This window comes from Paroedura picta, chromosome 1 (assembly GCF_049243985.1).
Source record: "Paroedura picta isolate Pp20150507F chromosome 1, Ppicta_v3.0, whole genome shotgun sequence".
Classification (NCBI taxonomy): domain Eukaryota; kingdom Metazoa; phylum Chordata; class Lepidosauria; order Squamata; family Gekkonidae; genus Paroedura; species Paroedura picta.
Window position 1 is genome coordinate 194957250 of NC_135369.1, and position 71475 is coordinate 195028724.

The 71475-nt window shown below is 48.5% G+C and overlaps 1 protein-coding gene across 1 annotated transcript; it reads right to left on the minus strand.

The window, feature by feature from the left end:
- Nucleotides 1-25811: 25811 nt before the first annotated feature.
- Nucleotides 25812-56244, minus strand: LOC143826696 (uncharacterized). The gene is made up of 8 exons (XM_077315596.1): nt 55965-56244; nt 39258-39371; nt 36196-36340; nt 34995-35108; nt 33176-33320; nt 29431-29579; nt 28584-28723; nt 25812-27247 (listed from the first exon to the last, which is right to left on the minus strand). The coding sequence occupies exons 2-8, from the start codon at nt 39361-39363 to the stop codon at nt 27129-27131; spliced, it is 918 nt and encodes a 305-aa protein (XP_077171711.1). The 5' UTR covers nt 39364-39371; nt 55965-56244; the 3' UTR covers nt 25812-27128.
- Nucleotides 56245-71475: the final 15231 nt, after the last annotated feature.

The following is a 71475-nucleotide window of genomic DNA, read 5'->3' on the forward strand; positions in this document are numbered from 1 at the left end:
GTGAACACACGGCAGGCCCCACGGAAGCCTTCCTCGGACCGACCCTGCCCACTCTCTGCCCCCCAGGCCCTTAGTGAAATATGATACTGCTCACCAAGACAGTAGGCTTTTCTCCCTGAGACTCAAGGTCAATTATACTGTGCAAGTCAAATACAGCCAAGAGGATGGAACATCCAGTGAATGATGCAGTAGAGTTTCCACCACAGAGATCTTGCTGAGGACATAGCAGGCTGAAGTAGAGCTGGAACAAAGCATAAGCCTTAAACAAAGGGTGATCAATATGTGGCATTCACTGCCAAAGAAGTGGCAGCAGCTGCAAGCAGAGCTTCAAAAGTGGATGGGATGAACATCTGGAGGAGAGGCCCATCAGCGGCCATTAGCCACCACTCTCAGCCTGGGGCATGGTGCTCGGTGTTCCTGGTGCTTTGGGGGGGGGGCACAGTGGGAGGGCTCCTGGCCCTGCTGGTGGGTCTCCTGTTGGCCCTTGGGTTTGGGCCATTGTGTGACACAGAAGGGATGCATCGTTGGCCTGACCCAACATGGCTTTGGGCAGAAATTACATAGTAGGATCACGATTTGGGCTTGTCCTCGTTCTCATTTTCTTCACTTGTGTGTTCCTTTTGGAGTTATTTCCTGTTCTGCTTGTGTTTTCCTCCCTACAGTGGTTGGTTTGATATTACGTTGGTTTATGTGTGGCATAAAAAATCTGCAGATTTGGGCCCAACATAAAACAAAGTGATACTGAATAGACCACTAGAGATAGAAAAACATACACGTTTAACAAATACCCTCATTCTGGGTTACCTCATACACATTATTTCATACACACATATAAGGCTTGCTTGTTGTGGTGCAGAGTGGTAAGGCAGCAGACATGCAGTCTGAAGCTCTGCCCATGAGGCTGGGAGTTCAATCCCAGCAGCCGGCTCAAGGTTGACTCAGCCTTCCATCCTTCCGAGGTCGGTAAAATGAGGACCCAGCTTGCTTGCTGGGGGGTAAACGGTCATGACTGGGGAAGGCACTGGCAAACCACCCCGTATTGAGTCTGCCATGAAAACGCTGGAGGGCATCACCACAAGGGTCAGACATGACCCGGTGCTTGAACAGGGGATACCTTTACCTTTTACCTTTTACCTTAACAAATCCCCTCATTCTGGGTTACCTCATGCACAGTTTGTTTCATACACACATATAAGGCTTGCCTGTGCGCAGCTGATACACCACTAAAGATAGAGCTGATTCATATATCATGAAACCGCTTTGATTCACACGAGGTCCAGGTTTTCTTGGCCAACCTGAATCTAATTAACACATACTTTCTTCTTGCCCATTATTTTCTAAACAACATTCCTTTTTGTGAGGCCCCCTTTTGTGGACTAATAAATTATCTGCTCACAGCACCAAAAAGTTATTAGCAAAAATTTCTCCTGAAGTAATGGAACACGTCGCAGAAGTTTTAGCCATCGTGCTCCAGCGGACTCGTTTCTTAACGGCAATGAGAGAATATTGGGAACTATTGGGGTACGAAGGCAGATGCGGATACTGTGGAATTGTTTCAAACCAAAAATCCAAATTTTTGTTCACCTTTGTGTTATATAATTTACAACTTAACCTTATGCAGAGACTAATAAAACTGCCTGATGCATCTGCCAATGCAGTGGGCGCTGGTGGGGGAATAGGGTGGGAGGTGGGAGGTGGGAGGCACATGGGGAGGCCGGCTCTGTGGGGCTCTGTGGGGCACGGAGCATCCTCCCTTTGCCGGCCCTTACCACGACCAGCGAAGGTGGTGGGCCGAGAGCACGGCGGCCTTGGTGCTGTTGGTGGTTGGCCTGGGCCTGCCACATTGCCGCTGCCATCTGCGTTACGGACTGGCGGGCAAGGCGGGGCAGCACAGCGAGTGCGGGGTGGCCTACAGCTGGCGGTCCTCTGCTTGGCTGCTGCTTGGGCACCACTCCCAGAGGCGGGCAGCTGGCACCTGGCGGCACTTGGGCGTCCCCTCCACAGCTTGGGCACCAGTGACGCAGCCTAGTGGGCCGGTGGGTTGCACAAGGCGGTGCGGTCCACATTGCTCTGCCCCTAGGCAGCCATCGTGCTCCACTGCCAGCTCCTAGAGGCGCTCCTAGAGACTCCACAGACTGGCTCTTGCTGCTGGAAGCGGTGCCCAGACACCAGACATGTCCCAGACACCGACCCGGGCAGCGTTCCACCCTTAGTGCCTTTTCAGAAATATGGTTTTATATGCCAATAAAGTTTGACTGACTATGAGATTTTTGCCCAGATATCAGAGCATTTCCACAATGTCACAACATTGGCCCCAACCTGGTGGAATGAGCTCCCGGAAGAGCTGAGGGCCCTGCCAAAATTGAACAAGGTGGGGTTGGAAGCGTTAGAATCTGTCGTTGTTGTTACTGTACTGGGAATTCTTGGGTCTTTATTGTGATTTTAATGTTTTACTGTGAACCGCCGTGAGACCTTCCAAGTCCAAAAATAAATAAAAAAAATAAAAAATAAAATATCACTTCTGGTTCATGCTGGAAATGACACGGCCATATTGCCAGCGACATGGTCTCCCCCCCCCCCCCATGCCAGTTGCCCAGAGAGATCTAGAAGCCCTTGCTGAAATTCTGAGATCTCCAAGTCCCAGTTGGAGTTTGGTAAGCCTATCCCCAAGGCTCAATATTTAACTCAAAAGCTCTGCAGGTCTTAACGAAGAGCTTTCACTGAACCATTCTGCACAACTTTAATATAGCACTAGTCTTACATTTTGTTTTCGCCACTAAAACTGCGTTAAGCATGACATCATGAGCAATCTGCAACACTCCTGCAATACTAGTGCAAAAATCACTTTTTTGTAGCGATTTTCGGGGAATCGGGAAAAGTGGATTCACCCTCCGAAAAGCGCTACACTCTTGCCAACAACCTGCAACACTAGCGAAAAAGACCTGTGTGTTCCCATTGTTGCGGTTCCAACAAAGTCCCTCCCCCTGGCTCTCTCCTCCAAACTTCCGGTGAAGCGATTGCCATTTTTTTCCCCTCGGAGCGAGCGGAAAGCAACGAACCAGCGAGGCTTCATTCACCCAGCGAGGCTTCTCCGGCTACAGTCCCTCTGCAGAAGTGCTTTAAAGCTCCCCTCAGTCCCCAAGCACACCACAGCCCCCTGTTCGCCAGTTCCCTTTAATTTCGCCAGATAACCGCGCCCGTGTGGGGGGGATTTTTTTTTCCACTCGGGGGAGCGTGGTAACGATGAATAGCCAGTTCACATGCCAGCCAGATGGGTCTCTCCAGTTGCAATGAATCAATGCATATTCGTTGCAACTTTTTTTTTTTTTTAACTGTGCTTAAAGGGAAAGGGGCTTTCCAGGAGCATGATAACAACCACCCATTGGCTGTTCTGTTTGATTGGCGGCCAGGGGCGGGAACAAGCACAGAAAAATATTGCTTCCTTTCTAGCGATTCCTGCGAGACCGGAAACCTGTGGGGAACGAATGAAACGCTACTGGATTCCACTACAAATGAAGGTATGCGGAATGCCGAGATTCCACTATTTAAAATAGCGTTTCCGCTTTGTGAAACCAATTGGCAACATTGGTCCTTGTGCGGAATGGCCCTGAACATTGTGTGCAAACCAAATATTTATATATAGATAGATAGTGTAAAAAGTACATTGTGATTAGTGAAAACACTCCCTGTATATAGTACATTATCCAGTGAAGTATGACCATTCAAATATAAAAAAATCCAATCCATAATACCATGAATTATGACAATTAGCAAAGCATATATCAATTGGTGGTCTGCCGGATACTTAAGACACTGCTTTGTTATCTCCTTCATCCGGACCAGGGGATTTGAACTCATCCAGCTCCTGCAGTGATTTTCGTCTTTCTGGGATAGTCATTGATTGAGCATGCAATAGCTCTTGTTTGAGTAGCACCCACCCTTCACATGCTCCCTTCCCTTCCAGCATTCTCGTCCATGGTATGACACTCATCATGTCTCTGAGTTTATTAAAGTTTGCCCTACGAAAATCCAACATCCGCGTCTGGCTACAAGCTTCCTTGGCTCCCCATCTCAAAAGGAATTCTATGAGGACATGATCACTTCCCCCTAGGGTCCCCACCTCCTTCACCTCATCCACCAACTCTTGCCTGTTGGTCAGTATTAAGTCCAGTATGGCTGAACCTCTTGTGGGTTCATCTACCATTTGATAAATGAAATTGTCAGCCAGGCAGGTCAGAAACTTGCATGACTGAGGACGCTTCGCAGAGTTTGTTTCCCAGCACACATCTGGGAAATTGAAGTCACCCATGATTACAAGGTCCTGCCACTTGGATATTTTCTCAAGCTGCTCACAAAGTGCAGCATCCACTTCCTCTCGTTGGTCAGGCGGTCAGTAGCAGACACCAACCACCACACTGTTTGTTTTCCCCTTGCTTATTTTCACCCAGATGCTTTCCACTGTAGATATGCTCTCCTTCACTAGAATTTCCTGACGGGTAAGCCCTTTCCTCACATACAGTGCCACTCCTCCACCTCTTCGATCTATTCTGTTTTTTCTGAACAGTTCATATCCATCCACCATTACATTCCAGCCCTGTTGCAGAATGCCCTTGAACACTGGTTATAAATTGCCTATGAAAGACAAGAGTCAAAACATCTTCAAGTAGATAGGTTAACAGCAGAAAAGCAGGTGTATTATCAGCAGAAAAATTAGTTATTATCAGCCAATCTCAGCATTTCCACTAGGTGGTGCTGCTGACACATTTTTACTAGAAAGATGATTTCCTGGGGAATATAGAGCCCTAACAGCAGGAATGCACCCCATTCTGGAGGAAGCTGTACCCCCCCCCCCCCCCGGATACAACAGGTGTTTGGGAAGAAGCAGGTTGCAGAAGCAGCCGCTTTGGGCATTGACTGCCACGGACGGCTATCAAGGAGTTCAAAGCTGAACCCTGTGGCTCCCCAGGACAAATGGGGACAAGCAGCAGACTTTTGTAAAAATATATATGTAGCTTATTAGAAGAAATTTAGAAATATTAGTTTATCAATAGGCAGTACAGATCTCGAAAACCAAGAAATGGAAGCTTAACCATCTCTAACACAGTGAACATCGCATCAGACGGCACGATAACTTCCACATCTCCGCAGGGCCTGCAAGAGGGGCTCTTCCACCAGGCTCTCACTTGAGGCTGACTGACGTAGAACAGCTGCTGAACCCCCAGACTGAAAGAACCAACCATGAAAGAACCAACCCCCCATGTTACTGTTAATTGTTATTTATAATGTGGCTTATGTTACATACTGTTTATGACAGTTTATGTTACATACTGTTGGTACTATACATCGTTCCATGTAATTTGTATTATTTAATCTTCAATGTAAACCGCCCAGCTACAATGACGCATGGGTTGTGGTCCAAAAGGACTTGTGCAATGCTCAAATCTAAACTTCTCCTGGTCAGAAAGAATGGCGGGGATAAAAATGAATTTTTATTTAAATCGCTACCTCTGGACATTAGAGAGAAGTCACTTTAAAATTGACAGAGGACCAAGCGACTTTATTTGGAATCACAAAAGACCCAGAACAGCCTTTAAGATCTTCCAAGATGACAAGCAAAGAGGGGTACCTCTTTGGGGGTACCAAATCCCAAACTATAGCATCCTGCATCATATTGACCTGGATATCAGACTAGATGGTTAATCGGATGAGGGGAGAAGGGACCGGCTTGGAGCAAGGCATACATTGTTTGCTTTGGCCCATTTTGGGAGGGGTGGTTCAACATGATCATATAAGATCATATACACAATAACTAATTTCTAAAATATTTACAAAATTAATTAACTCCTACCCATTTGGGAAGCTCTTCCAGGGCCATCAAGAAACCCCGTGGTTCATGAAACCCTGGTTGAGAAACCTGTTCTAAACTGACAGAGTCTAAACCTGTTCTAAACTGACAGAGTCCTAAATCTCTCATTTCTTTTGGTGTGGGGTCAAGAGGCCAGAATATTCTGAGAGCTTAGAACAACCTGAAACGCCTCCATTTTTCATCCAGAAATCCTGATCTCTGGTTTTAAAGGCCTGTCTTTGACCCCCGGGGTGGCCAGGTGCAGGGTCCTGAAAAGGCCACCTCCTGGTCCTTGCTTAGAAATCTGCTGGAATTTCAGGAGCTCTCCAGGCCCCACCTGGAAGTTGGCAGCCAGCAGAAACCCAGAACAAAAATACCAGAAAATGTCTTTGGAAGTCTGTTTCCTAATTCTACGATCCAGGGAGACTTCCGTGGCATACCCTGGTGGTTCTGCATCGGTGTGCATCTCGGTCATGTCGGACGACCCGTTTCCTGGCCTCTCTATGGCTTCCCAGCTTCACAGGCAGGCATAGCGTACAGGATCTGCTTTGACAAGCTGTCAGCAGGGCTAAAGAAATCCTGCCCTTTTGCTCACCCCATCAGGGAAGAGAGCCGGCGTGAAGCCCAGGATTCCTCTCTATTTCCACAAATGGTCCTCCTTTGGAAGGCTTTTCACCTAGATCAGGGATGGTGCATGGTTTTGTCTTCTCCGTGTGAGTGTAATATGAGATTTTATGTACTTTGGTTTTATGGCTTATATATTGAGCTAAAACAGAAGTTTTAAACATACATCACCTGGAGGTTAGCAACTTTAGTCTACGCTGACTCTAAAATAAATTACCAAACACAGACTGCTCTTGCAACAGGAATAATTAAACATTTTAGAGTCAGTCTAATTGCTAACCTCCAGGTGATGTCTGGAGATATCTGGAGACTACAACTGATCCGTTCTCCTGGAGAAAATGTCTGTCTCGGAAGGTGGACTCTGGCATTGTCCCCCACTGACGTCCCTCTCCTCCCCAAGGGCTTCTTATTGTACTTGGAGCTCCATGTGAATGTAGAAATTGTGGATGGATCCAACCGTCCTCCTTCAGCTCAGCATCTGCTTGGCAGGCAGAAGGTTACCGTTTCAATCCCGGCATCTCCAATTAAAGGATCCGGCAGTTGGTGATGTGAAAGACCTCTCCTGAGACCCTGGAAGAACTGCTGAAATCTGAGTCAACAATACAGACCAGGGGTGTGATTCATGCCTTTCATTGGCGGCAGAGTCTCATCCGTTGGAGAAAGTCTCCTTTGGCTGGAAGAAAGCTTCAGACTTTGTTCAGTGGAGTGTGAGGACAGCGGTAGGATCCACCCAGCAAACCCTTCCATCCCATCGTTCATAGTTTTTTTCTGCCAGATCTCCCCGATGACTGTATCTCTGTAGAGATAGGACAGAACAATGCATCCATCTCCCCTCATACCCACAAAGTAGCAGTTAATGAAATGAAAAATGCTGCATGACGTTACAAAATGTGGCTTCCCTGCGTCAGCAGTGCCTTGACCCGGATGACCCAGGCCAGGCCAATTTAATCAGCTCCCCGGAGCTAGGCAGAGTCAGCCGGCCCTGGCTGGGGCTGAGATGAGCATGGCTGCTAGGCCGAGGCAGGCAATGGCAAACCACCTCTGCCGGTTTCTTGCCTTGAAATCCGACGGGATTGCCCTGAATCCACGGTGACCTACCTAGCAGCACTTTCTGCCAGCCCCACCGTGGAGAACTAGCCCTTTTCACCTCCCGGAAGCCTCTTCCAAGCCCCTGCCTGCACCTTGGCCCGAACTGCTGCTCATTGGCTTCTAGACCTGTTCAGCCGCAGGTTTCTCGAACTGATGAGCCAACCAAAAGCCAAACGAGACAGGGTGTGGTTGCACACACGTGTGGGAAACTGAACAACAGGGAGGAGCTACTTAAAACCGGTTGTAGCAGTTTGTCAGAAAGACAGACTCGAAACCAAACACTGGGTTAAAAATAAGAGTTTAATTTTTGCAGATCATTCCAAGACGAATCAAAGCCAGAACTGGGGCTAGATTCAAAACGCAGGTCTTTTACCCTCAGAGTTTCCCGCCCAATTCCCTTCTCACGGTTATCATCAAAACAGAAAGTAACTCCAGGTGCCATCCGGGAACACATCCAAGAATGATAGCCTGTCTAGCTCCGACCTTGGTGCATCCAGTACTACGAAGATAAGCACTTGTTACAAACTAGCTTCAGGGCAGGCAGGTCGTGGGTGAAACACAGACAGGCAAAATGGCTCCAGACAGGCTAAGCATGCCAGAGTAGTTCAGCAGTCAGAGTAGTTCAGCAGTGGAATAGGCTGCCTAAGGAGGTGGTGAGCTCCCCCTCACTGGCAGTCTTCAAGCAAAGGTTGGATACACACTTTTTTTGGATGCTTTAGGATGCTTTGGGCTGATCCTGCATAGAGCAGGGGGTGGGACTAGATGGCCTGGATGGCCCCTTCCCACTCTATGATTCTATGATTCTATGATTAAATCAAAGCAAAACAAGGCAAATGGATACAACATGGCAGTTACACAATTATATTAGATCATGGCAGTAATCAGCAGATTCTGACACAGTTGTGGGTCTGACTCCCAAAAGAACTAAGTTTGGGGCTGTTGAATACCTTCCCAGACTAGCCTGATCTTGTCTGATCTCAGAAGTGGGCAGAGTCGGCCCCGGTTGGTACCTGAATGGTCAACCTCCAAGGAAGATGAGGGCTGAGATGCAGAGGCAGGCAAGGGAAGCCACCTCTGACTCCCTCTTGCCGTGAAAACACGGCGGTATTGCCATGAACCAGCTGGGACTTGATGGGAAACACCAAACCACCTTACCAGCCCAGGCTAAGTGCGATCCCGTTTCTGTACTTAGCTTGTAGGGCCCATGGACCTAACCTTCACGGAATTCAGATCATGAACATTTTGTCTTTGGCCTAGAGGTACACTAATGTATGAGGCACACAATGTGTTCAGATAACAAGGGATAATTTGGCCAGTGACAAAGGTAATGGAGAGACTTGCAAACAAACAGTACAGTTCTAAGCCTGTTTCACTCAAAGGCAGTTTCTGGTTTTGAGACATGGTTTGTTTTAGCTTTGCTTTGCATTTCCTTAAATGGCGCCTGCTGGCGCCTAATTCCCCCATTCTGTGCCTGCTGTTGCCTCCCCTGCTTCCCCCCCAACGTAAACTTGATGTGATTTTTTTTAAAGTAGGTTATTGCGTTACAATGCTGCTGCAACATAATGAACAAGACTGCTGCTTTAAAAAAAAATACTCAAGAGACAGCGTTGTAATGCAAAAGCCTCCTTAAAAAATAAAGTCAGATGCTTTGGGATGGAGGGAGGTAGGGGGAGGAAGGGAGGGGGGGGAGGAGAATGGTGATGAGGAAGGGGCGTGCACAAATTACCCAAAACGGTGAATGGGGGGAGAAACCAGAATGAAAGCATTCCTCCATTGGGCATAGATTCCACCTGAGAAAATGAAATTTCTGTAACCGGGAATTTCTTAACTGTGTGGTCAGTGAGAGGGCGATTTGGGTCTGCGCCCAGAAAGGTGAATTTTAGTGTGGAAATAGATGAAAACGTCAACAAGTCCGAATGATATCATTGGTGCGGAACCAATTTGACAAGGTTTCTCCTGCATAACTGCTCATAGGATTGCAGCTGGAACCACTTCAGGATGTTTATTGGATAAAGATCACCAAAGAAGGTAGCCCTGTGGGTCTGCAGAAGTCCTGTAGCACCTTTAAAAGTCCTTTTGGAAGTTAAGCAGGGTTGGCCCTGGTTAGGTTGGATGGAAGACCACCAAGGAAGTCCGAGGTTGCTACTCAGAGGCACCCCCCTCTGTCCTGACCTGGACTGAATCTGCACGGAGCTATTATTGCAATCCCAGGTCGATTCAGTCCCTGCCGTCTTCACAGAGTGCAATTTCCATTTGGATTTTGGCTGATTTAAATTTTCCCTCTGCAGCAAACATGATTGATCTGGAGTGACCGATCGTCGTGCCTCTGCAATAGGCTAGCTTGCCCCCTCGTCACGGCAAGGAATGTGTTGTTAGTTGTGAGTGACCCTACCTTTATCCTGCAATATCCTGGAGTGGATATAATCTTCAATATTTGAAGAATTGAATTGAGAAAGCATGAGAAAGCATGCAGAGCTCTGCGTGTTCTGAATTTGCTGCTGAGCTCCATGGTAGAGAAGCCCTGATTGGCCAGGGCATCAGTTCCTGGTTTCCAGGCTTAAAGGGGAAGCCCTAACTTCTCTCAGCAGAGACTCTAGAAGCCCTAACTTCTCTCAGTAGAGATTTGCCTCTTGGTTTTTTTCTCCCTCCTCTGCTGTCTTCAATCCTCTCCTCCCCCCTCCCTTCAAGAAAAGAAACAAAGAGGCTCCTGCTGTGCTTGGCTCCCCCCTCCTCTTCTGAGCTTCCCTAACCATGTGCAGAACACTTTTCTATTTCAATGGAGGGGGGGGGAGAGAAAGACCCGAGTTCAAATCGATCGATAAACAAAGTAAGTGCAGATTCAGCCCTGGATTGCCCAGGCAAGCCCAATTTTGTTATTTCTTGGAAGCTGAGCTAATACTTAGATGGGAGACCACCATGGAAGACTGAGGTTGCTACACAGAGACAGGCAATGGCCAACCCCCTCTGTCCTGACCTGGATTGCCCAGATTCCCCTGGTGGTGTCAAATCTGAGAAGCTAAGTAGAGTCGGCCCTGGATAGTAGTTGGATGGGACGCCAGCAAGGAAGTTCCAGGTTGCTCTGCAGGCGCAGGCAATGTTGGACCTCCTGGCCTGGCCTTGAAACCACCACACTCCCAGGGTCGCCATAAGTCCCTCGCAGCTTGATGACCCCCAGTAATTATTAGACTAACCTCCATGGTGAGGCTGTCCAGGCAGCAGCTACTCATGGCATACTCAGGCCAAGGCTATTTAAAAAGCCGTTAACGAACACGAGGTCTCAGCGGCAGACTGCTGGAAATGGGGTGACAAGATCGGCTGGGTTGCAGTGCAGCATAACCAGGCCTCTCAGGTGGCATTTAAACAAAAGAGGGAAAATCAAGGGGGGGGGGCGTGTAGCTGAGCCAAAGCAAGCGTGTGCAGCCAGAGCAGGGGGCCTCAGTGCTTCGACATTTGAAAGTTGTGTGCTCCGTGGAAAGGCAAGTGAAGGCTCAGCAATGCACTTTGCACGCCAAACAATTTCAGGATTGCTGTTCTTACGTGGATTGTTCCCCGCAGGTATTTGTTTGTTTTCTAATTCTTCAAATCCCGTTTTTGCTTTGGGGGAGGGGGGACGTCTGGCAACCTTGTCTGTGTTTCAAGGTAAGAGAGTTTCGGGGGGGGGGGTTGCCATTGCCTTCCTCTGTGGGGCTATTGAGATATTTGGCTCATGAGGCAGAGTCTTGCCCAGTTGTGGCAGCGTGATATGGAGTGCAGCAAAGACATCTCCCAAGCAGTATAAAAGGTAAACTGACATTTATTCAAGTAGATCCAGTCCACATTCAGGCTGCAGTCACAAGAGGAGAGAGAGAGAGAGAGAGAGAGAGAGAGAGAGAGAGAGGCCTAAGCAAAAGAGCTTCTCCGGCATCATGTATATGGGAGGATTCAGTATTGTATCTCCAGGAGAAGCCTGCAATGACACCTAGAATCATAGAAAGAGTTGGAAGGGACCTCCTGGGTCATCTAGTCCAACCCCCTGCACCATGCAGGACATTCACAACACTCATCCCCTGTGTCCTGCCACCCCCTTGAGCCTTCACAGAATCAGCCTCTCTGTCAGATGGCTCTCTAGCCTCTGCTTAAAAATCTCCAAAGATGGAGAACCCACCATCTCCCGAGGAAGCCTGTTCCACTGAGAAACCGCTCGAACTGTCAGGAACTTCTTCCCGATGTTTAGACGGAATTTCTTTTGAATTAATTTCATCCCATTGGTTCTGGTCTGTCCCTCCGGGGCAAGAGAGAACAACTGTGCTCCATTCTCTGTATTGGGGGGTTTCAACCTCCGGGGTGCAGGCTGCTGCCCTCTCCCCCCCCCCCCGTGCAGCGGCAACAGGAGATGTGAAAGAGCTCTGTGTGAGACCCTGAAAAACTGCTCTCAGCCTGAGTCAACAACAGTGACCTGGAGGTGTTCTGCATGGAGCCAAATAAAACAGTTTAAAAAACAACCAAGTTAGACCGCTTTATTATATTACAATCGTTTTTCTGCATTGAATATAGTCTGTTGAAAAACTACGTTCCAACGCTCACTGCGTGAAACAATTCATAGCCCTGCCCCCTGTAGTTTTGCCAACTCCGCTTTGTTCTCTAATGCACTCACTAATCTGCATAACTAAAGAGCTTCTCTGCATGGCTAATAGCTCGTCTCAGGCAGGCAGGAGAGAAATGAATTGGTGAAAAGCCTCTTTCAGAAACAACGCTTAAAAGACGCTTAAAGCAGCGAAGAGGCAGTTCACCATGCAGAGCAAAATCAGTTTTTAAAATATATATATATATATATATTATTTTTATCTTAATAAAGATAGAAATATAGAAAAGAGACAGTACAAGTTGTTTTTTTAAAATTATTTTTATTCTTATCTTTAAACCATCCCGCGGCGCGGGGCACCGCGGACTAAATAATTGAGTAAGGGCTGTTGGGGAGGAGTTAGGGCGGGACCTGTCCGGGATAAAAACTCGGAACAGGTGGACTCGATGGACAAAACATGGGGGAATCCCAGACTGAATGGCGGGACCCGGCCCTGGCCTCAGCCGTATGCCTGGCGGAAGAGCTTTGTCTTACAGGCCCTGCGGAAAGTTGGCAGCCCCGTCAGGGCTCTTAGGTGTTCTGGGAGCTTGTTCCGCCAGGCTGCGGCCAGGAACGAAAAGGCCCCAGCCCGGGTCGAGGCCAGGCAAGCTTCCAAACAATATTGCTGGGGCAGACCAGTCTCCATCTAACCTACCTCACAGGGTTGTTGTGGGGGAGATAGAATGGAGGAGAGGAGAATGATGCAAACTGCTTTGGATCCCCATGGGAGAGACAGGCAGGATATTTGTGGTGTGTAACATTCATAAAGCAAATGTCAGGTTACAAACTAGGAAATCCGGGTTGGGATCCCTCCCCTGCAAGGAAGCTGGCTGGGTGACCTGGGGCTTGTTACATACACTCAGCCTCACCTCCCTCACAGGGTTGTTATGAGCAAACAACGGAAGAGTGGAGAGCACGTTAAGCTGCTTTGGGGCCCACCAGGGAGAAAGCAGAATATTAATAAAGTAAATGCCAGGCTATAATCTGGGAGGCCTGGGCTCAGATCCCCTCACATGTCCCAGAAGCTGGCCAAGGGTCCTGCCCAGTTGCTCACACTCCGCCTCCCGTACCTCGCAGGGCTGTTGTGACAATAAAGCAGAGGAGAGAAGAAGGATATCGGCTGCACTGGGACCATACTGGGGAGAAAAATGAGGTATTAATGCTGTAAATGTTTTTCATAGATCTGTTTTCACCTTTGTCTATGGCATTTCCTAGTTTTCAAGCGCTTGAGGACATACTTTGCAGGTAGCTAAACTCGACATTCTTGTTTACGCTAAAGAGATGTTATCCTATGTAATCTTCTACATGCATTAATCACACCACTTAGGCAAAGTGGGTGTGCCGCTTTCCAGTCGTTCGTGGGGGGGGGGGCGGGTCGCCCTTTTCCCGGCTCACGTGAAACAGGAGGAGATTCTGTTCTGGGGTATGTTAATCCTCAGATTTATGTCACGGCTCTCAACCAGATACGGCCCATTTGCACACTGGGCTCTGGAGCACTTGACCTGGGTGTGAATACGTCACAGTCAGACAGACCTGCGTTTTGGCTAAAGCCCAGATCTTACCCAGAGGCTCCGGCATTTTAATCTGCCTGTTGTGTAGGGAGTTTTTGGACCCCCGCCCAAAGGGAGAGCTGCCCCAAGAGACAGAAAACTTTCTTTTTTAATTTCCACTTTTAAAGCTACTTAATCACTGATTTTCAGCTGTTTAATGACTGATGGTATTAACCAGGGGTAGTCCAACTGCAGCCCTCCAGATGTCCATGGACTACAATTCCCATGAGCCCCTGCCAGCATTTGCAAAGCTACCTACAAAGGGAATTGTAGTCCATGGACATCTCTCCCTCAGATGTGTTCAGAGGGCCAAACACTGGAGCAAGTAAATCAACACGATCTACAGCTATGACAGAAGCAGCTGGAGATCAAGTGAAGGCAGACTTCTAGATTCACCTGAGCAGAAGAGCTGAGCCACAGCTTGTAAGTAAGAACATAAGAAAAGCCCTTCTGGATTAGATTGGTGGTTCATTTGCTCCAGCATCCTGTCTTACACAGCGGCCTGCCACGTCCCAGCCAGGCTGAGGCCTTCCCCTGATTTTGCCTCCTGGCTCTTGATTCAAAGGTTTAGTGCCTTTGAATGTGGAGGTTCCCCTCAGTGACTTGCATGAATCTAATTTCCCTTTAAAGCTATTTATTCCTGGCAGGGAATTCCACATTTTAATCACCCTCTGTGGAACACAGCTTTTCTATTTGTCCTTCCTGAACCCGGTGATCAGTATTATTGAATGACTAGAAAGTAAGCCCACTGTAGAAACAATACAGCGGGCGCTAGCGGGCAGTGGGTGGGTGTGGCAGGCTTCCCCCCCCCTCCGGCACACCGCGGGTAGATAAAAGGATGGGTGGATGGGTGGATAGTAGGAAGGAAGGAAGGAAGGAAGGAAGGAAGGAAGGAAGGAAGGAAGGAAGGAAGGAAGGAAGAGGGAAAGAGAATGTGAGCAGGTGAGAGGGCCAAAAGAGGGAGAGAGAGAGAGGCAGAAAGGAGAGAGATAAAAGAAGGAAGGAAGGAAGGAAGGAAGGAAGGAAGGAAGGAAGGAAGGAAGGAAGGAAGGAAGGAAGGAAGGAAGGAAGGAGAAACAGGTACAGGGAAAAGGAAGGTGTAGTGAAAGGGATCAGGGCACGGGGGAAGGAGAGGGGTGAAGGGTCCTCTGGGCGGGTGAGGGGGGCGAGTGGTGAGGGGGGGCAGAGAGGAAGAGGTTGAGGTAGAGATGGGTGGGAGGGTGGTGAAGGGGCCATTTGGGGAGGTGGGTGCCCGTCCCCCGTTCGCCTCCTGGGGTGTTGGCCCCCCGCCAGGCTGGGTGGCAGGACTGGAGCTTCTGGGGTGGCAAAGGGATAGCCCCGGCATGGCTGCCCCACACTGGGGCTGTTCTTTTGGCGCCCTGGAAGCTCGACGGGCCCGGCTGGCTCCAGGCCACATCCGGAGCTTCCTGTGCGGGATAGGAACAGGCCCGCCACAGCTGCACTGCGGCTGGGCTGTCCCTTTGCCCGCCTGAAGCTCGAGGGGTCGCCCTGACCACCTCCTACCTTGCTTGCCTGCAGGGTAAAGGCTACGGTGGGGCAAGGCGGCCGACATGGGGGGGGCGGGTCGGCAGCCACTTCCAGCCTGGCGGTTCATCAGTCAGGGCTGATCGGCCCCTTGGCGATGGACTGACAACCAGAGGGCCCAATATCCAGGCGCAAAGTGCCTGGTGATTGGGCTCTCCGGTTGTCAATCCAGGGGGAAGGGGCCAATGGCCACCCTTCCCCATCCTGGACAGGGCCCACCTGCTTTATTTATACCGCTCCCGTAGAGCGGTTTAAAGATTTGAAATTCTAGTCTTTTGGAAAAGAGATTAAAGGTTCTCTTGGTCAGTTCTCTCCAGATCCCGCATAATTTTATAAATGTCTATCATGTGCCTCACTGGTCTTCTCTTTTCTGTCTCAGACTTTTCAGCCTTTCATCATAGGGAAGATAACCCAAGTGAATAAAAGTCATTTCATTTGTTGCTTTATTTAATTTAGAACACATATAGGCCACTTTTCCAAAGACTTACTTAAGTATTTTTTTTAAAGCGCAAGAATCAGATTGTCGCACAAAATGCGGAAACACATAATCTGCCGCAATCTGATTCTTCTCTCTCCACTGCCCGTCTTCCGCAGCTAGCCCTGCTGCGGGGAGTGTGGGAAGAGGTGGAATGAGTGCCATGGTGGCTGGCCAGGCCTGGTGCTCAGCCCTGCTCGGTCCTCTGCCGCCCCAGTCGCTTACACTGTCAGGGTCAAAGAGAGCCTAGCATGGGAGGGGGGGAGGGGGCAGTGGCAGCAGAGCAAGTGGGGCTCAGCGTTGGGCCTGGCCAGCTGCCACCTCCACCAGCCGTCTTCCTTTGCACCCACTGGCACGCTCCCTGGGGCGGGACAAACGGATGTCATGTCTGTAGTAATTTCCATTTCAGGGAGATTGCCAGTAGATGTGTTTCTGCATCAACAAGTACGTAAGCATGTACCATCAAGTCACAACCAACTTCTGGCGACTGCAGCAAGGGGCTTAGGATGTGGCCTTGTGTAAATTAGAGCAGCCTGCCTCTGATGTGTGGCTGATAGCGATCCCATTCCCTCCATGAATTCCCTCACAACCCTCCCCTAACCTCACAACCTCTCCTGTGTTTCCCTGCCCCCCTGTCCTGGAGCCTGGAATCTTACCAGAATGTTTTGACTATGCAAAGGTCTCCAGTTGAATGGGATTCCCAGGGGGGTTGGGGAGACTAGGGGAACAGATATGCAAAGATCTGCACCTTGAACCCCAGTTCCATCAATGAGAAGAAGAAGAAGAAGAAGAAGAAGAAGAAGAAGAAGAAGAAGAAGAAGAAGACAACTTGGTTCTTATAGCCCACTTTTGTCTACGCGAAGGAGTCTCAAAATGGCTTCCAATCGCCTTCCCTTCCTCTCCCCACAACAGACACCCTGTGGTATAGGTGAGACTGAGAGAGCCCTGATATTACTGAAGAAGAAGAAGTTGGTTTTTAAATGCCTCTTTTCTCTACCCAAAGGAGTCTCAAAGCGGCTTACAGTCACCTTTCCTCGGGAGATGGTGGGTTCTCCATCTTCAGAAATTTTTAAGCAGAGGCTGGATGGAGAGGCTGATGGAGTGGCTGATTCTGTGAAGATTCAAGGGTGTGGCAGGTTACAGTGGAAGAGTGAGAGGTTTGTGAGTGTCCTGTAAAGTGCAGGGGGTTGGACTAGAAAACACAGGAGGTCCCATACGTGGTTAGTTTGTTCTATTACTAATTCCTGGAGAAGCCTGTTGGTGAAACACAGGGGGAGTTTTTATTTTTCTAATTGCACAGTTGGCCATGGAGGTCTTTGTACTTCTCAGAATTCTGCCCAACCTTTTCCGTGGTTTCCTCCCCCCTTCCCCCCTTGTTTCTAGTCCTTGGCTCCTTCATCAGCCCAAAGAGACACCGAGCCCAAGAACTCAGGGAGAAACGGAGAAGGGCAGGGCGGCCACGACGGAGCTATGTGCAAGGATGCGTCTCTGGTGCCCCCAGTCCATAGTCCTTAATCACACACACACGTATACTCCCTGCCATCTAGTTAGTGACTTCTTTTTAAAGATCCCACCTCTGATTTCCAGAGGGCTCAACTGGACAATCCTCTTAGTCCTCGGTATGCTCTGTCGATTGCTGTTTGCTCTCTTCTGTCACGGGCTCGTTTTAAACTGTTTTAAAATAAATCCTGTTTGTTTTTTCTGTTCACAAGGAGGCTTTGATTTTATCTCCACCGGTGAATCTGATTGTGGGCAGACCTGGCAGCTGCTCTCCAGAAAGAGAAGTTAGCTGCCTTGGCGTGCTTGGAGGAGGGGCTGGGCGCTCTGGCTCACTTAGCAGGCCTTGCCCAGCCACAGAAGTGTTGACTGGGAGTGCAGGGAATAAATCTCCCAAGAAGTGGATTGCACAGAAGGTGAGCTGACCCTTATTCTAGTAGATCCAATTCACAGTCAAAAGGAGAAAAAGAACTGTAGTCTTTAAGAAGTCCTTCCCCTGTCACAAATGGCCAGCTAATCCGGCATCCTGGCTGTGGGAGTCTGAGGGCTTTGTCCCTAAAGGAGACACATGCAGAGACGTGTGTCTTCAGGGTAGGATCCCAGTTCCCAGGCAGTTGGGGGCCAGGGCTTCTGTTTGGACTGGGGGGGGGGGAGAGGCCATAGACTCACCTCGGAAGCTAAGCAGGAACTTGGAAAGGGAACACAAAAGAAGGCTCTGCAGAGGAAGGCCCTGGCAAACCACCTCTGCTTCTCCCTGGCCTTCAAAGCTCCTTGCTGGGGACACCAGAAGTCAATTGCAGCTTGGTGGCACTTCATAGGTACTTGGATGGGAATGACGGTGCCCAAGGAGAAGAGGCTGAAGTCGTCTTTCTGTGCTGTCTTGTTGGAGTATGCAAGATCTGCAGTGTGCATAACTGAGCAGAATATAAAGGGTGTCCTGCAGGGGGCATCAGAGGAGATGCATATTTAGCATACATAGAATACTATCTCCCTGATTATTATGTCCTCCGGTGTCCTAATTGACTCAACAGGAAATGTCCTGCTTTTTGAGCACACTTCCTCTCTGCTTGCCTCCCGAACAGCAGTTGAACCAGAATGACTGCACACAACAATTAGCTAGAAAGGTTAGATGTCTCCTTTCCTTTTTCTATACATAGTTGTTTCTCTTCTGAATAAAAACTATTTTATTCTTTAAGCTTCATTCTCCATATTCAAACTCTGCCAAGAGTTTTGTTGATTTGAAATGTTCCCCCCCCCCAGGCGGGGGCACTTTTGGGACTATGCACGTGCTCATGAAAAAAAAGGACGATTTCAGATTCAGCCCAAATTGATTTGGGTTGAATCCAAATTACCTTTCACTGGTTTGGGTTCAGCCAAATTGATTTGTCTGAATCTGAAAAGTACTGGGTTTTCTTCTGTGCACCTGCGTCTCTCCCCCGCCCTCACCCCATCTGACCATGTAGTGGAGAGTTCCTCTGCCTCCCCCCCCCTGCCTTTCCAGACAGCACTTGAGAATGCTGTGGGGCAGGAGGCCTTTAAAGAGCATGGCTCTCTGCTAAGTGAGAAGGCAGGGGAGGCATTTCGGGGGCACGTCACGATCAGCTGCTGAGCGCATTCTGTTCCCGCAGACCCTTCCATTAGACTGGCCGAATTGTGGTCAAATACTCAAATAGTGATTTGGATACCGCTGCTTCAGCCAGTTTAAATTACAGGGATGGGGGATTTGGCTCAGACAAGCCCAGCAAGTACCCAACTCAGCATTCATTCAGGTACCTTTTGGCTTATCCCAACCGAATCCCCCATCCCTAGTTGAAATCCTTTGGGGAAATGTACATGTGTGATAAAGTTTCCCCATTAGGAGGAGCTCATGTTAAGCTTCCCCATGGGACAAACAGCCGTACCCAGGGTCCCCTCCAGATCTGGAAAATGATAAAGCGGTGTGTATGTGTGTGTGTGCACTTAGGTTCTTTCTGTTAATGTGCTGTGGTCACAGTCCGAATCAGAAACCCCCATGCCTGGGAACTGAGCATGGAACTTGTGGCAGAAATCTGATTGGCCAGACCAGGGGACAATGCAAGGGAAACATGTAATGTGTAATAACCCACTGGTAGGGACCATAGTGCCCCCTGGCTTCTGAAGTGCCCATGCTCTTTCCCATTCATTCTAAGAGGCTGTTAGGTGGATGCTCACTTGGGTCATAAGCAGAGTCCTGGGTTCATGTCAGGACCTACTATAAAGCAGCACTTCAAAACAAATGCAGTCTTCTGTAGCATCTGAAAAATTGCTGCTCTTAATCCCACAGCTGTCAAAGCCTGCATTAAATGGCCATTTGTTGGAAAAGTTCTTATTGCCAATCCCAACTGATGCCACTCAAACTCTACAGATCTTTAAATCAAGGATCTCCGACCCTTTGAGCCTCTAGGCACCTTTGGAATTCCAACACAGGGTGGCGACCGTGAGCATGGACTGGTGGGGCCAGCTAAAAATGGCCAACACAGGAGGTGGGATCAACCACAAAATGGCTGCCGCAGGAGGCGGAGCCAAGAACAAAACATCAGGGCTTTGTGTGACTCCAATAGTAACTGTTCAGCACTTGATACTTAAACTCTCTTTTATAGGATGTCTTTTAAAATGAACACACTAACTGCTTACCTTCAGCCACGCAGCAAAGCGCCCTTCCTTAGGCTATGGTGGCAGCTGCTGTTGAAGCCATGCTGTTCAAACCCACCCAGCCCATTGCATCTCCAGCGGCCTGTCAGAGGCCTTGCAGAGCCAAAGCCCCACCTTGCTCTGCCCTCTTTCCAAAAGCACTTGGTAGATGCCAGGAAAGGTGTCAGCATATGCATGGTGCCCATGAGGGATCCCTGCTTTCCAGGGACATGATGCCCTCCGCCTCCATAGAGGGGACCATGTTCTAAATCAGGGGTAGTCAAACTGCGGCCCTCCAGATGTCCATGGACCACAATTCCCAGAAGCCCCTGCCAGCGAATGCTGGCAGGGGCTTCTGGGAATTGTAGTCCATGGATATCTGGAGGGCCACAGTTTGACTACCCCTGTTCTAAATGGTTAAAGTTGGGCTTGGATCCAAAGCTGCTATCCTGCCCGTGTACAGCAGGGGCACTCTTGAGCAGCCTTGGAGAACCCCCAGAAGTGGTGCGACCGAGCAGAATACGGTTGGGAAGCAGAGCTGTGCACAAGCCCACCTGGGGCCCATCACTGGCCATTCTGGGAGGGGGTCAACAGGACCCTATATGGTCATATCACCTGATAAATGTGTAACAATTTTTTTATTTTTTAAAAAGATTTAACCTTCAGCATTCTGCAGGGCCTGCAAGACGGAGCTCTTCGGCCAGGCGTATGGTTGAGGCCACGGTGGGGTCCCAGAGTTACCATCAGCGGATCTCTTAACAGCAGTTAGATCAAGGCCCTCGCTCCCACTGAAAAAGAGTTCTTGGCCCCAGTCAGACAGTGGGAGAGGTTCGGGGGAGGGGGCGGGGGGGGGGAGTTAGAACTCTGTATCGCCATCTTTTAATGTTAATGTCAATGTTTATTGTATATTTTAAAGGGTTTTAGGGGATTGGACTGGTTTTTACTGTATACCACCATGAATTTGAATGGAGTGTGGCGGTATATAAATACGAAAATAAATAAAATATCTAAAAAAATAATTAATTCCCACCTATTTGGGAAACCCTTCCAGGGCTGCCAAGAAACCCCAGGAGTCACGAAACCCTGGCTACGAAGGCCGGCTAGGGAGGAAGGCAATTCCATTTTTAATTCCTTCCTTCTGGTGTAGACCCCTGCTCTTCCTCCACGCTGATCCACATGACCCCATCGCCCCCTGGAAAGGACTTCCAAGTGGCTCAGTGGCCTGCAACAAGTGGCCAAGCTTCACTTGGCTGATGGGGGGGCTTTGGAGGGCCGTGGCTCACAGGCAGAGCATCTGCTTAGCATGCCAAAGGTCACGGTTCAATACTTGGGAGGATTTGCATCCTCCTATCAGCTGCTCCTTCAATACTGCTTTTTCTTTCCCCGTGTATTTTATTTATTCGAATTATTTTAGTTGCCACTCATCCTAAGGGTTTCATGGCAAAGGTGAAAGGGTTTTTCACAAAGGTGAAAAGCAACATAAAATGAATAACCAAGATAAAATAACAGCATTAAAATATCAAAATGCGTGGCTATCATCGTGTTGTTGTTGTTGTTGTTATGTGCGAAGTCGTGTCCGACCCATCGCGACCCCATGGACAATGATCCTCCAGGCCTTCCTGTCCTCTACCATTCCCCGGAGTCCATTTAAGTTTGCACCTACTGCTTCAGTGACTCCATCCATCCACCTCATTCTCTGTCGTCCCCTTCTTCTTTTGCCCTCGATCTCTCCCAGCATTAGGCTCTTCTCCAGGGAGTCCTTCCTTCTCATGAGGTGGCCAAAATATTTGAGTTTCATCTTCAGGATCTGGCCTTCTAAAGAGCAGTCAGGGCTGATCTCCTCTAGGACTGACTGGTTTGTTCGCCTTGCAGTCCAAGGGACTCGCAAGAGTCTTCTCCAGCACCAGAGTTCAAAAGCCTCAATTCTTTGACGCTCAGCCTTCCTTATGGTCCAACTTTCGCAGCCATACATTGCAACTGGGAAGACCATAGCCTTGACTAAACGCACTTTTGTTGGCAGGGTGATGTCTCTGCTTTTTAGGATGCTGTCTAGATTTGCCATAGCTTTCCTCCCCAGGAGCAAGCGTCTTTTAATTTCTTTGTGCAGTCCCCATCTGCAGTGATCTTGGAGCCCAGGAAAATAAAATCTGTCACTATCTCCATTTCTTCCCCTTCTATTTGCCAGGAATTGAGAGGGCCGGATGCCATGATCTTTGTTTTCTTGATGTTGAGTTTCAAGCCAACTTTGGCACTCTCCTCCTTCACCCGCATCAACAGGCTCTTTAGTTCCTCTTCACTTTCTGCCATTAGAGTGGTATCATCTGCATATCTGAGGTTGTTGATATTTCTCCCTGCAATCTTCATCCCAATTTGTGACTCCTTTAATCCCGCATTTCTCATGATGTGCTCTGCATACAAGTTAAATAGGCAAGGCGACAGTATACAGCCTTGCCGAACTCCTTTCTCAATTTTGAACCAGTCAGTGATTCCATGTTCAGTTCTCACTGTTGCTTCTTGACCTGCATATAAATTTCTCAAGAGACAAATAAGATGCTCTGGTATTCCCATCTCTTTAAGAACTTGCCACAATTTGTTGTGCTCCACACAATCAAAGGCTTTAGCATTGTCAATGAAGCAGAAGTAGACGTTCTTCTGGTACTCCCTAGCTTTCTCCATGATCCAGCGTATGTTGGCAATTTGATCTCTAGTTCCTCTGCCTCTTCGAAATCCTGCCTGTACTTCTGGAAGTTCTCGGTCCACATATTGCTGGAGCCTAGCTTGTAGGATTTTGAGCATAACTTTGCTAGCATGAGAAATTAGTGCGATGGTGCGGTAGTTTGAACATTCTTTGGCATTGCCCTTCTTTGGGATTGGAATGTAAACTGACCTTTTCCAATCCTGTGGCCATTGTTGAGTTTTCCAAATTTGCTGGCATATTGAGTGTAGCACTTTTACTGCATCGTCCTTTAAGATTTTGAATAGTTCAACTGGAATGCTGTCACTACCACTAGCTTTATTGTTGCTCAGACTTCCTAAGGCCCATTTGACTTCACATTCCAGGATGTCTGGCTCCAGGTCAGTAACTACCCCATTGTGGTCATCAGGGATGTTAAGCTCGCTCTTGTATAGTTCTTCTGTATAATTTTGCCACCTTTGTTTGATCTCTTCTGCTTCTGTGAGGTCCCTACCATTTTGGTCCCTTATCATACCCATCTTTGCATGAAACGTTCTCTTCATATCTCCAATTTTCTTGAAGAGATCTCTGGTCCTCCCCATTCTATTGTTTTCTTCTATTTGTTTGCACTGTTCATTTAAGAAGGCATTCTTATCTCTTCTAGCTTTTCTCTGGAATTCTGCATTCAATTGGGTGTATCTTTCTCTTTCTCCCTTGCCTTTCACTTCCCTTCTCTCCTTAGCTATTTGTAAAGCTTCCTCAGACAGCCATTTTGATTTCTTGCATTTCTTTTTCTTTGGGATGGTTTTAGTTGCTACCTCTTGTACAATGTTGCGAACCTCCGTCCATAGTTCTTCAGGCACTCTGTCTATCAGATCTAATTCCTTAAATCTATTTGTCACCTCCACTGTGTATTCGTCAGGGATATGATTTAGTTCATACCTGAGTGGCCTAGTGCTTTTCCCTACTTTCTTCAATTTAAGCCTAAATTTTGCAACAAGAAGCTCATGATCTGAACCACAATCAGCTCCTGGTCTTGTTTTTATTGACTGGATAGAACTTTTCCATCTTTGGCTGCAGAGCACATAGTCAATCTGATTTCTGTGTTGACCGTCTGGTGATGTCCATGTGTAGAGTCGTCTCTTGGGTTGCTGGAAAAGAGTGTTTGCTATGACCATTGTATTCTCTTGACAAAATTCTACCAGCCTGTGCCCTGCTTCATTTTGTACTCCAAGGCCAAACTTGCCTGTTATCCCGATTATCTTTTGGCTTCCTACTTTAGCATTCCAATCCCCCATGATGATAAGCACATCATTTTTGGGCGTTGCTTCTAGAAGGTGTTGTAGGGCTTCATAGAACTGATCAACTTCATCCTCTTCAGCAGCAGTGGTTGGGGCGTAGACCTGGATCACTGTGATGTTGAATGGTTTGCCTTGGATTCGAACTGAGATCATTCTGTCATTTTGGGGATTGTATCCCAAGACTGCTTTTCCTACTCTCTTATTGATTATGAAGGCTACTCCATTTCTTCTGCGAGATTCTTGTCCACAGTAGTATACCTGATGATCATCTGAATTAAATTCACCCATTCCTGTCCATTTTAGTTCACTGATTCCTAAAATGTCGATGTTCAGTCTTCTCATTTCTTGTTTAACCACGTCCAGCTTGCCTTGATTCATGGATCTGACGTTCCAGGTTCCTATGGAATAAAAATCTTTACAGCATCGGACTGTCTTTTCGCCACCAGTTACTTCCACAACTGAGCGTCCTTTCGGCTTTGGCCCAGCCGCTTCATTCATTCTGGCGCTACTCGTACTAGCCGTCTGCTCATCCTTCCGACCTGAGGGGCTCATCTTCCGGCGTCATATCGTTATGCCTATTGGAACTGTCCATAGGGTTTTCATGGCAAAGATACTGGAGTGGTTTGCCATTGCCTTCTCCAGTGGATCACCTTTTGTCAGAGCTCTCAGCTATGACCTGTCCGTCTTGGGTGGCCCTGCACGGTATAGCTCATAGCTTCACTGAACTACGCAAGCCCCCTTGCCACAACAAGGCAGCGATCCTTGAAGGGGGGGCTATCATCGTACCACTATTAAAAGAGCCCAAGCATGTGGCTACCCTCCAAAGGCCAACCTAAGCAATTCAGCTTTGAAACTAAACCAATCCAGCAGGGCACAAAAGATTAAGAACGTCCTGAGCAGGCCCTTCTCCTTCTGACAGCTGATTCTGCATGAGCAGAAAAGGTGGGGCTGGCACCCGTAGAGCTCAGTGCTGGCCCAGCCCCCTCCCGGAACTGGTGTGCCTTAGGGCCTCCATTGTCCTGAGCGAAGGGAACACAGGAATATCCCTGCTCCTCGATCTGCCGTGGGGGCCAATGGGTAAAGTGACCAGAGTTGGAGGGAGATAAGGCGGGACACGCTGCCCCTCACTTCCCTCCCTCCCCAGTTCACCGTCGCCTCCCAAGCGCAACGGCGGTGAATGCCACAGGACATTCCGCCAATGGCCCGGGACGCGGGACCTTTGGTGAAAAGTCAGGACTGTCCCACTGTTTTCGTGACACATGGTCACCATACCAATGGGGCCTGTCGAGCTGCAGGCCTGTGAGGACGTAGAAGAGCTGGGCTTTCCTATGGTGCCCTGGAGGGGACAGAAAATGCTCCACTCAGCTCCGTGGCACTTCATGGTGCCGTGGGGCCGAATGGGGCATTATTTCCCTTTGCACAACATCCTGTGTGAGACAGGAGGCTGGACTAGATGGACTTCTTATGGGGAAGTGTATTAAAAAGGCCCATCCAGCCAGTGAAACGGAACTGAGTGGGAGCGACCTAGATATAAATCTTATTTGTGTCGACTCCTGCATCTGGGCCTCCCTTGTAAGAAACACTTGTCAAGAAAGGCAGTTCATAAATTAAGTTCAGAGATGAGGAACAGTAAATCATCAACTGACTAATATAGACCTGTGAATTTCTGCCTTTGAGGCAGAAAAACAAGCTTTGGCAGTGGGGTTGCCAACCTCCAGGTGGTGGCTGGAATTCTGGGATTAGATCTCCAGGCAACTGAGAAGTATTCCTTGGTGAAAATGGCCACTTTGGAAGGGGGACACGATAACATGACACCCCACTGAAGTTCCCCCCAAGCCCCACCATCCCCGGACTCCACCCTCCAAATCTCCAGGGATTTCCCAACCTGGAGCTGTTAAGTCCAGATGTGGTCATGCTCATGCTTTATTTTTCAATTTAAAAAATGAATATACGGAAAGGAGCTGTAATAACACTATTTTATTTGTAAGCACCGGTCACTTGGATAAAGCGCCAATCAGAGTAAATAAACCAGACATTTCATACAGAATTGTGTAAATTTTGCATGCCACGCCTTGCTCAAAGTCCACTTCTGATATCTGGCCTCTCAACTCACTTCCTGCAAACCACATTTGAGGAAAGAGGTGGAACACTCCCAGACACCCGCAGAGCTCCCTGCGTCTGATAGACACCTGGCAACGTTCCTGGAAGCTTCTGGGTTATTTATGTGTCTCAGTCGTGCATCGAAGCAGAAGCAGCCTCAGAAGAGGCTCTCCAGTTCTGGCTTTGTTCCATTCCCACCAGGGGATCGTTTTCTCCTGTCAGGGGCAGGCTGAAGATCAAGAGGACAGGTGAGGCTGGCAAGTGCCAAGACAAAAGGGTATACCTTGATGTTGGCATCTGTGGATCCTGAGTGTTAGGTCTGTGGGTTCATGGGCAGAAGTCAGCACACTGGACGCAAGAACAACTCTTTATTGTGATCGCAGCATGGGTGCAAGTTGTCAGTGAGCAACAAGACAGAGAACCCCACCCAGGAAACCCCAACACACAGCAAACCATAGAGCTTTCCGCCAGTGCGCACGATAGGTTAGACTGAGGTTTAAACCAATTGGATCTAGCAGATGGGATCTGTCGGGGCATTGCTCGATTGTACTTGGATCCTGCCTCGAACTCAAGCTCAGTCCTTGGCAGATCCATGAAACACCGAGGAGGCACTGAACCTAGATTGATCTACAGTTTTAAAAGATGAGGAGACAGAACATCATTTGTGAACCAAGTTATGGCAGCTTCTCCTGTCCCTTTTATGCACCATGGAGCCCGCTGGCATGCCTCCTGGCCCCTGCCAAGTGGTTTTAGACAGTGGGTGGGGCTTCTGAATGAGCATTGGAGATCTGATTGGATGTGCAACTTGTAAAACAAACAAACAAACAAACAAACTGCTTCAACAAGAACTGCCACGCCTTGAGGCAGCCATTTTGTCGCTGTGTCCGCCACTCTGCAGCAAAACTCCAAAGGTGCAGGCAAGCTTTAAAAGGCTGGGGATCTCTGCTGTAAGGGATCCTGCAAAGAGTTACTCCCTCCCCACGCCGCCAAAGCATGCAAGGCAGCTGGACAAGTGAGAGAGGCGGAGCAAACTGAATTGGGGTGCAGCCCCAGTTGGGACAACCATTGCATGTCTCTGCCCAGGGAGCTGGTATTGAAAGGGCAAAAGAGAATGGGAGGCCTCCTTTCTCCCGTCAAAACCTGGCAGGTCCTCCTTTGTCTTCCACTGCAGGACTTCACTCAGGCCTCAGAGGACACTTGCGAAGGCGAATCCTCATTCAGAGACTCTTTTCGGTTTCTGTCAGAGGCCACTATCAGCCGGATGGCCCCCAAACCGCCAGTCACAACCAGGAGCAAAACTAGAAGGAGAAGAAGGAAAAGAAGAGGGTGTTCTTGAGTTACTCAAAGTGAGCATGAGAGAAGAAGAAGAAGAGTTGGGTTTTATACCCCACTTTTCACTACATGAAGGAGTCTCAAAGTGGCTTATAAGCCTCTTCCCTTCCTCTCCCCATAACAGACACCCTGTGATTTGAGTGAGGCTGAGAGAGCTCTGACAGTAGAACAGCACTATTTGAGTAGAACAGCACTATCAAGGCTGTGACAAGCCCAAGATCATCCAGCTGGCTGCATTTGGAGAAGGAATGGGGAATCAAACCCAGCTCTCCTGATTAGAGTCTGTTGCTCTTAACCACTACACCACAGGCCAAGATCTAGCCAAAATTCCATTCCTTTTCCTGACAAAACAGCACTAAAGAGCTTAAACTAGAAGCCGTGATGTACAGTAATGTTTGTCTCGTGATGCTTTTGGGCTGCTACTCTCCAGATGGGACCTGGAGATCTCCTGGAATTGCAAGCTGGCTGCTTGGGAGGGGGCTCCAAATGGCTGCTTTGGAGGGTGGATGCTATGGCAGTGAGGTCCCCCCCCCTAAAGTCTGACTTCCCCAGGCTCCACCCCTAAAATCTTCAGATATTTCCTGACCCAGAGCAGGACTCATTGGGTCCCAAACCTTCAGGGGGCTTTCCTGTCGGTGGAAAGGTTTCAGGGCAAGCCAAAAAACCCTAATGGAGCCCAAGAAGAGTTCTGTAACCGTGATGCTCTCGTTCGGGCTGCAAGATGGGAGTGAAGCAGGAGAGGCACAGGTAAGGGTGCCCACATGCAGGTGGGGAAGAGGAAGAGAACAAAAAGTTACACTTACTACCTAATGAAGCCACTGAGGAAGACACAGCATGCCTCAAAAAGGGGTTTCTACCTGCACTCATTCTGGCTGGCAACATATGATTTGGATATTCTAACAGATTTGTCATGCCTCAAGTCAGCTGGGTTTTTTCTTCACCGGGAACATCCTGATGGGCCTGGAGACGTCTGGGAATCTCAACCAATCTCCGGGCAACAGAAATCAGTTCTCCCAAAGCAAACGGGCACTTTGGAAGGTGGACTCTATGGCCTTGGACCCACTGAGGTCCTTCCCCTCCCTTAACCGCATCCTTCTCAGGCTCCACCCACAAAATCTCCAGGCAGTCCCCAATCCAGAGCTGGCATCCCTACTTGTTGTGGTTTTGCTCCATCACTTGGGGCAGGGAGAGTGAATTTCTGAAGTGTTTCTAATGCCGTAAAATAGGAACTGGGGAGGAATGGAGATTTTTGGACGCCTCTCTTCCCTAAAACGATGTAAAAGAAGATCTCGAAAGGCTCACCTATTAAGACGTTGATCGAGTTTGGAGGGTAAGAGACAGGCTTCTTTTTCCAAACTCCAGTCAGCGCCAGAAGGACACCTGGGTAGATCGTAAAATTGTGACGCACGTATTTATCCAGTACGAAGTTTTCCAGAATGAACCTGGAGGGAGGAAGATTGAACATGGAATTAATCTCTGCAGGGAATCTATTAAAGGACCAAAGTGGAAGCGCTGGGGGATGATGGCATGGGCAATCTGTGTGGTTTAAATTGTGGTGTCTGAAATTCTAATGTCTGAAATTCTAAGCCCCGGTGGCTCACATTCGCCTTCCCTTCCTCTCCCCACAACAGACACCTGCTGTTAACTTCACCATGCTGGTTGTCAGCTGCCCTGAGAAAGAAACATAATAAATTTCCTTCGAGCCATAAGCAATTTATGGTAGTCCCTGCAGGGGTTTTCAAGGCAATAGAGGAGCAGAAATGGTTGGCCTGCCCCTGCATAGCCACCCTGCTCTTCCTTGGGCTACGTACTAACCACAGCTGACTCTCCTTAATTTACAAGATCCATACGTTTGTCAAGACAAGAGGCCAACAGAGGTGGTTTCCTGGTGCTTCCATCCAATCCTGGACTTCCTTGGTGGTCTCATGCCCCCAAACTAATCATGGTTGACCCTGCTAAGCTTCCAGACTCTGAAAAGCCTGGCCCAAACAGGGCTATGCACAGGGATGCCAGCCTCCAGGTGGGGCTCCGGGATCTCCTGGAATTCCAGTTCCTTGGCAGACTACAGAGATCAGTTCCCCTGGAGAATAGGCCTGGCCTGGATCCTAGTCCCAGGTTGTCCCCGACAATCTCAACATGGCCTACTTACCACCCAATCAGTCCAAAGAACAAGATGCACAGAGAGATGATGGTTGCAGTTTCATTGGCCACATTCCCCATGTAGACCAACACAATGGTGAAGTTCAGGAGTGTGGTCATTGTGGTCCACGTAGCGTAAAGAGCAATTCCATTTTGTACCTGCCACACACAGAAAGAACATAGGATGGGCCTGACAAGAAGCCACTGTAGCTCACCTATTAAGAGGGAACCTTTCTACCCCTCCGAATTGGCAGTGCTCCTGCATTTAAATCCTTATTTTATTTTTATTTATTGCATTTCTATACCGCCCTCCCATAAGGCTCGGGGAGGTTTACGTAAAACATAGGGATATACGTTGCAATCATAACAGCAACAATCATAACAGTGGGAACCAAAATTGAGTAACAATATTATAACTTGGAGAGGAGGGTTGAGATCCTTGCATAGCACAGCTGGGCTTTAAAGTACATCTGCGCTGTGAAGAAAATGGAATGGTAAACACTTGGAGTTGTAGACTATTTGGATCCTAATCGGTGGTAGCGTTGATAAGCATGGCCTGGCAGCAGATGGGCCTGGGAGGGGGGCACGTGAGGGTGCTGGCAGCATGGGCATGGCATCACTTGGGCATCTCAGGTCTCAGGAATCGCCAGAAACCCATTGCCAGAAACCACAGAGTTGCCACTGATTTCTAGAGTGGATAGCTCTTTTTAAATAATATTTTTCTCCAGGTGACGGCTGGATATTTCACACTATTACACAGCCTATCCCTCAGTCAACCAGAACCAGAATCACAGAAAGATGGACGAGACCACAAACGGCCATCCACTCCAGCCCCCCACCTTCTCAGGGACTTTAAAAAAGCACACTTCTGACAGGTGCTGATTCAATCTCCTCCTAAAAATCTCAATTGAAGGAGACTCCACCACCCTCTAAGGCAGCAGGTTCCATCTATGAGCAGCCCTCGTCGTCAGAAAACGCTTTCTCATATGGTCCACCTTGAGAAAATTGCCACTTGGCATGGTGAACTCTATGACATTCCGTGTTCCCTTGCCACGGGGTGCATGACGGCCTGTGTTGTGCCAGGGCTGGGACTGTCCCAGACTGGAGCTGACGTCATCTGGAAGTGGAAATTAGCACAAGTGCTGTGCCGGGTGGGATTCCTGGTGCAGAAAATGTCCCCGTGGCCAACCAGTTCTTCTGGAGGGCCAACAACAGGGCAGAGAAACCAAGGCCTTCCCCTGATGGTAACAACATAAGAACAGGCCTGCTGGATCAGACCAGTGAGGGTCCATTTTGTCCACCATCCTGTCTCATACAGTGACCATCCAGTTCCTCTGGACAATCAACAGCTGGACAGAGAGGCTGAGGCCTTCCCAAGAACATCAGAAATGCCCTGCTGGATAAGACTAGTGGTTCATTTAGTCCAGCATCCTGTTTCATACAGTGGCTGGCCAGTTCCTCTGGATGCTCGCAACACGGCAGAAAGGCCAAGGCCCTGCTGGATCAGAGCAGGGGTCCATCTGTTCCAGTGTCCTGTCTCACACAGTGGCCAACCTGTTCCTCTGGACAGCCAACAATAGAGCAGAGGCTGAGGCCTGCCCTTGGTGTTGCCTCCTGGCTCTGAGAGCTCTGAGAGCCATTGACTGTGACTATTTCTGCATGGAAGGATAAAACGTGAGTGGCCTCCTGCTTGCAAATGCGAGATGGTAAATCTCGCTTTTGCAGCCCGCCTCAGGTGGAGACCCCTCCCGCGTTTTTCCCTCTGCCCTGTTGTGGAATTTTGCCTCCTGACAAAGATGCAAGGGAAAACAAGCTGAACTTCTCCCTCTGCTCCTATCATAGCACAGCAGTTCTCTTGTGGATTGAAACTTTCTCCCATACCCCCCCTCCCATCCCTGAAATTGATTTAAAAAAAGAAAAGGCATTTCCTCATTGCTATGTTGTAATGCCACATGCATTTTTAATAGAAATCAACACTGCCCCATTGCTATGGAGAAACATCAGAACAATACAGCATTCCTATCCTCATTTGGAATTTGTGTCCTTTTGCAGTTTATTTCTGTCTTTGTGAATTTCTGAGACACTGAACATAGTCCCTGGAGCCTAAAAAGACATTTTGTGCTAATAGTTGACTTTAAAACAGAGTGCTCAGACTCCTGTATGATCTTCACCAAGCCCGGCTACTAGCGCCTTACATGTCCTCGGAACACCTGGCCACTGTGATCCATGAAATGGTCACTTCCATATCAGATTACTGTAGTTCACTCTACGCTGGTCTACCCTTCTCCTTGATTTGGAAGTTACAGCTGGTACAAAATGCGGCTGCGAAGGTCCTCACTGGGACATCTTGGAGGGCCCATATCCAGCCGATGCTTCCTCACCTGCACTGGTTACCTGTCTGTTTCCGGGTCAGGTTCAAGGTATTGGTATTAACCTTTAATGCCATACGTTAGCGATCTCCAACCTGTGGGCTGTGGACCACATGTGGTCCGTCGACTAATTGGAGGTGGGCTGCGAAGGACGCCTCCCCCCCCCGGCCCTTTACTTCATCCCCCCCCCAGCCCTTTACAACACACTTCGGGTGTCCTTGTCTCCCATCACTCCCAGATGGGACTATCTCGTTGCAGAGAAACAAGCTCAGGGTTCCCATTGATTTGTCATTGTCATGAGTTAAAATTTCCATGAAAATAAAATGTTCCTTATGTTCATTGTTTTGGCGTGTCTGTATCTTATTTTGAAGGGATGTTTAAACATTACCATAGCGATCAGAGAGCGTTAGGGCAGTGGTTAAGAGTAGAGGAGTAAACTACCCCCCCCCCACGGGCCTCAGTAAAAGGCGTTGAGTGGTCCCCGGTGATAAAAAGGTTGGAAACCACTGCCATACGTGGTCTGAGTCCTGCCTACCTGCGGGACCACTTGTTTGCTTTTGTCCCCCGCAGGGCCCTTTGCTCTGCGGCTATGAATTTGATGGTTGTCCTGGGCCCCCGGGACATATGCCTGGCCTCGACCAGGGCCAGGGCCTTTTTGGTTCTGGCCCCAACCTGGTGGAATGAGCTTCCGGAACAACTAAGGGCCCTGCTGGAGTTACCAGCTTTCCGCATGGCCTGTAAGACGAAGCTCTTCCGCCAGGCGTACGGTTGAGGCCGGGGCAGAGTCCCGGGGGAGGGGTTTTCCAACCTGTTCCAAAATTCATCTCGACCCCGGCTCTCATTGCATTAGATTAGATTAACATCAGACTAATATTAGATTGAGATCAGTGCCCTACCCTGAACAAGGAGGGATTATTAATTATGGTCGCCATTGCATAGTTGGTTAGTATGTGATTGTTATTTTAATGAGGATTTTATTGGGGTTTTATTGTTTTAGAATTGTATGTGTAAACTGCTGCGAGGCTACGGCGAGCGGTGGTATAGAAATCTAATAATAAATAAATAAATAAATAAATAAATAAATAAATAAAAAATAAACCCTCTCCTTGTGCCAGGGTCTGGTGTGATGCAGCAACCCAGCACCCAAGGGCCATGAGGACTTTTTTGACCCCTTCTGGTGACTGCATTTGTGGATCCCAATGCCTGGGACGGAGCATCTTTAACCGCTCCTGTGGAGCAGATTAAATAATTTGTTAAGGGCCCCGAGGGCGGGCCCTGTCCGTGATGAGGAAGGGTGCTGATAGGCCCCTTCCTCCGGACTGACAAGAACTAAGGCAATAGACGTTTAACCGTTCGTAATAAACAACGAAAATTCAATTACCGTACCAATAACCGGATGAGCAATAGATCTATATAGTCGTGCTTCTGTAGCCAATTTGTATGCGGGTGCAAAGCCTGGTGGGAAATAATGACGACAATATAACTGGAGAGCGTGAGAAGGACCATCATGAGCAAGCATGGAAGCAAATGCCTGGAAGAGAAAAGAGAGGAGAACCATGAAGCAGGTAAAGCATTTCAGGCTGGGATTGTCTTTGTCAGGGTCTCCGATCTTTTTAAAGCTGGAGGGAACGAGGGGTGTGAGCTTTGGTTCTGCTCGGCTGCCTCGACAATCACCGAAGCCGTGGTTGAATTCCAGGAGTGATGGAAGAAAAGGGCCAAGCAAAATACAGGAGGAAAACACACCAGCACAGACTTCCAGTTAAAGGCAAATGAGGGTCCAGGAGCGCCTTAAAGACTAACAGCATTTGTGTCAGGGGAGGAGCTTTTGTGAGTCACCGCCCACTCCTTCCTGAAAGCTCCTCCCTGCCACAAACGCTGTTAGTCTTTAAGGCGCTCCTGGACTCTTGCTCTTTTCTGAGGCAGACTACCCATCTTGATCTTTCAAATGAAAAGCAAAGTTTGCCACAGGAATTGAGGGCTCTGTCCTGCCATTCATTGCCCCCCCTCCCCCCCAGAAATGAACCAAATCCTCACCTACTCCTGGAACAGAATGAAGGGCTAAAGAATTGGCAGACTGATTCAAGCTGCAGGTGGAGGGGTCACAGTTTTCAACATTCCTCTGGGATTCATGGTTCCCTGCAAATGGAAAAGTACCCAGGCATGCAGAAGGCTAGGAGAGACCCTTTCTCTCTCAGGTGTTTATGTTTTTAATTTACAAGGGATTTTCACACCAGGGAAGCATGTGGCGTGTAGGACCCCTTCCATCTTCCACGGTCTGAGCTCTGGCACCATGGCAGAGTGGGGATTCGAACCTGGGTGTCCTGCATAGGCTGCCCCAATGGCTCTGATGTCAGAGGGCACTGGACCGAGGGTGTTGCCAGCTGTGCTCCTAGAGCCACCTGGAGACCCAGCTCTGGATGTCCTGGATGATGAACCAGCCCTATGAGCCAGCCTATGTCAAGCTCTGGGACAAGAACCCACCTAGCCTCGAGGACTCACCAGAGGAGCAGCACTGATGCCACCGGACCAAGGCCCCTGCAAGCCCCAAACAATCGCCAGAGCAGCAACGACGGCAGTGGCAATCTACCTTGACAGCTGTCAGAAGATCGGCAGGCTTGGCAGCTCGCTGTCAAGGTAGATGCGGCCCAGCTGCAATTCCTTCTACTGACAAGGATTAGCACCAGCCGCAGGGCCTCTGGCTGAGGGCTACTCCACCTTGCTCTGTGTATTTCAGGATGACCTTCAGACAAAGTTTTCCCGGGGATATGGAGACAAGGTCCTCCATGGGGGCAATGCATGTGTTTCCCTGGCCGTCTTCCCAGACAGCTCCTATTCTGGTTTCCCACACCGAAGCTCTGCTCCTTTGACTCCCAGTTCCAGACCCTTGGCTTGGCTTCTGACTACACACCTGGCCCTAGACCCTTGGCTCGACTTCTGAGCACACCCCAGCTTCTGACTCTCTGTTTGGCTTTCGACCCTGGCTCAGCTTGACTCTGCTCCCTGCGCAGCCTGCTGTGTATTCTGCCTCCATTGGCTCCCAATCTGGCTAGCCTCAGTCTCGGCACAAGCACCCGGCCGAGTAGGAGCAGGGCAGCACACTGGGTCTCCCACTACGGCATAGCGGCCTTAAGCTCATCAACAGCCTCCCTGCAGAGACAGGGAGGCCTCTGAAAGACACGGGTTCTGCTGGATGAGGATTACTCACATTCCATCCCACAGAAACAGCCATTGGATGTTCAAGATGTTGTTCAGCATCCAGACGAAGAAGAAAGAATTTGGCAGGATGTCCGGCTGCAAGTAGACCCAGCCAGCTTCATTCCTGACAACACAGAGGAAGAGAGGAAGGGCAGAGCTAATAACTGGGTGGGCAATTTGCAGGCAGGCACAATTTATTGAGCTGAGTGGCCAATAAGGCATAAAGTTCCTACAGTGGGAGAAAGAAGCAGATGGGTTGTGTGCTATATTTGATAGCGTACCTGTACATTTGCTACATTTGAGCAGCAAGCCGAAGCCAAGTCTGCTCAGAAGGAAGTCCCATTTTACTCTATGGAGCTCACTCCTCCTCGGAAAGGGTCCGTAGGATTTCAGGCTGGATTGGGTACATGTATAGTAGGCTTGGTTGTACATGCACTGAGAAACCTGGACTGCATTGTTTTTGGGTACAGGTGTGCCGCCATTGCATGGAGTCATCTATTCATCTATTGTCCCATGCTGCAAAAGCTTCTCTTGCAGCATTTTCATTTATCTATTTGAACAGGCCACCTTGCATAGAGCTCAGAGAGAGTTCAGTATCGGGGGAGTTCAAGGGTTTGCCAGGCCCATAGAAACAGAGGCAGTTTAAGGATACGCGGGGCTCTGGCAGAGTACAGTTTTGGCTGCAGCAGCCAGGCTGGGGGCAGAGGGACCCCCCACAGTGGAAGGGGGCATCACTCCGAGTGTCTTTAAAGAAAGAAAAGGGGGGAGAAGAGGGGCTATGGCCTTGATCCATGGGGGGGGGGGAAGGTCCGATGCGGAGCCCCTTCAAATGTGGGGCCTGTAACACATGCTACATGCCCCACATGGACAAACCAGCCCTGTGGGGAATCAATAGTTTCTGGCATGTCAGTGAATGACTTGCAGTTCTTAGAGTCTTATCCGAAAACTAATTCACCTCAGATTTATGTTTTTAAAAAAGACTGGGGTAGTGGGGAATGGTTTTGCCTTTTGCTTCTGCTCCGCTGAAAACCAAACAATTTTTCCAGGCCAGTCTGTTTGTGATGATCTCTGATGTAATGGCTTTGTACTAGGGCTGCTCTCTTGAGATTGGGAAATTCTTGGAGATTTTAGGCCTGTTCAGTAAAATGAATGTAAAAGAATCCAAATAAAATAAATAGCGTGGTTATTTGAAAGCAGTCAACAGTTAGCACCTTCTAAAGAACCTGGATAACACGTATCCCAGCCACACGTATTGCCAGAGGTAGATGACGTTCCAGATCTGCAAAGCCCAGGGGGCCGGCGTGAAGTCCGTGTCAAAGCGGCGAGAGAGGTTCCTACTATCAGCTTGAAATATTCCTGCAGTCAGGGACAACAGTAGGCAGTTTCATCAGTGGTAGGAAGACCTCAGTAGTGTTTTCTTTACGGAGACACAGGATAAGTCACTGGGCTCCTTTCCACTCAGTCAGTCAGTCAGTCAGTCAGTCAGTCAGTCAGTCAGTCAGTCAGTCAGTCAGTCAGTCAGTCAGTCACCTTTTATTGGCATAAAATATGTATAAGACATATAAAAATAGGGTTTAAAATTTCAACAAAATAATAAAATAGGCCATGGGGTTACATAACCAAACAGATCTTAAAATGATTAAATAAACTATAAAAGATAAAATATAAGGTAGGCAGCATATTATAAAAGCTCCTTTCCTAGCACCAAAGGATACTTTCAGGTCTGCTGGTTTATTCTATTCTACAGTTATAGAATAGAATGCCATCTTTTAATTGTAATAATGGGTATTTATGGGGTTTAATGTGATTTTACTGTGATTTTATATTTTATTGTGAACCGCCGTGAGACCTTTTGGCGAACGGCCGTATATAAATCCAATTATAAATAAATAAATAAACAAACAAATAAACAAATAAAAAATGAGAGAAAGTGAGAGCTTGAGACTCATACAGTTATTGAATCTGTGGGTCCAGTCTGGACACAGACACTTCAGCTCCAACACAAAGAGAATTTTTAGTAACAAGGAGGGAAGCTGAACAGCAACCAGGAGAAAACACCGGTTCTATATTCATAAAGGAGAGGAAAGGGAAGGCGACTGTAAGCCGCTTTGAGACTCCTTCAGGTAGAGAAAAGCGGCATCTAAGAACCAACTCTTCTTCTTCTTCTTCAGTAATCTCAGGGCTCTCTCAGCCTCCCTCCCTCACAGGGTGTCTGTTGTGGGGAGAGGAAAGGAAAGTTGATTGGAAGCCGCTATGAGACTCCTTCAGGTATAGAAAAGTGGCATATAAGAACCAACTCTTCTTCTTCTTCAGTAATCTCAGGGCTCTCTCAGCCTCCCCTTCCTCACAGGGTGTCTGTTGTGGGGAGAGGAAGGGAAGGCGAATGTAAGCCGCTTTGAGACTCCTTCAGGTAGAGAAAAGCGGCATCTAAGAACCGACTCTTCTTCTTCAGTAATCTCAGGGCTCTCTCAGCCTCCCCTCCCTCACAGGGTGTCTGTTGTGGGGAGAGGAAAGGAAAGGCGATTGGAAGCCGCTATGAGACTCCTTCAGGTATAGAAAAGTGGCATATAAGAACCAACTCTTCTTCTTCTTCAGTAATCTCAGGGCTCTCTCAGCCTCCCCTCCCTCACAGGGTGTCTGTTGTGGGGAGAGGAAGGGAAGGCGAATGTAAGCCGCTTTGAGACTCCTTCAGGTAGAGAAAAGCGGCATCTAAGAACCAACTCTTCTTCTTCTTCAGTAATCTCAGGGCTCTCTCAGCCTCCCTCCCTCACAGGGTGTCTGTTGTGGGGAGAGGAAAGGAAAGGCGATTGGAAGCCGCTATGAGACTCCTTCAGGTATAGAAAAGTGGCATATAAGAACCAACTCTTCTTCTTCTTCAGTAATCTCAGGGCTCTCTCAGCCTCCCCTTCCTCACAGGGTGTCTGTTGTGGGGAGAGGAAGGGAAGGCGAATGTAAGCCGCTTTGAGACTCCTTCAGGTAGAGAAAAGCGGCATCTAAGAACCGACTCTTCTTCTTCAGTAATCTCAGGGCTCTCTCAGCCTCCCCTCCCTCACAGGGTGTCTGTTGTGGGGAGAGGAAAGGAAAGGCGATTGGAAGCCGCTATGAGACTCCTTCAGGTATAGAAAAGTGGCATATAAGAACCAACTCTTCTTCTTCTTCAGTAATCTCAGGGCTCTCTCAGCCTCCCCTCCCTCACAGGGTGTCTGTTGTGGGGAGAGGAAGGGAAGGCGAATGTAAGCCGCTTTGAGACTCCTTCAGGTAGAGAAAAGCGGCATCTAAGAACCGACTCTTCTTCTTCAGTAATCTCAGGGCTCTTTCAGCCTCCCCTCCCTCACAGGGTGTCTGTTGTGGGGAGAGGAAAGGAAAGGCGATTGGAAGCCGCTATGAGAGTCCTTCAGGTAGAGAAAAGTGGCATATAAGAACCAACTCTTCTTCTTCTCCAGGCCACGCACCCAAGGCACTCTACTGGCTGTTAATGCAGCCTTATGATTAGCTATTAAACACATTCTTCTAACATTTTGTAACATTTTGTTAGATTCGGTGGGGAAGTTGAAGGATTAAATCAACTCTTTCTTTCCCAGAAGGACAGAGGCAGAGAGGAGGGACCAGAGGGCGTCTCCCAGATTGACACAAAGAGGCATTCCATTCAAAGAGATAACATTCACACACTCTTAGACTGATGCAGCACCCTCCCCCCCCCCCCCCATGTCCAGGCATGCTAACTCACTCACTCTGACAGTGAGTGAGAGAAAATTCTCTCTCTGTTTGCTTTCGGCAACCATGCACAATTTTATAAAACTGTGTCATTTTAAGGGCTGAGTCACACAGTACCAATTTTTTTGACTCACACTTGTTCTGTGACCCACCCCTAAGCACACGGGGGACATCCTTGGTTCGCATAGTAGGGGTGGAAATTTACTGCAAGGATGCCAGGCTGAATGTCTCCTGAATTCACGCCTTTTAGATCAAAAGCCTTCTCTATGAGAACGATTTCTCCTGCTTAAACTAACCCCCATATATAGAGCCGAGGGGGCTACCTGTGCTTGTCTCTGTCGATGTTCCTGTTCCTGCCAAGCTTTGTCCCACTTCACCCCATGGAATCCCTCCATAAAGACTGATTTCTTTGCACCACGTATGTATGGAGCAGTTCTCTACGAGGGGGTCTCCTATAGTCTGCCGGACCAGCCTACGGTTCGTGACAATCCTTCTCTGCTCTCCTATTCAGCTGCCTGCCCATCCAGCAACTCTTATAATTGAGGTCTTTCCACTTCACCTTTGAAAGCTCCGGAAGCTGCACCTTCATTCATCACCACCATGCTCGTGTAGGTCACCAGCGTCAAGAACATCAAGCTGACCTTGATCAGGTCATGGTCAAACATGATTGAAGCTGGACATGAGAAAACCAGACAGAGAGTTAGAATATGCAAAGTCTGCAGTGTGCATAATCAAGCCGACTATAAAGGGTGTCCTGCAGGGGGCATTGGAGAAGATGTATATTTAGCATAGACAGGACAGTAACTTCCTGATGATTTTCAAATTATCTCCCCCAGTGTTCTGATTGGCTTGACAGGAGACTTCCTGCTTTTTAAGCGCATTTCCTCCCTGCTTGCCTCCGGAACAGTTGTTGAACAGAAGAGTGACTGCAGGTAGCTAGTTAGGTCTCTTGTCTTTGTACGCAAATTTGTTTCTCTTAAAAATAAAACTATTTTATTCTTTTTATAAGGAGCCCGGCACTCAACTCATCTTCTCATATATAAACTCTGCCAACGGAGAGCAGCCAGATCATTGCTTAGGGAAAGAGGCCATGTTCATGTCATTCCACTTGGCCGCTGAAATCAGCCAGTCTCAAGTTTACAACAAAGGCTGTTTCCATGCAGGGATGCGAAAGCACGTTTTCCAGTGGAGTGGCCGCATGGGGGTGTCTGCACACATCTGACCCCACTGTGTCTCTGCCCCTTCCCATTCCCTCCATTATGTGTGTGAAAAAGCAATTCGTCCCACAGTTTCCTCTTTCCCGTTCCTTTATAAGGCTGCCAACTCTGGGATGGGAAATCCCCGAAGGTTTGGGGAGCCTGGGGTGGGTAGCAGGGGGCACCTCAGGGGGGCATGATGCTGAATAGTCTGCCCTGCAAAGCAGCCATTTTCTCCAGGGGTCTCTGTTGTCAGGAGATCAGCTGCGATTCCAGGAGATCTCCAGATCTCACCTGCAGGTTGGCAGCCCTATGTGCTGAACAGCTCAGTAATCAGGATGGGTCATTAAGTTTGGATAAGCCTAAAAATATTGATTCAAGTACATTTGAGCCAAATCGCCCATCCCTGTAATTTAAACCGGCTGAATCAGCAGTATCTGAATTGCGATTCAGCCACGATTCAGACAGTTTAAAGCAGGGGTAGTCAAGCTGCGGCCCTCCAGATGTCCGTGGACTACAATCCCCATGAGCCCCTGCCAGAATTCACTGGCAGGGACTCATGGGATTTGTAGTCCATGGACATCTGGAGGGCCGCAGCTTGACTACCCCTGGTTTAAAGAAAGAGTCTGGGGGCTGGAGGGTGCCCAGCAGCTGCTCTGTCATGATCAGGGCTGGGACTGTTCCTTAAATGCCTCCTTCCCCCCCAGCTTTCTCAGGTTCCAGAAGCAACTTGTCCAAAAATCATGATTTTATCTTTGACAATGTGTAACCAATAAGACTGGCCTTCTGTAAGCACTAAATATATTAGGCCAGTTGTGTCTGGACTAAAAAGGAAACGAAGCAAAAATTTGATTGCTGCCAGCCATGCTTTCGCTGCTAGAGTTAAGTTCCAGGCATAGAGACGCATGTGGGCCACAGTCCACAGTCTGGAAGCCTTTGATGGGATGCTTTCAGCTTCCGGCTTGAGTGCTCTTGTCCATATCGGGGTTCCATATAACTGGTAAGAACAAGGCCTGGCACTGAAAACCTTACTTGCTGGGGGCACATGCTGGTCGCTTTTAGCATAGAAAATACGAGTTACTGCCAAGTACTCTTTCCCCACCATATCTATAGCAAATTTCCTGTGCGTGGTCCAGGTTAAGTTACAGTGGAAAGGTAGCCCAAGATATTTAAAACATCTCAATTGCTCTAACACAGTTCCCCTTATATTCAAAGTACGGTGTTTCCATGACATTGAGAAGACCAATACCTTAGATCAGTGGTCCCCAACCTTTTTATCACCGGGGACCACTCAACGCCGGGGATCACTCATCAACTTTTACTGAGGCCCGGTGGGGGGGGGTAGTTTACTCCTCTACTCTCAACCACTGCCCTAGCGCTCTCTGATCGCTATGGTAATGTTTAATAAGATACAGACACGCCACAACAATGAACATAAGGAACATTTTATTTTCATGGAAATTTTAACTCATGACAATGACAAATCAATGGGAACCCTGATCTTGTTTCTCTGCAACGAGATAGTCCCATCTGGGAGTGATGGGAGACAAGGACACCCGAAGTGTGTTGTAAAGGGCCGGGGGGGGATGAAGTAAAGGGCCGGGGGGAGGGGGGGAGGAGGCGTCCTTCGGGGCCCACCTCCAATTAGTCGAAGGACCACATGTGGTCCGCAGCCCACAGGTTGGGGATCGCTACCTTAGATGTCTCAAAGTTCAGGGCGATCTTGTCATCCTCACAATAATATGAACACTGATACAGCAAATGTTTCCAACCAATTTGTGAACAAAAAAGTAATGCAGCATCCTGTGCATACAAATGTACAGGGACACCTGGGGGCTTTCCGCACCGGGATCCTTGTAGCAAATTGTTTGCTGAACGAAAAATCGCCATTTAAAATAGTGCAATTTGTCATTATGCATACCTGACTTTGTAGTGGAATCCAGTTGCGTTTCTATCGTTTACCACAAGCTTCCGGTCTCAGCAAAAATCGCTAGACAGGAAGCGCTATTGCCGAGCTCGTCCCGCTCCTGGCCGTCAAGCAGCCAATGGGCAGCCATTAGCATGCTCCCAAACAGCCCCTTTCCCTTTAAGAAAGGTTTTTTTTAAAAAAAAACACACACCCATTGCAACGAATATGTGTTGATTCGTTGCAACGGAGAGACCCATCAGCTGGCAGGTGTGTTTGAGCTGTCGTTTCATCGTTGCCACGCTCCCCCCAAGTGAAAAAAAAAAAATCCCCCCCCCTCACGGGCCCGATTTTCGGCCGAAAACAGTGTAAAAAATAAAGGGAAAATACATCAGCAAACGGGCTTGTCTGTTGTTTGTGCTTAGTGAATAAACAGCTCTGGGGAGGGACTGAAGCTGGGGAAGCCTCTAAACAGGCTTGCTGGTGGGTTGAACTTCGCTCGCTCGGAGAAAAAAAAATGGCGATCGCTTCGCCGGAAGATCAGAGGAGAGAGCCAGGGGGAGGGACTTTGTAGAAACCACTACAATGGTAACGCACAGAACTTTCCCGCTAGTGTTGCAGATTGGTTGCAGGAGTGTAGCGCTTTCCGGAGGGTGAATCCACTTTTGGGGATTTCCCTGAAAGCGCTACAAGGAAGCGCTTTTTGCGGATCGGTTTCAGGTGTGTGGCGGATTGTCAACGACGTTGTGCATAATGGCAAATCAGTAGCGTTTTCAATTGGCAACCATTGTGCGATTTTGAAGGTGTGCGAAAAGCCCCATGGTTTTCAAGCAAAAGGACTTCTGAAGAGGTTTGCCATTGTTTCCCCCTACAAAAGAACCATGGACCTTTGTGGTGGTCCCCCATCCAGGGACTAACCAAGGCCAGCCCTGCTTAGCTTCCCAGATTTGGCCACTCTTACCTGGCCTATTCAGATCAGAGTATGTATATATACATGCATATTGTGCCAACTGTACTGTTGAATTTCCCCTTGCAGGACACTCACAACTACCTGCCCACCCACAGTGACCCCAGTTTCATACCCAAGTGATCCTTCCACCAAAAATCTCCAGAATCCAGCCTGGCCTGGAGGAAATTCACCTACCATCCCTCAGTGTCAATTAGTAATTCCCTGGATATGCAAGGAAGGGCCACAAGAGACAAACACGGGCACTTCCCTTCCTGCCCACCCACTCACAATTTGCCTAAGTTTGTAAAATTAGCATTTCTGTCAGATGACTATCTGGCCTCTGCTTAAAAACCTCCAAGGAAGGAGAACTCACCACCTCCTGAGGAAGCCTGTTCCACTGAGGAACCGCTATAACTGCAAGGAACTTCTTCCTGATATTTAACCGAAAATTCTTTTGAATTAATTTCAACCCATTGATTGTGGCCTGACCTTCTGGGGCAGCAGAAAATAACTCTGCTCCATCTTCTCTATGACAGCCCCTCAAGTATCTGGAGATGGTTATCATATCACCTCTAGTCACTTTTTCTCCAGGCTAAATGGACCAAGCTCCCTCCACCTTTCCTCATACATCTTGGTCTCCAAACCCATCACCATCTTTGTTGCCCTCCTCTGGACACATTCCAGTTTCTCTACATCTTTCCTCAGTTGTGATGCCCAAAACTGAACCCAGTACTCCAAGTGAGGTCTTACAAGAGCAGAGAAAGGTGGTAACCTCACCTCACGTGATTTGGACACAATACTTCTTTTGATACAGCCCCAAATCCCATTTGCCTTTTTAGCTACCAAGTCACACTGCTGACTCATGTTCAGTGCATGACCTACTAAGACCCCCCCCATATCCTTTTCACACATACTACTACCAAGACAAGTCTTGCCCACCCTATAGTGTTGCATTTGGTTTTTCCCACCTAAATGCAGAATTTTACATTTTTCACTATTAAAATTCATTTTATTCATTTCAGCCCAGTTTTCCAGCTAGCATTCTGTCTTCTGTTGTGTTTGCTACCCTTCCCAGTTTAGTGTCACCTGAAAATTTAATAAGCATCCTCTCTATTCCTTCATCCAAATCATTTAGGAGTATGTTGAACCACACAGGCCCCAGGATGGATCCCAGGAAAGGGAGAGGCCTCAGTGGTATATAATGCCATAAAGCTCACCCCCCAAAGCAACCATTTTATCCAGTCTAGTCTAGAAAACAGTTGTCATTCCAGGAGATCTCCAGCTTCTGCCTGGAATTGGCAACCCTAATGGTCAGCAATGCTCTCAGTGCCTGAATAGAGAATGATCCATCTTTTCTGACTTTGGTACGTACAAGTTCACACCCTCGAATATGGGACATTCTGTTCATATGTACCAATGCTCGAGAATATGAGCATTTATCTGTTCAGATAAAATGGCCACCACACATAGTGGGAGCATTGTGGGTGCTGGATACCCCCAGTATGCACAGTTCAATTCCCCTCCCACTTTAACATCTGGAAAAGTCTAACCAGGGATGGGAATCTCTGTGCACACTCTGTGCTGATATTTGAAAGGCATTTTCGGACAAAGAACAATCCTCCCAAAGAGCAAATAAATGATGAGATTTGGAACGGAAACACAGTTCCCAGCCATACAGGGAACCGTAGAACATAACCTCCTCCTCTTTCTTTTCATTTCATTCTTGACAATGGCCATGTTTTTAACTCTTGGAAGATTGCCATTCAGTTCATGCCTTTTAGAAGAGGTCTAAACGTTATACACTTTGCCTTCTTCATGCCAATTTTGTTTGCAAATATATTTCCACATTGATTCAGACTGTTCCCCAGTCTGGCTTTACACTCTGAGCTTAGGGAAATACACGCCTCTTGGAATTATACACGGCAGAATTTAGAAAGATCAATAGCGTCAATTCCTTAGGCAGTGATGTGTTATTAAAGAAGTTCTTTCCTTATTGAGCTGTATTTATAGGAATCTCCGGGCAGATAAAGCTCCTGGAACACAACCATTAGGCGGAGGGTCTGTTAGTGAGCCTGTTGCCTCCAAATTAAACAAATGCTCAACTAGATTCAAATCCTGTAGCACCGTAAAAAGGTATCCGCTGTGCAAGCACCGAGTCATGTCTGACCCTTGGGCTGACGCCCTCCAGCGTTTTCATGGCAGACTCAATACGGGGTGGTTTGCCAGTATCTTCCCCAGTCATTACCGGTTTGGCCCCCAGCAGCAAGCCGGGTACTCATTTTATCGACCTCGGAAGGATGGAAGGCTGAGTCAACCTAGAAACCAACAATATTTTCAGGGTATGACGTTGTGAGAGTCAAAGCTCCCTTCATTAGATACAAGGACAAATGGAGATCTCCGAGTCCTCCTATATCCCAGTCTACAAGATGCAACGGTACAATCCCCATTGTAATCCACTTGATTAGACTAGAGGAGAAATGCTTAGGAAGGCAGGAAGTTAGCATCTGTGGTGACTATGAACTTTGGAAATTCAAAGCACCTCTCTGAAACCAGCTTTCTGGTGAAATAAGAATCCTGTATCCTTATTCATAGAATCAAAGAATCATAGAATAATAGAGTTGGAAGGGACCTCATGGGTCATCTTGTCCAACCCCCTGCACTATGCAGGACATTCAGCCCTTTGTGACTTGGATCTCACAAAGGGAGCTTTGTGGCCCTCCAAGGAACTAGCAGACTGGATTTTTGGCTTTTCTACTGGGATGCCCCAGTGAGGGCCAATCAGAGGCTCTTTCCCAACCCCTCCTCTTCCTCTGGAGGAGCTAGCAGAAGGTCAGCACCCACCTCTTGCTGGCTGTCAAACCCCTCTGTGATGACCGTGCACTCCACCATTCAAAAAAGAATATAGGATCTACTGATTATATACTCTTTTTTGAAGAACCGTTGAAAGATGAACAGATTCCCTTGATGAGGCCTATTAGCAAAATGCATAGGGAATTCTGGGGATATCTAACCTGATTTTGCACCACTGGCCTTCTGAAAGCTATCATGAAACAATGCTATAAGGACAAAATGAAAAGGATAAAGAAGGAAAACCTGAAATATTGCCTAAATTTTCCACTACCAGCTTTTCCACCATGCCCCCCTCCAAGGGTGTTAAGATCCTCTGTTGGGATTCAGCTGGCCCAACGGAGGTGGGACTGGCCTTAACCGGGGGCCTTCTCAGCCTTGGCCCCAGCCTAGTGGGACAGATCAGGGCCCTGCAGAACCTGAACCTGACCCACTGGGCTTGCAAGATGGAGCTGTCCCACCAGGCATATGGTTGAAGCCCGGGGAGACACCAAGAAGTGCTGGCCTCACCACTGGAGGGAAGGGCTGTCCCCCAATGAGAGTTGTAGCCTAATTGGGAGCAAATTGAATTATAAAAGCTTCACTGTTATATTATGTGATTTTATACTTCATTTTTGTTACCTTGCTTTGTTACCTGAGCATCTAGGAAGAATAAATATTTTATTATTATTATTATTATTTTATTTATTTATTTAATTTTGGGCTTTACCTTAAATTTTTTTATAAGGGGGGGGGGGGCTGCATCATTTCAATACAGTTTTTTTTCCCCTGTAGTCCCCAAATGCTGGTTTTAAAACACTGCATCTCTCTGTTTTCCTCAGTAGCTCACCAAATTTCTGTGGCTGTAAAATAAATGTTGGAGGGAACATAGTGTCCTTGTTGAAAATGCTTTCTGCAAATGAATGTGATTTCTATGGGTTAGGAGGAACTTTCTTTTTTAAGCTCATTTCCAATCTTAATGGCATCTCCACGATGGTCACGCATTCAGATCAGGACACTAAATCAGCTGGATAATCAGCCATAAAGAACAGAAATGCTGTATCTGAAAACGGTGAAGAACTTTGATCCGGTGATCAGAAGAATCCCCCACAGTATCGCAACAGCCCTCATATTCCCCAAGGGCAACTGATCTGGTGCTGGTGGTGCTGGTGGTGCTGGTGGTGCTGGTGGTGCTGGTGGTGGTGGAGGAGGAGGAGGAAAGGGCTTTCAAATTGCAGCTGACTTATGGTGACCTCTCATGGGCTTTTCAGGTTGAGAGGCATTAAGGGCCATTCCGCATGACTTAAATATAGCAGAAGTCTTACCTTTGGTAAACGCTACAAATTCAACGTTCCGCATGACGTCGCACACAATCTGCAACACTCCTGCAACACTCCCGCAAAAAGCGCTTCGTTGTAGCGCTTTTCGGGGAATCGGGAAAAGTGGATTCCCCCTGAAAAAAACGCTACAGTTCTGCGCACAAGTTGCAACACATCAGCGAAAGACATGTGTGTTCTCCATGTAGTGGTAGAAAGAAAGTCCCTCTCCCACTCTTGCCCCGAACTTCTGGAGAAGCGATCACCATTTTTAAAGTAAAACAAAGCTCCCTAAGTTTCCAAGCACAACACAGCCCCCTGTTCGGCACTGCCCATAATTTCGGTCACAAATCGCGCCCATGGGGGGAGGGGATTTTTTTTCTACTTGAGGAGTGTGTAAACAATTAATCGCCAGCTGCTACGCCAACAAAAAGGTCTTTCCAATGCAACGATTGAACGCATAGTCGTTGCAACGGGTGTGTTTGGTTTTAAAAAAACAGTTTTTAAAGGGAAAGGGGCTTTTCGGGTGCATGAAAACAACAGCCCATTGGCTGTTCCGTTTCATTGACGGCCAGGGGCGGGAAGAAGCGCAGAAAAAAATCTCTTCCTTTGCGATTCCAGCGAGACCGGAAACCTGTGGGGAATGAATGAAATGCTACTGGGACTTCTATATTCCACTATAAATAAAGGTATGCGGAATGATGAAATTCCACTATTTAATATAGCGTTTCTGCATTCTGTGAACATTTGGCAATATTGGTCCTTGTGCGGAATGGCCCTCAGGATTTTCTGCACATGATAAATATAGTGAAATGCTCACCTTGTGAAGACGCTATATTCTGGCCGCTCCACATGGTATCGCCAACCTCCTGCATCTGGCCAGCAAACTGCTCGCTAAATCCGCCATTTTAAAGTGCTAGTTGGGGAATCACATAAAGTGGATTCACCCTCCTAAAAAGCACTATCCCTCAACCGACAACCAACAGGCCAGCAGCAAAAGAAATGTCCATTCCGCACAAGTTTAATGTAGCAGAAGGGTTGCAAATTGTAATCGCTACTAATATGCAGCAACGTCGTACACAATCTGCCACACTCCTGAAACAGTCCCGCTAAAAGCGCTTCGTTGTAGCGCTACCAGGGAAATCCCAAAAAGTGGATTCACTTGCAAACAATCTGCAACAGTTTAGAAAAAGTTCTGTGCATTACCATTGTTGCGGTTTCAGCAAAGTCCCTCCCCCTGGCTCTCTCCTCTGAACTTCTGGAGAAGCGATCGCCATTTTTTTTCTCTGAGTGAGTGGAGAGCAACGAACCGGCAAGCCTTCATTCACCCAGCGAGGCTTCTCTGACTGCAGTCCCTCCACAGAGCTGCTTTAAAGCTCCCCTCAAGTCACCAAGCACAACACAGCCTCGTTTGCAAGTTCCCTTTGTTTTCGGCCGAAAATCGTGCTTGTGCATGGGGGGGGGGGGTTTCGCTCGGGGGAGCGTGGCAACGATGAAATGGCATCTCACACGCCAGCTGCCAGCTAGATGGGTCTCTACGTTAGGAGGAATCAAGGCATATTCGTTGCCACGTGTGGTTTTCTTTTCTTTTTTTTTTAAACTGTTCTTAAAGGGAAAGGGGCTTTTCCGGACCATGGTAACAACTGCCCATTGGCTGCTCGTTTGATTGACGCCAGGGGCGGGACAAAGCACGGAAAAAATCGCTTTCTTTCTAGTGATTTTTGCTGAGACCTGAAACCTGTGGGAAACCATTGAAACGCAACTGGATTCCACTACAAAGGCAGGTATGCGTTACGCCGAATTCCACTATTTTAAATTCCGTTTTTTCTTTCTGAAAGCAATTTGCCACATTGATCCTTGTGCGGAATGGGCCAAAGTTATGGAGGCGAAGAAGCACAACCTCCACCTCCAATGTCCTGCCCTCGCACCCGCCTCCCTCCCCCAGGGTTTTTTTTTTTTTAAGTGAAAGGCCTGGAGCAACCAATAGGCATACAAGTGTGTAGGCAAATCCAAAAATATTTTTTTCCCAAAGTTGTCACACGAAGCACGCCTCTCCACAGTCCCCCCACCCCAAAAAAATCAGGAACAAGCTTAATTTTTAAACGATTCAAGACTCCATAAGGGGTGGTGTTATAAAAAGCACTATGCATCTATGATCAGGCATTTCAACGGAGAACTATTAATTTTTTAAAAAATTGGTGGGCATCATGGGACCTTTAAAAAAAGGAGAAAGGGAACTGGCTGCCTGGCTTGATTGACAGGCGGAAGAGAGTCGTGTATAAAGTGTGTGGCTCTCTTCTGCCATTTCCAGCAGCCCTTGTGGAGGGGGAGAAGCACGAAAAGGCGGCAGACAAAAGTGACACAAAAGTGAAACGGCCAGAGTAAACTACTACTACTACTACTACTACTACTACTACTACTACTACTACTACTACTACTACATCTATCCTGCCCTTCCATATTGCTCAGGGCGGGTGACAACAGTAAAAACAACATACAGACTTAAAAATTAAAGGCATTTACAATTATTGCAAATCCTTCTCCTCAAATAAAATTCCCAGACGGGGTATCCTTGGCAAGGAGTGGATCTTCTAACTCTCCTCTTCTGCCCCACAGTGAGGCCTTTCTTGATGGGAACTGAATTAGGTCCTGCGGGGTCTTGATCTCTCCTGGGAGCTCATTCCACCAGGCTCATTCCACCTGGTTGAGGCCAGCTTTCTTTTGGGCCAAGGACCCTGAGCAGATGTTGATCCAAAGTTCTTAAATCTCCTGGGGGATTTTAAGGGGAAAGAGGTGGCTTTCCATTGCCTGTCTCTGGATAGAGACCAGGGCCAACCTCAGGGGTCTCCCACCCAAGGACTAACCAGAACCAACCCTGCTTAACTTCCCAGATCAGAGGAGATGAGGCTAGCCTGGGCCGTCCACATCAGTGCCTGGTTCTTGCAACATTCCCCTCCCCCTTTCCTTTCCATTTTCCTCTCCCAGATATGAGTAGGGATGGAGATGCCTGAATCCCAAGCATAGAACGCTTCGCTTCATATTCCAAGGATATAGTTTACCAAGTTTGCCCTCATCCCTAAATAATAATGGTTAAGTCACGTGCACCGATGCTTCCTGAGCCCTGTGAAATCTGCCCTGAGACCTCTAGCCAAGTCCCTGCACTGGGACCGTTTTCTAGCAAGGGTGTCGCTTTGTGACAAAAGCAGTCAACTGTGACCAAGTCTGCTTCCGTGTTCACACCGGGCTCCAAACTCCAGGGCTCCGTTCTCTATAAACAGCTCAGCGGTCTTAATCCTGCAGCAAGATTATCCAAATGCTTTCAGTGACACCGATTAACATCTTTGTTGGCCCCATGGGATCTGAGTTGGCTCTCTGGTGAGAGAGTTTTCGTGCATCTAGGTTACCTCGATCCAGTTGGATTCAAGTTGGTGGCCGTGTTGGTCTGACGCAGCACAACAAAACAAAATGCAGAGTCCAGTCAGACACCTTGAAGACCAACAAAGATTTATTCAAGGCATGAGGTTTTGAGTGCAAGCACACCTTGAATAAATCTTTGTTGGTCTTAAAGGTGCCACTGGACTCTGATTTTGCATTGTTGATCCAGTTGGAATTGGTTTCAGGGGCAAAAGCAGAATGTTTTTGGCAGCAAGGATGTGACTGTGGTCCATTTAGGGTAGCTGAGAACCTTGGAAGAAGTCTTGGGGAAAGAAAACAAACCAAACAGAATCCAGACCTGTTTCCTGAACTCTATTTTTTTTTTAATTAGATTGAACAATTTTGCCCAACTAAACCTTTGGCTTGAACTCCAAATTGACAATGTTAACTGAAATTCACCATTCAAAGAGGATTTTCCTTTCCCAGCATTTGTAAAAGGAAGATTGCCAGATCATTGGTGGAACTCTGGAACATAAAGAAATTGTAGAATAGGCTCTAGTAGCGGTTGCCAACCTGCAGGTGATGGCTGGAGCTCTCCCACTATCATACAGAGACCAGTTCCTCAGGAGAAAGTGGCTGCTTCGGAAGATGGGCCATATGGCCTTAGACCCTCTTGAAGCCCCTCCCCTCCCCAAGCCCCACCCTCCAGAGACTCCATTTCCAAAATCTTCAAGGATGTCCTCACCTGGTGCTGGCCCCTTTAGCTATGGACCACCAGAGCTGCTTAGCAGCTGTTTCATACACTGCAATGACTTTGACCCCAACAAGGTCCTTGTGTCAAATGTATGATGGGAGTTCTGTCACTCCTAGGGCCATTTCGCACAGATTCATTGTAGCAGGAGTGTGGCAAATTGTAATCGCTACAAAAATGCGGTTATGCACAACGTCGTAGACAATCTGCCACACTCCTGAAACCGATCCGCAAAAAGCACTTCGTTGTAGCGCTTTCAGGGAAATCCCAAAAAGTGGATTCACCCTCTGGAAAGCGCTACACTCTTGCAAACAATCTGCAACACTAGCGAAAAAGTTCTGTGCGTTACCATTGTTGCGGTTTCAGCAAACTCACTCCCCCTAGCTCTCTCCTCTGATCTTCCGGCGAAGCGATCGCCATTTTTTTTTCTCGGAGCGAGCGGAGAGCAATGAACCGGCAAGCCTTCATTCACCCAGCAAGGCTTCCCCGGCTGCAGTCCCTCTGTTTTAAGTCACCAAGCACCACACAGCCCCGTTTGCTGGTTTATTTTCCCTTTATTTTTCCCTTTATTTTCGGCCAAAAATCGCGCCCGTGCACGGGGGGGGGGGGGATTTTTTTTTCACTCGGGGGGAGTATGGCAACGATGAAACGGCAGCTCAGACACCACCTGCTAGCTAGATGGGTCTCTCCGTTGCAACAAATCAACGCAGATTCATTGCAATGTGTTGTTGTTTTTTTTAACCTGCCTTAAAGGGAAAGGGGCTTTTCGGGAGCATGATAACGGCCGCCCATTGGCTACTCATTTGATTGACGGCCAGGGGCGGGACAAAACTCAGCAAATATTGCTTCCTGGCTAGCGATTTTTGCTGAGACTGGAAACCTGTGGGAAACGATAGAAACGCAACTGGATTCTACTACAAAGGCAGTTATGCACAACGATGAATTCCACTATTTAAAATGGCGTTTTTTCATTCCAAAACCAATTTGCAACATTGATCCTGGTGCGGAATGGCCCCCAGATCTACCTGACCCACTTCTGATTATATACCAGTATTCTGCCTCCCCACCCCACTCCCACAGTTCCAAAGCCCTGAAATGGCCCCGGAAATATTGGCCTAATGTTTTTTAAAAAGTAGTGTCCTTGTTAAAAGTACAGAAGCCTTTCACAGAAGCCCTGATCCTCCATGTTTCCCATTTTAGGGGAAAATGCTGTTCAAATTACAAAGGTGATCTGACTCCAACGATAACAAAGGAAAGAAATGTTACTTACAAAAATAGCAGCACATCTTGCATTTAACTGATTGTGAATAGATTGAATTCAAAACAAGTTAACTTGCTACAGCTCCAAGCCCTGGTCATAGAGAGAGGGAGGTCCTATATAAAATGAAGTAGAAGGCAAGCAAGGGCCAAAGAGGGTCAACATCTAACCAAGGACAGTGTGGAGCTAACAGCCAAGTGTATCCCATTGAGAGGATTCCTCTTAACCCTTTCCCACCCTGATCTCTGTCACCTGGAAATCAGTTGTCATCCCAGGAGATCTCTGGGATGGGTTGCCAACCTCCACCTGGAGGTTGGCAACCCACCTGGAAAGCCACTGTTTTCAGCATACATCAATGTGTAAGTAGTGCAATATTTACAAATGAACAAGCAGGAGCGCCATAGGATGGCTTCCGGGCGCCAAAACAGGGGAAGGGAAAAGGCTAAAGTCTCCTTTCTATGTGCACCACTGTCGTGATTGGCCCCCCTGCGGACTTGGGAGGCAAAGGTTTCCCCTTGTGTACGTGGTACAAAGTCCCTGCATGGACGAGGGGACTTCGTAAGGTGTGAGTATCTGAGGGGGACTTCCATGGACCAAGGGCCCGACTCCATAAAAGGCAGCTTCCTGTGCATGTGGGATTCTATAAGGGATTTTGTGTTTCTATAAGAGATTCTCTAACCTCTCCCTCCTTTTCCTTTCCTCAGTTTTGGGATTAGAAGTCAGGATTTGCTGAAGAAACAAAAACTCCGCCAGATTCTCAACCATTCCAAAACATCTGCAGCTTCTCTCTGACTTCCTACGCCTTATTTTTACATCTTCAGCTTTTATCACACTTCCAGGCTCAGGAAAACACTCAAAGGATGTCCTGAATGAAAAGTACAAAGACTCCAAGAAGCACCCTGTTGCCCCCTCTGCCGGGAAACAGCCCCTGTTCTTGTTCAAGACATGATTTCCTTTCTAAGTGATCCTGGGGGAGAAAAGCCTCTCCCGGTCAGCGCTGTCTTTCTGCCCACCTCTTCTTGCAGCTGATTTTCGAATTCTGAAGCCGTCTGACTGGCTCTTTGCACTAGCAAGCAGAAGATTAAGCATTTCTTGCCTCCCCCACCCCCCTGTTCTCTCTCCTTCTTCCTGGAGGGCACCTTCTAAGTTTTCCTTCTGAAAAACTGCTTTCAGCATCCGGGCTAAATCTGAGCCCAGCAGCACCTCATAAGCCAACAAGATTTTCAGGGTATGAACTTTCAAGAGGCAAACCTTGCTTGGTCAGATACAAACAGGAATGGAGACCTCTGTGTTATTCTATCCCAGACTGAAGGTAAGAGGGGTCTTGCAAAGAAGGGATTCAGGATGCAAAGAAACAGCAAACATCTACCCTCTGCTTGAATCAAACTGAGTACACTGTGCATTGGACGGTTGCATCCTGGCTGCATTCTCTGCGACGTTCCGCCCCCCTCCACCACCAACATCACCCTCTTCAGACTGAGCTAGAAGACCTCAGGGTGCTCCATTCCAACTGGTGTCTGATAAGGGAGCTTTGAAGCCCAAAAGCTCATACCCCCAGAATCTTGTCATCTCTAAGGTGCTACTGGACAGACTCCAATCTAGCTGTTCCACTTCAGACCGAAATGGCTGCCCTTTGAAAGTACCTCCAGCCTCAAACACAAAAGCTCCCTGTGATGGAGTGAGCGACTCAGCAAGAGGCAGTACATCCATCCCTCTCAGTGGGTATAGTTGTTGTCTCCTGGGAGCTGCCCTCAGACCCCTGCTTTTCTCTTAATCCTCTTAGGCCAATTCCACTTGTGCGGAAAAGGCTGGGGGGGGCTCATATGGATGCGGGGCTAATCTCCACTTCCCCATGACATTGCCAGTGGGCCAGCCTCTCCAGGGCCTGGTGCTTGTTAGGCCGCTGTTGCCCAGCTTTAAGGGAGCGTGGATATTTTCCACATTCCCTTAAGTGCTCTGAGGGCCAACGGGGGCCTAGGCTGGTGGAGACCCATGTGGACGGGAAGAGCCGGGTCATACAATCCCACCCTCTTGCAAGAAGAAAAATTGCTCCCCCCCCCCACACACACACACGGCGGAACCTTTCTGCTACGGCTGCGTCCCCCATTGGGACACAAGGAGGGGTGGACATGCTACTCTGCTGCAATGCACCGGCGGCACTGCTGGTGCGAAATGGCCCTTAGTTCTTTTCTTTTGCTTAATCCTCTCACCCACCTCACATGGCCTTCCATGTCTCAGCAGGTCTCTCCTGTAGATACAATATCCTAATATTTCCACACATATGAAGCTGGACAAACTGGCTATTTATGATAGTGAAAAATACTCTTTAGATTAGGCTCCTTTCTGCTCTTTTGTCTGCAAACTGAGTATGAAAATGATCTACTTGAATAAAGGTAGCTTTACCTCTTTTTTTGCAATATACTTCTTGGGAGATTTATTTACTGCACTCCGCATCACAGTTCTGTGACTGGACAAGGCTCTGCTGTGTGAACCAAACACCCCAACAGCCGGCTCCTTTCTGATCCACCCCCCCCCCCATGGCTTTGAGTTCTTACTGAGTGTCTGCTTGACCTTGTGCAGTCAGAAGGATTGTCCCAGCCAATAATCCAGCTACTAAATGCTTTAGGAAAGCATTCTCCTAGTTTGCTCTCTTGAGCAGCCGTTCCCAACCAAGGGGAGCACAAAGCCCACAACTGATTTGTGCCTGTTTATTTATTTATTTATGATTTAATTTATACCCCGCCCCTCCCGACATAGTCGGCCCGAGGCCGCTTGCAACCTGATAAAAACAATAAACTATAACAATACAATTTCCATAAAAAACCCCTTCAATAATCCCCAATAAATACAATATTACAATCCAACAATCCAACACATGGTGGAACAACATTCTTCCTCTATTCCAGTCGGTAGATCCCCTCTCTGATATGGCCAGGAAGATCTAATCACAGGGCTTTCCACTAGGCGGAACCTCCAGTTTGTAAATCCCGGGATAGCTCTCGTCCCCGGCCTCAACCAAAAGCCTGGCGGAAGAGCTCTCTCTTGCAGGCCCTGCGGAACGTTGATAGTTCCGCCAGGGCCTGTAGCTCTCCTGGGAGCTCCTTCCACCAGGTTAGGCGAATGTGTGTATGTTTTTTAAACAATGAGTCACCACACCAAATAAATTTGGGCTTGCAGGCCACTCAGGGTTCCCTCTTATTCCCTACCCCCCACACTCACTAAACAGAACAGTTCACATCCCGAGCAGAACGCAGCCTTAACATGGGCAACGGTTAGTGCTCTGGACTGCTGCTGAGCAGAGCTTCCTGGGTCAATGAGCAGCCATTCACATGCACAGCTTGGAGGGAACATTGGTCAGCAGCATGCCACAAAGCTCAGGCACCTTTGCTCTGGATAAGGGGGGCCAAACTGTGACTCTCCAGATGGCCACGGGATAAAGTTACAATGGCTAAATTATCATTCTTCCATGATAACTGTAGTCCACGGCCATCTGAGGGCCATAGCTTGGCCATCCCTACTCTAGAGGGTCTCCAAAGCGGCCATCCCATGGAAATAACACAGAATCACAGAATCCTAGAGTTGGAAGGGGCCACACAGGCCATCTAGACCAACCCCCTGCTCAACGCAGGATCAGCCCAAATCTCTCCTGCCTTGGGCCACTATTACTCCGCACTGATAAATACACTCACCGTCAGTTGCTGTGGATTCTCAGATGAGCCTGGCAAACGAACGGAGAATATGCTCAGGGGTGTGTTCTTTCGCCGTTTCAAGTTCGAGATCCACAGCAGTGGATTCTTAAGACCGCAGCATCAGATTTCTTCCTTATGGAAGAGCAATCGCACTTCCAGACTCAGGGGAAGGACTTCCAAGAGAAAGAAAGCCGGGTCAGCTGCACTGAAAAGTCTTCATCCAGGGAAGAGAAACGCACTGAAGAGCAGCCATTTCTACCGGCCATATATCCTCTCACAATTATCACACAATCGAGTGGCTTTTTTCCCCAAGCTGTGCAGTTGTTGGTTTCTCAGGGTCATAAAATGTATAGAAACCGGTTTTTGATCTGGGGGCAATGAAGGGTTTGATTGCACCTGTTTACCTCTGGGCAGCCTTGACAATCTTATGTCGTGGCTCTTTCTCCAAATTCCGACTTTCAGGATTCCTAGATCCTTATCATTAGCCGGTGGTCTCAGGCTGAAATCAGCCCTAAGTTATGTGGAACGAAGGTCATGCAAGCCTCAGGCAACCTTCAGAGTGTCACATCACAGGCCGATTTTAAACACGGACCCCAGCTCACAAAAGTAGTCCCTGTTAGACTGTCATTGCACGTTCTGCCTTTTGAAACTGTCCATAGAGTTTTCTCTGTCCGTACGTTGGCCACCTCATGAGAAGGAAGGACTCCCTGGAGAAGAGCCTCATGCTGGGAGCGATTGAGGGCAAAAGAAGAAGGGGACGACAGAGAATGAGGTGGCTGGATGGAGTCCCTGAAGCAGTCGGTGCAAACTTAAATGGACTCCGGGGAATGGTAGAGGACAGGAAGGCCTGGAGGATCAGTGTCCATGGAGTCGCGATGGGTTGGACACGACTTCGCATCTAACAACAACAGTTGCATGTGTCATATAGGCCATAAGGCAGACAACTAGCACCCCATTACCTAAAAATTATAATACTGTTTACTCAGTAAGTGACTTTTCTCACACCCAGTGGCAAGATCAACAGCACTACATACATGTTCAGCGCTCGCTTGTACTAGGTTGCTACCAGACAATGTATGTCTGCGTGTGTGTGTGTGTGTGTGTGTGTGTGTGTGTGTGTGCGTGTGTGTAAGGGGCTGTTGAGTGGCAGATGTTCAACGGCGACCCCAGCAAAGGGCTTTCAAGGCAAGTGCGAAGCAAAGTGCTCAATCCATGGGTCATGGAAGCCAGGACCGCTGGGAGTTCCATCAGCTCCTTACTAGGATCACGGCAGGGGGCACAAGAAGCACAACTGAACCAAGAAACCCCTGGAAACACCCAACTTATGTACAATTGCAAACAATGGATCTTCCCCTCAGTGCACACTCTGGGCCAGTTTCAGTTTAAACTGACTGGATCCCAAGATGGGCTCAGTTCCACGACCCGCTCCAATCCTACCTTGGACCTCAAGCTTGGCCCTCGGTACAATCGTTAACAGACCCACATACAGAACACAGAGGGGGTTGGCCATGGCCTTCCTCTGCAGAGCCTTTGATGGTGGCCTCCCTTCCAAGTACTGATTTATGGCAACCCCAGCAAAGGGCTTCAAAGGCAGGTGAGAAGCAGAAGGGGTTGGCCATGTCCTTCCTCTGCAGAGCCTTTGATGGTGGCCTCCCTTCCAAGTACTGATTTATGGCAACCCCAGCAAAGGGCTTCAAAGGCAGGTGAGAAGCAGAAGGGGTTGGCCATGGCCTTCCTCTGCAGAGCCTTTGATGGTGGCCTCCCTTCCAAGTACTGATTTATGGCAACCCCAGCAAAGGGCTTCAAAGGCAGGTGAGAAGCAGAAGGGGTTGGCCATGGCCTTCCTCTGCAGATCCTTCCTTGGTGGCCTCCCTTCCAAGTACTGATTTATGGCAACCCCAGCAAAGGGTTTCAAAAGCAGGTGAGAAGCAGAGGGGGTTGGCCATGGCCTTCCTCTGCAGATCCTTCCTTGGTAGCCTCCCTTCCAAGTGCTGATTTATGGCAACCCCAGCAAAGGGCTTCAAAAGCCAGTGAGAAGCAGAGGGGGTTGGCCAAGGCCTTCCTCTGCAGAGCCTTCCTTGGTGGTCTGCCTTCCAAGTACTGATTTATGGCAACCCCAGCAAAGGGCTTCAAAGGCCGGTGAGAAGCAGAAGGGGTTGGCCATGTCCTTCCTCTGCAGAGCCTTCCTTGGTGGCCTCCCTTCCAAGCACTGATTTATGGCAACCCCAGCAAAGGGCTTCAAAAGCAGGTGAGAAGCAGAGGGGGTTGGCCATGGCCTTCCTCTGCAGAGCCTTCCTTGGTGGTCTCCCATCCAAAGTACTAATTCTCCTTTGCTTATGAGATCTGATGAGATGGGGCTATGCCAAGCTGCCTTCCCTCCCCAGCAGAGAGTTCCACGCAATGATTCTATGAAATAGTTTTCCTTACCTATTCATTCATTCATTCATTCATTCATTCATTCATTCATTCATTCATTCATTCATTCATTCATTCATTCATTTGTGTTTATATACCGCCCCAAAAGCTCAGAGTGGTTTACATATAACTGAAACTATACATCAAACCATACATATAATAACATTAATATTATTAATTGATAAACCGGGTGACAGTATAACATAACAGTATATCATAACATAAACAGTGGTAACTCGAACAGGTCCAGGAGTCTTAGTGTGTTTCGGGGGGGGGGGCAGGGGCCCTGCAGATGTTGGTTGGTTGGCCTGGCCTCAGCCAAATGCCTGGTAGAAGAACCCCCTTTTGCAGGCCCTGTGAAATTGTTTAAGCTCCATCAGGGCCCTGATCTCCTCCGGGAGCTCATTCCACCAGGTGGGGGCCAGTACAGAGAATGCTCTGGCCCTGGTCGAGACCAGGCGGACTTCTTTCGGGCCAGGGACCATTAGCCGGTTGGTGGCGGAGGAGCGCAGAGCTCCTTTGGGGGCATAGGCAGGGAGGCGGTCCCTCAGGTACACTGGGCCCTGACCACGAATGGCCTTGAAGGTAATTACCAGAACCTTTAGTCTGATCCGGAATTCAACTGGCAGCCACTGCAGTTGGTGCAGAATGGGCCAGATGTGGGACCTCCACGGTGTTGCTGTGAGGATCCTGGCTGCTGCATTTTGCACCAGCTGTAGTTTCCAGGTCAAGGCTAAGGGCAGGCCTGCGTAGAGCGAGTTACAGAAGTCCAGTCTAGAAGGGACCGTCGCATGGATCACTGGGGCTAGGTGTTCCGGAGCCAGGTAGGGCGCTAGTAGCTTGGCTTGGCGGAGATGGAAGAATGCCAGCCATGCTACCTTTATGACCTGGGCTTCCATTGTGAGGGAAATCATTTACAAAAGTATTTTTTAAAAAGGAAGCCGGGTTCTTGCCTTGCAGAATCAAAAGCATTTTGGAGTGAATCCCCCCCCCCCAGCCTTTGATGCTACAGTCGCAAAATAACATTTCCTTATATCTCCTCGGCAGCCTTAGGCACGGGGCTGTCCCTTGGGGTGCAATCTCCATTCCAAAGGCTGGCCCAGGCCTACAAGCACATAGACACGTTCCAAGCCATCACGCAGATGCATAAAACCAGCTTTTAGAAAAAGGATAGCTCATCAAACGCCACATGAGCAAATCAGCTTGAGGAATAAATGCACCCTTCAGAGGGCGTTTTCTTTGAAAGCTAGCCTCCCCCCCCCCCCCCCAGCCTCAGTTACACTCTGCTATTGGCTTCGGTAGATTTAGAATGGGCTAACTTTGCATAGGATGCCACCAGCAATGAAATGCATACATATACATGCACAAACACACATTCAAGTGGGTCTGGAGCAACACAACAACATTTGAGGCCAAAGGCACCTCTAAGAGTAGACCAACCAAGATTTATTCACTCGAAAGCTCACGCCTTGAATAAATCTTGGTTGGTCTTCAAGATGCCTTTGGCCTCAAATGTTGTTGTCTACCAAGCTGCCTTAGAGGAATCAGCCTTAGAGGAATCAGTCCTGTCCCCCCCCCCCGCCCGCCCCCCCATTGGCTCTCTGGCCTTCCCCATCACCTGCTGCCTGATATTTGCTGTTGGGGACAAACTAACAGCATATCTGGAAGAAGTTTCAGTCTTAGACCTTTCTCAGTCAGGTTTCCGGCCTGGCCATGGGGTAGAGACAGCGCTAGTCACCCCGATAGACGACCTCCGTCATCAGTTGGACCGGGTTGGGTCAGCACTGCTTATATTATTAGATCTCTCAGCAGCGTTCGACACAGTCGATCACGAGCTTTTAGCTCACCGCCTTGCCAATGCCGGGATGAGAGGAACTGCCCTTCAGTGGCTGATCACCCTCCTCCGGGATCGTGGACAGAGGGTAGCATTAGGAGAGAGCACAGCAAGCCGCCACCAACTGGCTTGTGGAGTCCCCCAGGGGGCAATTCTCCCTCCAATCTTATTCAATATTTTTATGCACCCTCTTGCTCAACTGGTGCGGAGGTTTGGGCTGGGTTGCCACCAATATGCCTGATGGATGGCTGCCCTGACTCTCCCCCAGAAGCACTAGCCAGCTGCCTGGAAGCAGTGACGAGATGGCTCAAGCAGAGTCGTCTGAAGCTCAACCCTTCAAAGACGGAGGTCCTGTGGCTGGGCAGGAAAGGGCACAAGTGAGGAAGTGCGCCTACCCAACCTGGACAGAGTACGACTATCAGTGGCCCACTCCGCCAGGAACCTGGGAGTGATTCTTAATGCCTCTCTCTCTCTCTCTATGGAGGCTCAGATCACAACGGCAGCACGGCCGGCATTTTACCACCTCTGCCAAGCCAGCCTACTAGTGCCCTGCTTGGCCCCAGAGCACCTGGCCACAGTGATCCATGCAATGGTCACCTCTAGATGGGACTCGCTCTACGCTGGCCTGCCCTTATCCTTGATTCAGAAACTGCAACTGGTCCAGAATGCAGCAGCCAGGGTCCTCACAGCAACACCTGGGAGGTCCCACATCCAGGCCAACCCCCAGAAGCTGTTCTGGCTTCCATTTGAATTCTGGAAGCATTTTGGTTACCACCATTAAGGCCACACGTGGTCTGGGCCCAGAGTACCTAAGGGATCGTCTCTCTGCCTACACCCCTGAAAGAGCCTTACGCTCCACCAGTTCCAACTTCCTGGTGATCCCTGGCTGCAAGGGAGCCCGCTTGCCCTCAACCAGGCCCAGCACTTTCTCCATCCTGGCCCCCACCTGGTGGAATGGGCTCCCCAAAGAGATCAGGGCTCTGCCGGAGCTCAAACAGTTCTGCAGGGCCTGCAAAAGGGAACTTTTCCGCCAGGCATTCAGTTGAGGTCAACCAGCACCACCACTTCCAATCGAACCCACTCAGCCTCCCTCCTGCAGCCATCGTTGCAGACTCACCCACCCCACTGGGCCATTAGTAAGCGCTGAATTATTGTTCTCCCCAATGTTCTATTGTTCATAATGTTATAGTTATTATTGTGTTATTATATACTGAGTTATTTATACTGTTTCTGTTTGATGTAAACCACCCTGAGCCTTCGGGGAGGACGGTATATAAATATAAATAGAGAGAGAGAGAGAGACAGAGAGAGAGACAGAGACAGAGACAGAGACAGTCTGGTGTAGTGGTTAGGAGTGCGGACTTCTAATCTGGCATGCCGGGTTCAATTCTGCGCTCCCCCACATGCAACCAGCTGGGTGACCTTGGGCTCGCCACGGCGCTGATAAAACTGTTCTGACCGAGCAGCGATATCAGGGCTCTCTCAGCCTCACCCACCCCACAGGGTGTCTGTTGTGGGGAGAGGAGTGGGAAGGCGACTGTAAGCCCCTTTGAGACTCCTTTGGGTAGAGAAAAGTGGCATACAAGAACCAACGTTTCTTCTTCATAACAATAAACAAACAAACAAATATTTAAGAAGAGATGCCAGGGATTGAACCTGAGACCTTCTGAATGCCAAGAAGAGATTGCAGCACTGACCCACAGGGCCTCCCCCCAAACATTACTCAGCCCAATTTAAGGGGCCTGTAGAGCCAAGGCCAGTTTATGGATATGCAAGACGTTGGCAGGAGGTGTGAGCACCATGCCCGATATCTCAGGAGTGCTTCAGACTTATGGGGCTTGTAGTCCACACATGTGCTCAGTGAGTGACGCGCATGCTCCGTTTCTAATGGAGCATGCGCATCACCCTTTTATCCCTCTTGCAGTCCATAAGCCGTGTAACTATGAGGACCGCCTAGCAATCGCAGTGCGAAGGCCATATAGCACCCAGGGGCCCATAGCATGTGCTACATGCATTTCTAGGGTAAACTGCTTCTGATGATGCTTGAACCCACAAAGCTGCCTTATGCTGAATCCGACCATGGCTCCTCCAAGGTCAGTATTGTCTTCTCAGGCTGGCAGCGACTCATTCCCATCCCTCCTGCCTGGTCCTTTTAAACTGGAGAAGCTGCCGGGGATTGAACTTGGGACCCACTGTAGGCCAAGCAGAGGTTCTTCCACTGAGCCACAGCCCCCTCCCACCCACCACCCCCTGTGAGTCTCACAAGAGGTTGCCATGGAGTTGCTAACCTCCAGGTGGTTGGAGATCTCCTGCAGCTGCAGATCTCCTGGTGACGGACACTGGGAAAGGACAGGAAAGGGGCCGGTGAGGACTTGAGGGGAGAATTGTTTTCCCTCCCCCTCTGTCCCCCCTTCCCATCATTGTTCCAGTCTGACTTGGTCAGAAGTAACAGAGCAAAGTTTACATCCAGGGGCGCTTTGAAGACCAACCAAGTTTACTTCTGGGTAGAAGCTCTTGCGTGCACACATAGCTTCTACCAGAATTAAACTTTGTTGGCCTTCAAGCTGACCCCGGATGCAAACTCTGCTCCAGTTCTCCTTGGTTCGCCTCCTTGTATTCAGTATTCACCCCCCCCCACACACACACACATGGTTGAACTTGGGACCCACTTTAGCCATCTCACCCGTCTCTCTCTCTCGACTTGTCCATCTTCTGATCCGCGTCTCCCTCTCCATTGGTTTGTAGACATTGGTTTAGGGCCGGCTTCCTCAACCAGGGTTTTGTGAAGACCTGGGCTTTCTTGAGGGTCCTGGAAGGGTTCCCCGAATGGCTGGGACATAATTCATTGTTGATATATTTGTTTAATTTGTTAAACATTTATCAGGTGATGTGACCATGCATGAGTTAGCCCAGATATATGGTCATATAGACGGGGTCCCCCCTCTCCCAAAATGGCCACTGATGGGGCTGGAGGGGGTGGGAAGGGGAGGACCCCTGGGTGCGCACTTCCATGGCTCTGCTTCCCAACCCTGTTCTGCAGGATCCCACCACTTCTGGGGTTTCTCGAAGCCTGAAGAATGTTTCAGGGGTTGCTCAACAGTAGAAGAGTTGAGACAGGCTGGTTTAGGAAATGAGGAGGAATAGGTTTAAAGTAATCGTCATAATGATATTTATTTTGGCTATACACCGGAGATGGGATGAATTTAATCTTTGTTCCAGCCAAGGAGAACTGGTTTCAACTACTTGATCTGGAAGGCTGGAATGTGATCCTGCTCCTCCTCCAATAGAGCAGATGAAGGCTTGGATAGTATCCTGCCATGAACTGCTGTACATGTCTGTCGGTTCTGGGATCCCTTGTCATTATATGAATAGCAGAAAATGAAGTCTGGATGCACTAATGATATGCAGTGATCAAGATCTTACCTGGCTTTTGGTTACCTGACCATAGCCCTCTATTCCTAACTTTAAAAACTGCCGCTGGGTCAAAATGACATTCACAGTTCAAACCCACAGGATGGATCCTACCCCTCTTCCTTAGGGTTGCCAATCTCAGGTTGGAAAATTCCTGGAGATTTGGAGGTAGTACCTGAGGGGGGGGAGTCAGTAAAAAAAGGACCTCAGCAGAGCATATAATGCCAGAGGGTCCCCCCTCCAGAGCAGGGGTAGTCAAACTGCGGCCCTCCAGATGTCCATGGACTACAATTCCCATTGTAGGGGCTCATGGGAATTGTAGTCCATGGACATCTGGAGGGCCACAGTTGGACTACCCCTGTTCAAGAGGGACTGAGCTCTGTAGCCTGGAGATCACTTGGGATTCCGGGAATTCTCCAGGCCCCACCTGGAGTTCTGCAACCTCTGTTGGAGTCATGCCTCAGGAGGAGAGGGGCCTCAGGCACTGATAATGTCAGGTAGTTCAGCCTCCAGTGCAGCAGATTTCTCCAGGGATCTAATCTCTGATGTCTGGAGAGCAATTGTAGGATCTCTAGGCCTACCTGGAGGTTGGCAACCCTATGGTCCTACCACTCTACTGAGCAAAGTCTGAAGCCTCCCTCTGTTCTATGGAGGCTTTTTCACCTGTTAGATCCATGGGTTAGAAGGAGGCCAGGACACTGGGAGTCCAGTCTTCTCATTATTAGGAGGTCCAAGAGGCAAAACTGAACCGAGAAGCCCCTCCAGAGCCCATAAACACACATGAACAACGGATCTGCCCGCCAGTGTGGTCAGGTTCAGTTTAAATTGACTGGATCCTGAGACGGTGAACTAGCAGCGCATTGGTCAACTGCATTGCTCGATCCAATCCTACCTTGGACCTCAAGCTTGGGCATCCATAGGATCGTTTACAGAACCTCATGTATAACAAGATCAGGGGCAACTAGCCATGGTGGCTGAGGGGAACTTCCACATCCAGAGGCACTCATCCTCTGAATCCCAGAGCCAGGAGGCAATATCAGGGGAAGGCCTCAATCTTGTTGTTGTTGCCTTGTTGTCTGCCCTCCAGAGGAAGTGGCTGGCCTCTGTGTGAGATGGGAGGCTGGACTAGATGGACCATTGGACTGATCCAGCAGGCCTCTTCTGATGTTCTTCTGTGCTGTTGGAAGAAGAGCCATTTCAGAGGATAGAGATCTCTTGGGAAGGTGATTTGATCCCTACAGCAATTACATCTTCAACATCTACATGAAGTTTCACTGGAGGTGGGAGAAAGTGCCCCAAGTCACTACCCACTAATCATGACCCTCTCGTGGAGTTTCCTGGGCTGACTCCGTTCCTCTGTTTGATGTTCTGTTCTTGTTGTGTGCAGACTTTCTATGCCTGACGTGATGTTAGGTGAGCAGCCCATCATGACCCATCATGGGTTCTTCCTACAGGACAGCGTAGTCAATGGCAAGGCATTGATGGTGGTGTTGCATTTGTGCATTGTGGGAGCCCGCCAGTTGCACACAGCAGGAGCAGGAGCTTTCTCCACTATGTACATGACACCCCAAATCCTGCAACATACAAACTGGGCACCAATCTTCAATGCAGGTATACCATCTGGAAAATCAGGGTTCTGGTTTGTGTGAAGGCAAGCTAAAGTTGCATGGGAAATGCACGTGTTGCCCAATGTAGCCATGGCTGGGTCACACATATTGCTCTCCTGAAATGCATGGCCACCAGCCTCCCACGACGTGGGAATGGAATGCCTCTGCAATATTTGCAGACAACTATCTTGCCCCAGGAAGGCCTGGGTGTAACCCCGTTTTGTTATCCTAGATCTTTCCTGCCATTTCAATCCTCCTTCCAAAAAATAGCACTTTTAACAGTTGTGATAACATCTGCTTTCATTGGGACTACTGGCTTGCCTAGTGATTGCAAAACATTTAACCAAGAAAAAAAGCCAAGAAAGCCCTATAAACCTCACCCTTTGAAGCAGAGGAAGAGGCCAAGGGAGGTTTACAGCCACAAAACGAGATCTGCCTACGGGTAAAAGCGGCAACACAGGTTCCTGGGACTTTTAAATCGTATCCACGGTGCTGGCTGTGAGGAGATGAAGCGGGGAAGCTGGTCCCACTTGAAAAACAAACCGTTGTCAAGATTTTGGCACCACACCCATGCAGAGGCCGTTGTGCAACGCTGGCCACACAGTCGGCTTCACGGCCCCGGTAGAGACTCGCCTGGGGAAAGCAGTCTCTTTATTCCAGGGAAATATCATTCCCTGCACCGAGCTTTCAAACCCAACGGATCCCCGTTAGTTCTTGCAGGTTTTCTGGGCTGGGTGGCCATGGCGCGGAAGTTCTGGTCCCTGATATTTTGCCAGTCACTGTGGCTGGCATCTTCTGGGGTAGGACGTACCAAGGTGGGACTTTCTCCACACCAAAGGGGTTCCCATCTTGCCGTGTCCTATCTCTGAAGATGCCAGCCACGGTTACCGAGTTGAGTGGGATTTATTGTGCAAGGCCATAAGCTGTAAAAAGATAAAACATGGCTATCATAAAATAAATGCAAAATACGCAGTGTAGAATCCGAAGTTCTGATTCTAACGAAGAAACCAGAGAAATACATTCTTGTAATGAAACAGTGTGAAACCAGCACTTGTGAGACCACCTCTCTGAGTAGGTACCCCAAAGAGCATTGCGCTCTTCAATTTGTTGGTGGTACCCAGCCCCAAAGGCCTGGCGCCAACCCGGTGGAAAGAGCTGCCAGCAGAGATCTGGGCCCCATCGGAACTATCAAAGGGCCAAGACGGAACTCTTCCACCAGCCGACAGTTGAGGCCAAAATAAGGAAAAGCGAGATCTAAGTGGGCCTCTCCTCCCTCACCATGGGCAATCAGAATTTGGATAAGTCCCAACCAGATTTGGAGCACTTTATGCCCCTTATGTGCACCATTCTAATCATTTATTCAAATGAGTAGCCGTGTTGGTCTGAAGGAGCGCAATAAAATGAGAGTCCAGGAGCACCTTTAAGACCAACAAAGATTTATTCAAGGCGTGAGCTTTCGAGTGCAAGCATAGACCTTTGTTGGTCTTAAAGGTGCTCTTGGATTCTCATTTTAATCATTGTTTTTTAACAGTTTCACCTGTGTATGTACGGGTTTTTATCCGATATGCTTGCAAAGAGGGGTGGCCTACAAGTCAAATCAATAAAGGCGCTGATGTACCTGCTATATATTTGTTTCCAAAACTTTTGCTTGCCTGGCTGGTAGCTTCCTAGCAGCCAAAGCAAAGAGTGCTCCTCAATTAGTTACTGAGGGGTCATAATCAGATAACAGAAATGAGAGTTTTTCAAGATCTGAAGAAGAAGAGGGAAAGGTTGCTAGGATCCTGTTCTGGGTTCTTTGAAAAGAGGGTAGAATAACACATAATGTTGTAGGTCCTCTGGAAAAAGAGGTGTAAGTCAGGGCCATTTCGCACGGCTTCAAAGTAGCACAATGGTTGCTATTTGGAAACGCTACTAATTTGCCATAACCCACGACGTCGTAGACAATCTGCAACAATCCTGAAACCAATCAGCAAAAAGCGCTTCGTTGTGGCGCTTTCAGGGGAATCCAGAAAAGTGGATTCACCCTCCGGATAGCGATACACTCCTGCAACCAATCTGCAACAGTAGCGCTAAAGACCTGTGCGTTACCATTGTTGCTGGTTCTTCAAAGTCCCTCCCCCTGGCTCTCTCCTCCAAACTTCCGGCGAAGCGATCGCCATTTTTTTTTCTCCGAGCGAGCGGGGATAAACGCACCGGCGAGCCTCTTTCTGTTTAGAGGCTTCCCTGGCTTCAGTCCTTCACCTTTAGTCACTAAGCACAAACCACTGAAAAGCCCGTTTGCTGAAATAAAGTCCCTTTATTTTTTACAAATAAATTCAGGCGAAAATCGGGCCCGTGAGAGGGGGGGGGATTTTTTTTTTATCACTCGAGGCAGCGTGCAAACGATCATACAATCAAACGACAGCTCACATTAGGCAGCTGGATGGGTCTCTCCGTAGCAACGAATCTACCTAGATTCGTTGCTATGGGTCGTTTTTTTTAAAAAAAAACCTTTCTTAAAGGGAAAGGGGCTGTTTGGGAGCATGCTAACGGCTGCCCATTGGCTGCTTGACGGCCAGGGGCGGGACGAGCTTGGCAATAGCGCTTCCTTTCTAGCGATTTCTGCCGAGACCGGAAGCCTGTGGGAAACGCTAAAAAACGCAACTGATTCCACTACAAAGGCAGGTATGCATAATGACGAATTCCACTATTTTAAATGGCGATTTTTCATTCCGCAAACAATTTGCAACAAAGATCCCTGTGCGAAAAGGCCCTCACAGTTACTGGTGAAAAATCAGGGACTAAAACTACCAGACCACGGCCACACAGCCCGGAAACCCACAACCACCCGCTGAATGGAACCCTGGGATTTTTAACCACTGCATGGCTGGAGGAGACTGAAGGACGTTTGAATGTTGTTCATAATTCTTGCATGAGTTTTCCTCCAATGAAGACTAATTCTCTAAGAAATGCATTTGATATTGGAAAACCAGCTTGGGAACGGGTCTTCCATCAGCTGTGAGTTTTTGGATTGTCCTTTGTTCTTCTGAATTGTGCACCTATCATTCTGGTGTCCCATGGACCCACCAAAAAGACAAATTCATTTGGAGGCTAAGCAAATAGGGTTGCCAGCTCTGGGTTTGGAAAAACCTCAAGATTTGGAGGTGGAGTTTGGGGGAGTTGTGTAAGGAGGGGAGAGGTCCCAGGAGTGTCTAAAGCAGTGTCTAAAGTCCACATTCTAAAGAAGCCATTTTCTCCAGGAGAAGAGGAATCAATGTTTAGAATTAATAAATAAGCAATTTATGCAGTCTGGAAATCCATTGTAATTCCAGGAGACCTCCAGCCTCTACCTAGAGATTGGCAAGCCTATCAGCCAGTGCATGGGAGGTAGGAATATGCTGCCATGTCACGCTTATCATCCAGAGGTCCATGACTGGCTTTGAACCACAAAGTATGGAGAGAACACTCTGGGCCATTTCGCACGGCTTCAAAATAGCACAATGGTTGCTAATTGGAAACGCTACTAATTTGCCATAACCCACGACATCGTAGACAATCTGCAACAATCCTGAAACCGACCCGCAAAAAGCGCTTCATTGTAGCGCTTTCAGGGGAATCCAGAAAAGTGGATTCACCCTCCGGATAGCGATACACTCCTGCAACCAATCTGCAACAGTAGCGCTAAAGACCTGTGCGTTACCATTGTTGCTGGTTCTTCAAAGTCCCTCCCCCTGGCTCTCTCCTCCAAACTTCCGGCGAAGCGATCGCCATTTTTTTTTCTCCGAGCGAGCGGGGATAAACGCACCAGCGAGCCTCTTTCTGTTTAGAGGCTTCCCTGGCTTCAGTCCTTCACCTTTAGTCACTAAGCACAAACCACTGAAAAGCCCGTTTGCTGAAATAAAGTCCCTTTATTTTTTACACATAAATTCAGCCGAAAATCGGGCCCGTGAGAGGGGGGGGGATTTTTTTTTATCACTCGAGGCAGTGTGCCAACGATCATACAATCAAACGACAGCTCACATTAGGCAGCTGGATGGGTCTCTCCGTAGCAACGAATCTACCTAGATTCATTGCTATGGGTCTGTTTTTTTTTTTTTAAACCTTTCTTAAAGGGAAAGGGGCTGTTTGGGAGCATGCTAACGGCTGCCCATTGGCTGCTTGACGGCCAGAGGCGGGACGAGCTTGGCAATAGCGCTTCCTTTCTAGCGATTTCTGCCGAGACCGGAAGCCTGTGGGAAACGCTAAAAAACGCAACTGATTCCACTACAAAGGCAGGTATGCATAACGACGAATTCCACTATTTTAAATGGCGATTTTTCATTCCGCAAACAATTTGCAACAAAGATCCCCGTGCGAAAAGGCCCTCTGTCTCTGGCAGTAATGCTCTTTCTTGGTTCTTAGTGGGCAACAGTTGGAGGGTTCCTGGAGTTTTGGCTCCTCTGGTGGACCTCCTGATGTCACCTGGGTTTTGGCCACTATGTGACCCAGAGTGTTGCGCTGAATGGGCCATTGGCTTGATCCAACATGGGTTCTTTTTTGGGGGGTCTCCAGGTGGGGATGGACTTCCGTAGGGTATGATGCCACAGAGTCCACCATCCAAAGCAGCCTCTCTCCAGGGAAGCTAATCTCTGCAGTCTGGAGGCATGCTGCAGTTCCAGAGGATCCTCGGGTCCTACCTGGAGGCTGGCATCCCTATCTTATGTTCTTGCCCAGTTTGCTCCCAAGAATGTTGTTTGGCTGGCTTGAACTTGCCTGGAGCCCCATCAGCCATTTGGGGTCTGTCTTCAAGAATCAGACCAGCAGGCACGGTACCTAGGATGCCAAACTCCAGGTATAGGCTGGAGATCTCCTAGGATTACAGCTGATCTCCAGACTACAGAGATCAGTTCACCTGGAGAAAATGGCTGGAAAGAGGGGAATCTATGGCATTAAACCCAGGTGAGGTCCCTTCCCAACCTTCGCTCTCCGCAGGCTCCATCCCTAAAACTCCAGGCATTTCTCAGGCAGGAATTGGCAACCCAGCTCTCTAGGAGGAGAGCTGCCAGTTCAGATGCTGGGCGGGGAGCTGAGCTCGGAGGTAAGCATGTCAGTCCCCAGAGGGGAATACGAAAAACAGTAAATAGGACAGACAGTAAATGCAGAGAGAAAAAGCTAAGAGTGGCTCTAAAGATCAAACAACAATGCCTCCAAAAGTACAAATAAGGTTTATAGAATGTAATTAGAACCATAGAATCACAGAGTTGGAAGGGACCTCATGGGTCATCTAGTCCAACCACCTGCACTATGCAGGACACTCACAACCCTGTCGCTCATCCACTGTAACCTGCCACCCCCTTGAGCCTTCACAGAATCAGCCTCTCTGTCAGATGGCTCTCCAGCCTCTGTTTAAAAAGTTCCAAAGATGGAGAACCCACCACCTCCCGAGGAAGCCTGTTTCACTGAGAAACCACTCTGACTGTCAGGAACTTCTTCCGGGTGTTTAGACGGAATTTAGAATCATAGAATTGTCGAGTTGGAAGGCACCTCCTGGGTCATCTAGACCATCCCCCTGCCCTATGCGGGACATCCACAACCCTCTCGCTCATCCACTGTAACCTGCCACCCTCTTGAACCTTCACAGAATCAACCTCTCCGTCACATGGCTAGTGAGCCTCTGTTTAAAAATCTCCAAAGATGGAGAATGCACCACCTCCCAAGGAAGCCTATTTTACTGAGAAACCATTTTAACAGTCAGGAACTTCTTCCGGATGTTTAAACAGAATTTCTTTTGAATTAATTTCATCCCATTGGTTCTGGTCCGTCCCTCCGGGACAAGTGAGAAAAATTCTGCTCCATCCTCTTTATCAGTGGTCCCCACCTTTTTATCACCGGGGACCACTCAACGCTTGACAATTTTACTGAGGCCCGGTGGGGGGGGGGGGTAGTTTACTCCTCTACTCTCAACCACTGCCCTAAGCTCTCTGATCGCTATGGTAATGTTTAAACATCCCTTCAAAATAAGATACAGACACGCCACAACAATGAATATAAGGAACATTTTATTTTCATGGAAATTTTAACTCATGACAACGACAAATCAATGGGAACCCTGAGCTTGTTTCTCTGCAACGAGATAGTCCCATCTGGGAGTGACGGGAGACAAGGACACCCGAAGTGTGTTGTAAAGGGCCAGGGGGGATGAAGTAAAGGGCCGGGGGGGGGGAAGGCGTCCTTCGGGGCCCACTTCCAATTAGTCGACGGACCACATATGGTCCACGGCCCACAG

Coding starts and splice junctions, on each gene's coding strand:
- LOC143826696 (XM_077315596.1), bottom strand. CDS start 39,363: ATGTTTGACCATGACCTGATCAAGGTCAGCTTGATGTTCTTGACGCTG. Junction 29,580..33,175: donor TATTGCTCATCCGGTTATTG/GTACGGTAATTG, acceptor TGTGTGTGGCAG/GTACAAAATGGAATTGCTCT. Junction 27,248..28,583: donor CTCGATCAACGTCTTAATAG/GTGAGCCTTTCG, acceptor TTCTCCTTCTAG/TTTTGCTCCTGGTTGTGACT.